The sequence below is a fragment of the Anomaloglossus baeobatrachus genome, chromosome 3 (genome assembly GCF_048569485.1).
Source record: "Anomaloglossus baeobatrachus isolate aAnoBae1 chromosome 3, aAnoBae1.hap1, whole genome shotgun sequence".
In the NCBI taxonomy this organism is placed as follows: domain Eukaryota; kingdom Metazoa; phylum Chordata; class Amphibia; order Anura; family Aromobatidae; genus Anomaloglossus; species Anomaloglossus baeobatrachus.
In genome coordinates, this window is record NC_134355.1 from 671,614,620 (window position 1) to 671,686,708 (window position 72,089).

Sequence of the window (72,089 nt, forward strand, 5' to 3'; positions counted from 1 at the left end):
CGCAGCCCGGCTCTGCTATGTGCACGCAGCCCGGCTCTGCTATGTGCACGCAGCCCGGCTCTGCTATGTGCACGCAGCCCGGCTCTGCTATGTGCACGCAGCCCGGCTCCTAGCAGCTGTAGACACTCGTAACCAAGCTAAATATCGGGTATCCAAGGCCGATGTTTACCTTGGTTACCAGCGTATGCAGCTGTCAGAAGCCTCCTCCCAGTCTTGTTCCCCTCACTCCCGATCACATGACTCCTTTGCCCGCCCCTAACATCCAGTGCAGGATCCTGCAAAATAACATATGCGTTTGCATACGTTATTTGCTGTAAAAGCAGGATCCGTACTTCCGCTAAAAAAACCTTTTCAGCGGATGTTAAAAAGACGTAGTGTGAAACTAGCCTAAGCTGGAAAAGGGCCACCCACCTATGGGTCAGGCAGGGAGGTGGAAGGTGACAAGTCAGTTCAGTGGTAGCCCTCGAGCAGTGAGGAGCTAGGAGGGAGTGTGTGGCTCCCGGGGAAGAGAAGATTGGGTTGCAAACGGTGGTCTGGACCCGGAGGAGTCGGAGACCCGGTCGCGGGATATTGAGACTGGGTGCCTGGCTTAGTCTCGGAGGACAGCCAGCAGCAAATGCAATAGCCGGTCTGGGTCCAAAAGCACGTCGGGGTACACGGACCCTAGGTCGGGGAGGGGATTCAAGCAACCCTGCAATTAACCTGCGGAGGATAGGGCCTTTATGGACTGTTCCCACAAAGCTCAGAGATCGAGGGCACTAGCGCAACGAGGGGGAATAGGGCTTTCCAAGCAAAGCAGCTGTAACACTCCCGGTGTCCCAGCACCGCTCCTTACCTACTGAGCCGGTTTCACCATCCAGGCACCGCTCCGTACCCACTGATCCGGTTGCACCTGCATTGCACCGCTCCGTGCTCACTGATCCAGTCTCGCCATCGCACCACCGCTCCTTCCTCACTGGTCCAGTCCATGCGTCCACCGGTCATGGTTGCCTCTCCCGCTCATTCTCCCCTGAGTCCTGTTCCTGGTGTCAGGAGTCTGACTCTGACTGATGCCTCTGTATAGGACCGGGCGGCCCAGCACTGCTGCAACAGGAAAAGACCTGAGGCTGTGCTGGGTATATAAGACTGGCCTTTCCATGTGGGCGGGGCCTGATCATCGCTTGTGTTTCTATACCTTTTCTTGTGAGCTAGGTGCTCAGGTCCTTTTGTTCCTGTTTCCTGTATTACTGCCTTAGGCTATGTGCGCACGTGTGCGCTCTGCACCGCACCTAAAAGGTGCGCCTCAGAGCGCAGCTGAAAAGCTGCGTTCTGAAGCGCATGGTGCCGGCAGAGAACGTGCGCTCTGCATGCTGCCTCTCCCTATAGACAGCATACAAACCGCACGGAAGAAGTGACATGTCACTTCTTAGAACGCAGCGATTCGGGCAGCAGCCGAATCGCTGCGTTGTAATATGCCACGTGCGCACGGCTCCTGCACAATCTCCATAGACTGTGCAGGGGACGTAGGATGCATGCAGTTACGCTGCGCTGCAGATCGCAGCGTAATTGCATGTGATACGCTCACGTGCGCACATAGCCTTAAAGTACGTTGTGACCCTAGTGACCTGGTCCTGTCTTTGCTTCCTGATACCTGCACCTTTTCCTGTTCTGTCCTATGGGACTCCATGACCCTGGTGACCTGGTTCTTCCCGTTCCTGCCACGCTAGTGCTCCAGCTACCGTGTACCCTGCCCTCCAGGTGGGGTGCTCGGTCCAGTGGATCCACCTCCTGGGCCTACCAGTCCCCCCCGGCCCTCACAGTATGATCAGGCCATGGATTCCGCTGAAGCACAGAAATCAGAGCTGGCTGAGCTGCGCCAGGAGCTGGCGCAACAGCGCGAAACCCTGAACCGGATGCTGAAGTTCATGACGTCCGTGGACCACCGGTTATATGCGCTGCAGACCGCCGCCTCGTCTCAGTACACGCAGCAACCAGTCTCCAGGTCAGAACCAGTTGTCTCCACGGCCTCGCAACTTCGCCTCGCTGCACCGCCTCGCTATGCGGGAGATTCCAAGACCTGCCGAGGCTTCCTAAACCAGTGCTCCTTGCACTTCCAGTTGCTCTCGCACTTGTTCGCCTCAGACCAGGCCAAGGTGGCATTCCTGATGTCACACCTGGAAGGTGAAGCCCTGGCCTGGATTAACCCCCTGTGGGAGAACGAGGACCCGATGACCATCGAGATCCAAGAGTTCCTACGAGCCTTCCGGGGCACCTTCGACGAACCCGGACGAACTACCGCAGTGACCTTTACGCTCCTCCGGCTACGCCAAGGGACCCAAACAGTCGGCCAGTATGCCATACAGTTCCGCACACTCACTTTGGAGCTGGGCTGGAACAATGAGGCCTTAACGGCGGCCTTTTGGGAGGGTCTCTCTGGTCGTATTAAAGACGAACTTGCCGGCCGTGACGTTCCACGCACCTTGGACGCTTTGATTTCCCTGGCCACCCGGATTGACCTCCCTTTTCTGGAGTGTGTCCGGGAGAAGCGACCATCTCGCCATGTCTTGCCCCCGCAGAAACCTACTGCACCCTCATACCCTGCCTTTCCGCGAATCGTCACCAGAACCCATGCAAGTGGACCGTCTGACCCAAGCCAAGCAACGCCGTGCAGAACGGCTCGCCCAGGGCCTGTGCTTCTATTGTGGAGATGGGTCACATATGCTTCGAACATGCCCTGAGAAACCTGGCAGACCCCAGGTCCAAGGGATGGTGGGAACCGCCACCCTTGCCACCGGAATCCCTTCAGTCCCAGTTAAACAGATGGTTCAGGTGACGACAGAGGGGACCCGGTTTTCGGCAGAGGCCCACATCGATTCCGGGGCAGCAGGCAACTTTATCCACCAGGCAATGGTAGACAAATACCAGGTCCCTGTCACTCCACTGAAGAAGCCCCTCTGGTTCGCCTCCGTAGACGGCAAACTGCTCTACGAGCCTGTCCAGTTTACCACCGAACCCGTGAGACTCTAGGTTGGCACTTCACATACAGAGACCATCGCCTTCTATGTGATGCCGAGGATGGCTCCTGAGCTCCTGTTGGGCCTGCCCTGGCTGAAACTCCATGACGCTGTTATTAGTTGCCGCTCTGGCGCAATTACCCGCTGGAGTCCCTTGTGCCACGAAACCTGCTTGCAGCCTGTTCCTCAGCCCCTGGCACTTGACTCAGTCAAGCTGTAGGATCCTGAAGAAGAGCCGACGCTATCCAGCGACGTCTCAGCGCCCCAGGCATCTGAGACTTTGATTCCACCGTCTTCTGGAGTTGAGACTTTGAGTCCACCGTCTACTGAGGATGAGACACTGTCCTGTATCAGGTCGGAGACGCTCGATCCGGTCGTCCACGATTCCGTCCTGCTTCTGCCCGTCCGCCTCCTCTTTCTGTTGCCACTGCCAAGGGTTATTCGGCTAAGCGTGGTGCAGTCAAGAAGGTGGCCCGGGGTCAGCAGTCATTCTGTACCTTTGCGCTGGGTTATGGTCCGGAGACTTGGTCCAGGGTGCCCCGGCGGTACTTTGCATGGAGGCGGGGGCATAAAGGGGGGTTACTGTCACGCTTCCGGTGTCCCAGCACCGCTCCTTACCTACTGAGCCGGTTTCACCATCCAGGCACCGCTGCGTACCCACTGATCCGGTTGCACCTGCATTGCACCGCTTCGTGCTCACTGATCCAGTCTCGCCATCGCACCACCGCTCCTTGCTCACTGGTCCAGTCCATGCGTCCACCGGTCACGCCTGCCTCTTCCGCTCATGCTCCCCAGAGTCCTGTTCCAGGTCTCAGGAGTCTGACTCTGACTGATGCCTCTGTATAGGATCGGGCCGCGCCCACTCACCTGGTCTTATAGCCCCAGCACTGCTGCAACAGGAAATGACCTGAGGCTGTGCTGGGTATATAAGACTGGCCTTTCCATGTGGGCGGGGCCTGATCATCGCTTGTGTTTCTATACCTTGTCTTGTGAGCTAGGTGCTCAGGTCCTTTTGTTCCTGTTTCCTGTATTACTGCCTTAAAGTACGCTGTGACCCTAGTGACCTGGTCCTGTCTTTGTGACGCCCTGGGCAAGCCAGGGGTCACAGGTCACAACACCACACGCACCCCACATTCCCTGCAGGTACACCGAGGTCAAAACTAAAATCCTTGTTGCCTTCCTCCAGGGGCTGGTGTCCACACCAGGGGGTGGGCCAGGCGGTTGGCTCCGCCCACCGAGGAGTTCACAGCTCTGGAGGCGGGAAAACCAGGCAGATCAGTTAGGGAGTTTGAAGTAGAAGGAGTAAACAGTAAGAGGAGAGTTGAAAGTGACAGCAAGAAGCCTGAAGTTAGTCCGGGTGTGTGCCCCGGACTGAGACAGCAAGGTTGGCAGACGGCGGTGACCGTCTGCAGGAGAGGCTGCTCGGAGGTTGCCGAAAGGACCGTGGACGGGTGGTGACCCGGCGGTACCGGAGCGGTATACGAAGAACAGTCAGCACCAGGGCAGGGGCCTTTCGTATCCCAGCAAGGCTAGGAGTCGCCATAATTTGCCAAATCCGTCAGTGAAGGGGACAACCAAGTCCCGTTTGAAGGCAACAGTCCGACCATTAAGGGGAGACACCGCCACCGCCAAGACATCAGTTTCCCAGGGCCCGCGCCTGCGGGCAAGAGTGGAGCTCCTCCGGCTCATATCCAAGCTGGGGAGCGGGTTACCGGTGGGAACCCATCGCTACCAAACAACTACACATAGGTGCAGGGAAGAGACCGTCACCGTCAACTGCAGGGGACATCAGCACCGCAACCATCTGAGGGACCCGTCCAACCAGCCGTTTGTTTACCGAGAACTGTGTCGTGTTTACTGGCTGAGTGAGTACCTCCGTGCCGTGCGGCACAGCGCTGCCCCTGCGCCCCTGCACCTCCACAGGCCCCATACCCGCCTGTCCACCCTCCAATTCCATCACTGGGCCCCGGGACCACCAACCCCTACCCACGGAGGGGCAAAACAACAACTGGCTGCTCCACACCATCCCTCCCGGGTTCCCCAGCCAGAGCAGCGGTGGTGTACACTCAATCACCACAACCGTGGGTGGCGTCACGGACAATAAACTATCCCCACAACCAATCCCCTTTCACTCACGGGCGAGGAGCGCCGCTAGAGTCCCCGGGATCCGGCCCATCGCTCGAGCCACCGAGCAGCAGCAGGCCGCGGCAGCAGCGGCAGCCGGACCCGAGCAGTGGGAGAGCACGGCGTCCCCTCCTCCGCTCGCGACAACTTGTCGTCACGAACAGGATCTTACCGCTCTGCCGTCTGGTAGAGGTGCGCCTTGTTACCGCCGGAGGTGTCCGGCCTGAAAATTTCAGAAGCCGCCATCTTGGCGCGAAGAGTTCCCGCTCGAGCGTCTTCTCGAGTAGCAGAGGCGCGAAGGCCAAAACCCCGCCCTGATAGAGGAGGGGCCGAAAACAAGCTAAGGGGGACGAAATTGCGGTTGGTCGCATGTAACCGCGGCTATAGAAGCAGGGACGCCAGGACCCTGCGGCCATTGACTGGTTCCTGGAAGGGGCCGCTGCTAAAGATGCTGAGTCCGACCGACAACACCGTGGTCCCCGCGCCTGGCCCCGCAGCGTGGGTGGAAGTCCGGACCGTCCAGCTAAGCAGCCGTCTGCAGGTCAAGATGCAGCTCCTCATGGAGGAGTGGGAGGCCGACATGGCGGAAGTGGTGGCGGCCATATGGAGACGCGAGGTGGAGGGAGTCTTGGAAGGGAGGGTAAGTGACCCACGCCCCTGTGCCCCTAGTGGGTCGGTCATCGCGGCTGAGGGACCCGGTCCATACCCGCTCGCCCTGCTACCTCCCCCGCTACCCGTGTTGGCTGCTGCTGCCCCGCCACTAGGCCCGCTACCACCACCACCGGTAGCGGTACCCTGCCAATCCGCCTCGGCGGATCGACCTGCAGCAGAAGCTCGTGATAGCCCTGATCCGCTTCCATGGAAGAAGCCGAAGGCTGAAGCCGTCAGCAAAGATGCACCGGAGGCACGGCGGGGATGCAGCTGCCGGGAGGCAGAGCAGGCCATGTCACAGCGGGGTCCCTCATTACTGAAGGTGCCGGTCGTAGCCGACACGGAGGGACTCAGGCTGGGCCCGTCCCCCGCACACGCTGAACCGGAGCAAACAGAAAGTGCTCCCGGCTGGGAGCGACGGCAACAGCAGCTGCGCAGGGAGATCGATGCCCGAGAGGGGTGTAGAGCGGATGTGCATGCCCGCATGAATATGGAGGAAGATGACCCGCAGCTAGCTACCATCGGGGTCCACGGCGGTGCACCATGTGAAGGTGGCGCTGGAGCCCCGCGGTTGAGGATGGACTGCTGGGCTAGCGGTCCTCCGCCTAAAAGTTGTCCCCGTTGGGACCAAAAGTCAGTGTGTTTGAAAAAGTTTGAACATCTTGAAAAATGATGATAAGCAAAATGACTACTGTGAAAGTCACCTGATTGTCCTACCGTGATTGGAAAAACCGGCCGTTGCCGGCACCGTTGTCCCCGTGGGGACCGTTTAAAAAGTTGCATAAGGGACTCCTTATGGACAAGCCCGTGAACTTGCAGGGCAACCACAAACGTTAAGTGGAATGTAAATAAGTTGTTTTACCGTTACCGTTTCCGCAGTTGCCGCCTCCGGAGAGGCAGGTTGGAGGGAGGGCCCGCAGTAGAGCTGGCTGGGGCCCAGCCACCACAGGAACCGGTGGCTACCCTCTGGAGGGGAAGGACATATCCCGCTCGGGTGACTTGGTGCAGGACTGGGGTCAAGGGGTGCTGCCTGGGTTTTAGGGGCAGCATCAGGGCCAGGTTGCTTGGGTGGGAGAGAGCGGAGACCGTAACCGTACACCGTTTGAAACCGTTTAAGTAAGAGTACCTCCCGATGTGGGAAGAAGTTATTTTAATTGTAAATATGTCACCGTTTTTGATCTTTTCACAGAAAAACAAAAGGAAAATAAAACCGGTGTTGGACGGGCAGCCCGAGGACGGTCTACGTTTTGCTAAGGGGGAATGTGACGCCCTGGGCAAGCCAGGGGTCACAGGTCACAACACCACACGCACCCCACATTCCCTGCAGGTACACCGAGGTCAAAACTAAAATCCTTGTTGCCTTCCTCCAGGGGCTGGTGTCCACACCAGGGGGTGGGCCAGGCGGTTGGCTCCGCCCACCGAAGAGTTCACAGCTCTGGAGGCGGGAAAACCAGGCAGATCAGTTAGGGAGTTTGAAGTAGGAGTAAACAGTAAGAGGAGAGTTGAAAGTGACAGAGAAAGTGACAGCAAGAAGCCTGAAGTTAGTCCGGGTGTGTGCCCTGGACTGAGACAGCAAGGTTGGCAGACGGCGGTGACCGCCTGCAGGAGAGGCTGCTCGGAGGTTGCCGAAAGGACCGTGGACGGGTGGTGACCCGGCGGTACCGGAGCGGTATACGAAGAACAGTCAGCACCAGGGCAGGGGCCTTTCGGATCCTGGCAAGGCTAGGAGTCGCCATAATTTGCCAAATCCGTAAGTGAAGGGGACGACTGTCTCCCAACAACCAAGTCCCGTTTGAAGGCAACAGTCCGACCATTAAGGGGAGACACCGCCACCGCCAAGGCACCAGTTTCCCAGGGCCAGCGCCTGCGGGCAAGAGTGGAGCTCCTCCGGCTCATATCCAAGCTGGGGAGCGGGTTACCGGTGGGAACCCATCGCTACCAAACAACTACACATAGGTGCAGGGAAGAGACCGTCACCGTCAACTGCAGGGGACATCAGCACCGCAACCGTCTGAGGGACCCGTCCAACCAGCCGTTTGTTTACCGAGAACTGTGTCGTGTTTACTGGCTGAGTGATTACCTCCGTGCCGTGCGGCACAGCGCTGCCCCTGCGCCCCTACACCTCCACAGGCCCCATACCCGCCTGTCCACCCTTCAATTCCATCACTGGGCCCCGGGACCACCAACCCCTACCCACGGAGGGGCAAAACAACAACTGACTGCTCCACACCATCCCTCCCGAGTTCCCCAGCCAGAGCAGCGGTGGTGTACACTCAATCACCACAACCGTGGGTGGCGTCACGGACAATAAACTATCCCCACAACCAATCCCCTTTCACTCACGGGCGAGGAGCGCCGCTAGAGTCCCCGGGATCCGACCCATCGCTCGAGCCACCGAGCAGCAGCAGGCCGCGGCAGCCGGACCCGAGCAGTGGGAGAGCGCGGCGTCCCCTCCTCCGCCCGCGACATCTTTGCTTCCTGATACCTGCACCTGTTCCTGTACTGTCCTATGGGGCTCCATGACCCTGGTGATCTGGTTCTTCCCGTTCCTGACACGCTAGTGCTCCAGCTAGTGTACCATGCCCTCCAGGTGGGATGCTCGGTCCAGTAGATCCACCTCCTGGGCCTACCAGTCCTCCCGGCCCTCACAGCAGCCCACTGAAATCCCAAGTGTGAGCTCCTGAGAGCACAGCTCCTTCACACCAAAAAGTGGGGAGCGGGGCCCGGACAGCTGCAAGCTTACGGGCCACTTGGACACTACAAAAATTTGTGCACGGAGGCAGGCTCCGGACCATCAGGCAGTACTGCAGGGGACGGAACCTGGACGAGCTCCCCCAAGAGGGCAGCGGCACCCAGAGACTTGCTTTACTACGTTGTCAGCATCTGCTTTACTTCTGAGTGAGTACCTGATTAACCCCTGCAACCAGCGAGCCTGCGCTCCCCCTGCAATCCATCACACCATCCAGAGTCCCAGGGCCTTCCCTACCCGTGGAGGGTAAAGTCATCTGGCTACCCCACTCCATCACCCAGGGTACTCCCAACGGCAGCGGCGGTACTCCCCATTACCGCACACCTCGGGTGGCATCACGAACTATATCTATTCCCCTATAAATAATCCCCCATTACATTTTAGAGTGATCCTGAGCCCCCGATTCCGGAGACCCTCGAGCCACGAGTAGCGACACTCGGATCAGAGCGGTTCGACCGTTGCTGGGGTGGTACACATCTTTTTCAAAAACACCAGAATTGCCATTTTTTGGACATCGCTCCTACAGATAAATAAAAAAACAAAACAAAAAACAATCAAAATGTCTTATGTACGCCAAAATTATATTAATAAAAGTTGCAAAAACAATCCCCAAATACAAAAGTTGTGTTGGCAGCACAAACCAAGGTTTTTTTTTGTAAAAATATTTATTTTTGATAACCTGTAGAACAGGTAAGAAATGTGGTATTACCTGCAGAAGAAAGAAATAGTAGAGTAATTAAAATATAAAACAAATAAATAATACAAAAATGCTCTACTGAATGGCTGAAAAAAAACAAACTATAAAAATTATACTGCTTCATCGCATGACCACTGAGGAACTGAGAAATGTGCAAAAAGTGCAGTGTGAGTGAATGACAAACCACAGATCTGACGTCCTCCCTGCCCACTTCCATGCCAGTTTCATGCAGAGTCTGCATTCAGAGTTGAATCAATGGATCAAATACAATGTTCCTCTAAAACTAGTTACTGCTGCCAGTTTTATGCTACTGTTGCCCTATGACAGCTGAATCGGCATTGGTGTAACTAGAAAATGTGGACCCCAGTGAATCATTTGCACTGTGACCCTATCAGCATGGCATGTTGGTCAGATGTAAGGGTCCCTGTAATAATGTCCTTCCTCCTAGCCCCTTACTCTAATAATGTCCTCCCTCCTGGCCCCTTACTCTAATAATGTCCTCCCTCCTGGCCCCTTACTCTAATTATGTCCTCCCTCCTGGCCCCTTACTGTAATGATGTCCTCCCTCCTGGCCCCTTACTGTAATGATGTCCTCCCTCCTGGCCCCTTACTGTAATTATGTCCTCCAACCTGGCCCCTTAAGGGTGCTTTACACGCTGCGAAATCGCTAGCGATAGCACCCGCCTCCGTCGTTCGTGCGACATCTGGTGATCGCTGCCGTAGCGAACATTATCGCTACAGCAGCGTCACACATAGCTTGTCAGCGACGTCGCTGTGACTGTCAAACAATCCCTTCTTCAAGGGGGAGGTGCGTTCAGCGTCACTGCGGCGTCACTAAGCGGCCGCCCAATAGCAGAGGAGAGGCGGAGATGAGCGGCCGGAACATGCCGCCCACCTCCTTCCTTCCTCATTGCCGGTGGACGCAGGTAAGGAGATGTTCGTCGTTCTTGCGGTGTCACACATAGCGATGTGTGACGCCGCAGGAATGACGAACACCCAACTGCATGCACCACCAACGGTATTATGAAAAGGAGCAACGGGTTAACGATCAACGATTTTTGACGTTTTTGCCATCGTTGATCGTCGCTCCTTGGTGTCACACGCTGCGATGTCGCTAACGGTGCCGGATGTGCGTCACTAACGACGTGACCCCGACGATATATCATTAGCGATCTTGCAGCGTGTAAAGCACCCTTTACTGTAATGTCCTCCGTCCTGGCCCCTTACTGTAATAATATCCTCCATCCTGGCCCCTTACTGTAATATCCTCCATCCTGGCCCCTAACTGTAATAATGTCCTCCTTTTTGGCCCCTTACTGTAATAATATCCTCCATCCTGGCCCCTTACTGTAATATCCTCCATCCTGGCCCCTAACTGTAATAATGTCCTCCTTTTTGGCCCCTTACTGTAATAATGTCCTCCATCCTGGCCCCTTACTGCAATAATGTCCTCTTTCCTGGCCCCTAACTATAATAATGTCCTCCATCCTGGCCCCTTACTGTAATAATGTCCTCTGTCCTGGCCCCTTGCTGTAATAATGTCCTCCGTCCTGGCCCCTTACTGTAACAATGTCCTCCATCCTGGCCCCTTCCTATTATGATGTCTTCCATCCTGGCCCCTTACTGTAATTATGTCCTCCATCCTGGCCCCTTACTGTAATAATGTTCTCCATCCTGGCTCCTAACTATAATAATGTCCTCCATCCTGGCCCCTTACTGTAATAATGTCCTCTGTCCTGGCCCCTTGCTGTAATAATGTCCTCCGTCCTGGCCCCTTACTGTAACAATGTCCTCCATCCTGGCCCCTTCCTATTATGATGTCTTCCATCCTGGCCCCTTACTGTAATTATGTCCTCCATCCTGGCCCCTTACTGTAATAATGTTCTCCATCCTGGCTCCTAACTATAATAATGTCCTCCATCCTGGCCCCTTACTGTAACAATGTCCTCCGTCCTGAGCCCTTACTATAGTCTCTCACATCCTTGCCGCTATCCTGTAGTAATTTCCTTTGTACAGTAATAATGTCCCCAGTCTTGACAATTTCCTGTAATAATGTCCTCCGTCCTGGCTCCTTACTGTAATAATGTCCCCTGTCCTGCACACCATCCTGTAATAAGGTCCCTCATTCTATAATAATGGCCCACATCCTATAATAGTTTCTTTCATTCTGTAATAATGGACCCTGTGCTTAACATCCATCCTGTCATAATATCCCCCATATTCTTCCTGTAATATTGTCCATCATTTTTGCCTCATCTTGTAATATTGTCCCCTGTCCTGGGCTCCCATCTTGTAACAATGTGTCATAGGTGTGTCACAGGTGACAGACAGTCCTATGGTGTCTGGCTGTAGAAGGTCACAGCGTTTCCCTGCACAAACTGCCCCCTGATCTTCTATTCTTCCTTCTGTGGTGTAAATGGTATTGTCACGTCACTGTCTGCTCTAGCGACTTCTGCTCTGATCGCCAGGCGACGTCGTGTTCCTGCCGTGGATGGTGCTGGTGATGGGAGAGGAGTCGATGCCAGCAGCACGGGTGGGCGCAGGCTCCGATCATCCACTGGGCTGGGTTATCTTGGGATCTGCAGTACCGCTGGCTGACTGTAGGTGGCGTGTGTCTTCCAGCTGAAGTTGCCAGCATTCAGCTACAGCCAATGGGAAGACTCCACACCCTTCTTATTCCCCTCCTGTCACATGACCTCTGCCAGAGATAGTTCTGATTTTCCTGGCTCCTATTACGTCCTATTCTGTTTTGTGATTCCTGTGTGCTGACTTCTGCGTGTTTTCTGACTACCCTCCTGCCTACTGTTTTTGTACCTCGCTGCCCGATCCGGATTTGACCTCTGCAACGTTTGCTGACTACGTCATTGCCTGCCGATTCTGTCCCTGTTCCGCAATTCCTGGTTTGAACCTGCCTGACTACTACTCTCATCAGACTGCAGCCTTCCACAGGTAGTGATCACCAGAGCCCTGTGTAATTCCAAATCCCTGTATAGGGGTTAAAGGGTTTCAGGGTTCTGGGGGTCCTACTTGGTGAGTGGCTACCCTCTAGCCTCCCCATTACAGCCCATCTGAGTCTGTGGATCCAGGCAGGCGTTACAGGTATCCTATGTATCTTCCCTGCTTGGAGTTAATCCCTTTTCTAATATGACCCTTCGGATATCCTCACCTTTCAGCTGTTAATCATCACTTCCCCTTGTGTCCTTAAATACCCACATATCCCTTTGGTGTTTGCTGGTGATAGAGTAATATTCCTATACAGTCCTTGGATGCAAGCAGTTGGCTTGTAGTCATCTAAGGAAACATTGTTGTGTGTTGCAGTTCCTCTCCCTGAGTCTTCTTGTAGATAAGTTATTTGTTCACTTCCCCCTGTTTCTTATCCTTGTGTCTTCTTTAGAGCTTATTGGGGTTGACTAAGCGCTCATCCCATCCATTCCCTACCTAGGGCCCAGTTCAGGGTCAGTCAGGGCCAGGTATCCTGCTCGGCGCATAGGTGCGGAACCTATCTAGGGTTGTCAGAGGAGCCAGCGGCCTGCAGAAGTTTTGGTCAGGGATCACCATCTCCCCATTCCCTAAATCTGGCACTGTATGCGTGGTACTTTCCCATACCTAGCGTGGCATACTGTTCCTTGTCTTCTTGCTGTAATATTGTCCCTTGTCTTGGCCTCCACCCTGTAATAATATGTAAAGACAAAAAACAAAAGGAGCGCTTCTGTGTAGAATCTTACAAAATCGCTACAGAGAAAGGAGGTGATGCTCTCACCCATACAAGTTGTGCTGCAGGCAGGTGCCGCTGGGATCATCCGGCGCTGCGGTCTGAGGGGGGGGTCATCGTATCTCCAGTGCAGGTGGAGGCTAATGGAGCATAGCAAGAACCCCGTGGGTCTATAGGATACCATTCTAGAGCAGATTCCAGAGTGTTTCAGAAGTCTAATCCGTAGGGAAAGTTTTTGGATTTTTAAACTGGCCACCCTCACCCCGGAAGGTCTAAATATAAGTATAGAAGATATTAAATATTTTAAAAAAATAAATAATCAATTAAATAATATGTTAAATAAATAATAATTAACTTTCCATATATTTATCTACTCTGAAGAGGAATGAAGAATATGGGAAAATGCTAATGTGCACTAATAAAATGCCGAATAATACTTTGTCCCATCAAATGGATGGTTTCTATGAACTACTCATAATAAAGTAACATTAATAATATTTAATTGGTATAATTGACTCGCCCACCCCAGGGCTATGGGACACCCGGTGCCGGGCCGGACTAGTCCGGGGGACGTCAGTGGTGGCTGGGCCCAACTCTGTACCCTGGTGGGGTCAATTAATATGGCTGGTGACTTGGGGGTGATTAAAGTTTATAATATTCGTGAATCCACCTGTGGTTTGCGGCTATTAAGCCGCTGCTGCTGTATGGGGCCTCCGGGGCTGGTGAAATGGCAGCTTGGTCCTGGTCCTGCTCCCTACAGGTGGAGCGGCACCCCGGGGTAACAGTTGGTGCTTGTAAGTGTCAGTACCGCCGAAATAACTGAGGCAACTCCAGAGGGTGCAATTTCAAGGTGTTTACTCACAGTTCCTGGTTGGTGCACACTGGTGCCTCTGGACTGCTGAGACCCACTGTCAGGGACCTCCGCCGATCCTGGGTAGATCTGGGGGCAAAAGCTGGTACACCCCTCTATTGTGTTCCTTTTCTCGGTCGTCTTCTAAGCCTCGCCTTTTATGGATGAACCTGGCTTGGCCTCCACTACAGCCTCCGGGCCAGGGGCTTTCCTAGTTGGTATTCTACCTCCTTTCCAGAGGTTCTGCTGTGGGCTGTGGCCCGGGGTGCTTGCAGCTACCCTTGGCCTCGGTTTTTACCTTTGGAATTGACTTCTCTTCCTCCAGTTTCTAGGGACCGTCCCCTGTATGCGGCCTGATCCCTCCACCTGTTTGTTCTGTGGAACAGGCCACTAGCCTGAAAGCTGTCTGTGGCCCTGGAATCCCTTCGGTTCTACTTGGTGTCACCTGGACCTACTGGGTCCCAGGGTCTTCACCAGGAAGCGTCACTTTCTTCTCTTGCTCCTGACTGACTAGAGCTCTTTCCTACTGTCTCTCCTTCTCCTCTGCCTCCCGCAGACTTCCTCACTCTCCTCCTCCCTGAGGTAACTCACTACACTTGACCTTCCTTACTACTCTGCTCTTGGGTGGCTCCTCCCACCCCCCAGTTGCTAAGCTACCACCCTATGGGAGCAGTGATGGGTCTTATGGCCCCTCCCAGCATGCAGCATGGGAGGGTTGCTGCCACTGTCCCTGGTCCCTGTGTGTACCTAACAATGGTGTAGTGCAGATTTGCCTGTGGACCGGCGTTCACCCCTTTCCTTACCCAGGGTGGGACATCACACAGCTGGATGGGGTGCAATGTTCCTGTGGCGACGGAAGCCTCAGGGGCGCCACATAATCATGTTACTTTCACTTCCCTCTGAGTGGTATCTATGAACCCCACTTCAACTTCCTCCTGGCTAGTCCCCGAAACAACAGGTGTAGGGAGGCTGACCATAAACTCCATATGGACCTCTTCCTGGTCAGACCAGCAAAGTAACTGGTGTGGGGACAGTGTCCATAAGCTCCACATCAGCCTTGCTCTGGTGAGTCTCCACAATGACAGGTATAGGGAGACTGTTCACAAGTCCCACATCGATCGCTTCCTGGTTAGTTCCCAAAATACCAGCTGTGGGGAAGCTGTCCATAAGCTCCACCTCGACCTCTCCCTGGTCGGTCCTTAGGTCCAACTGCACACATGCCAGAGGGACGTCTGAGCGCTGGCCCTCAGCCAGGGAGATGGATAATTGGGAATCTGGTAAAAGGGTCTTCTGGGGAAACAATAACTGGGCTTACCAGGGTAATGGAGGAGCCAGAGTCTCGTAGTCCCTGGCTCTTGACCGGCTGAGCTGGCAGATGGGCTCCAAGCATGCGGCCTCGGTTTTGGAGACAATCTTTATCTATATGTCCATGGCGCCCACATGTAGAACAGCGCCATCGATTGGGCAAGTCACAGGCCCTGTTTGTAGTCCTTCGTTCTGGCGCAGCTTCTGCTGGGTAGCGGGACCATCCTTCTCGAGCGGCTGGTGTTAGCAGTACTGCAGCTGGAATCCCATAAACATATTCCAGAACATAAGCCTTCTCTTCTCTTGAGTATCTATGCCCCAATGCATCCAACAACGCTGTGGCTTGGGCCATTTTGGACAAAGTTGATTCCCGATTGTCACTAGATCCATGATGTGGCACATAGTTTAAATCCTCTGGGTCAATATTGGCGGGATCCTCATCGTCCTCTGCATCATTCTGGGCATCCCAACGGACTAACTTCTGGATCAAGTCCGACCGAGACTCAGCGTTTCAGTAGATAATCTTTCGCCTCTGGCACAGATCCTGTAGCATCCATTTACTGCTGCGGTCGTATCTCCTGTCTGATCCTTGTCCCATGGCTGAGCTGGTGGGGTTGGACATGGCAGCGTCCGAAACCTGAATGCCTCCCCTATGGCCTGCTGGGTATGCTTATGTGCCTCCCTGGTTGTTGAGCCCTGGACGGTGTCCACGAACACCAGTCCGCTGCAGCTCCCCTGGGTAAACCAGGCTGAGTAGTATCCCACTGCTGCCACCAATGTAGAGACACGGGGCTCAGTGGGTGCTCTTGTCCACTGAACCAGCCGCCTTTAGAAAGACAGCGTGGCTCAGGGTTCATCCCAACTGAACGCACAAACTCCTTAACCATGAGCGTAACACTACTCAGACAACACAGGGTGAGGGAATCACAATAATTAGACTTTATTGGATCTCCAAATAATTAACGGCACATAACACATAACCAGCAAAACACACAAATGTAAAAGGCAACAGAGTCTCACCCTTCCACTGGCTCACCAGGGATTAGAATGTCCATGCCTCAGAGGTTCGAGGGCTACTTACTCCAATCCAGCAGCACCCCGCTTTCGGCGGGCACCCACCGTGACTGGAATAACGCCAGATTTAGGAAGCTGGCTGAGGTCTGCAAAGTCTGTAACAGGTGACTGAACTGTCCCAACCTGAGTGTCCTCCTTAGGTAGTCCTGGTATGATGATACAATCCTGGCAGCCAGAGTTGAAATCCCTAGACTGTGGATATGGTCTCCAACCGGAACCGGAGTCCCTAGATTGAAGCCATAAAATATCCTGATCCTCTAGTCAGCTCCTAAGAGCTTAGACTGGATCCATCAGCATCCATCAACAACCACCTGGTGGCTTAAAGAAATCCCTTTTATAGCCACAGCCTTCCACTTGCGTCCTTATCGATTGGTTGGACAAGATCGCCTCTCCCATTGGATGAATCTCAAGCTGCATAGACAATGTTCATCCAAATGATGTCTACAGAAAGACTGAGGGTATACATGTAGTCTGGAAGTCACCGACTAGACAATGGCTACTAACATTACATTAGCAATACACAACTACAATACAATGATTACTGGAAGGGTCTGGAGAAACAATAGCTAAGCAAACATGAGTTAGCACACATAAGAACAATAGTCTGGCTGAATGTTAAGAAACTTTAACCCATGAAAGGCATTGGGTGTCCATGTCGTCACAACGAGTACCAAGCACCCGAGCATGGTAGTGCCAACTTATCACTAGTTACGAGTACAGAGCACCCGAGCATGGTAGTGCCCGCTCATCACTAGTTACCAGTACCGAGGACCCGAGCATGGTAGTGCCCGCTCATCACTAGTTCCGAGTACTGAGCACCCGAGCATGGTAGTGCTCGCTCATCACTAGTTACGAGTACTGAGCACCCGAGCATGGTAGTGCCCACTCATCACTAGTTACGAGTACTGAGCACGGTAGTGCCCGCTCATCACTAGTTACGAGTACTGAGCACCAGAGCATGGTAGTGCTCGCTCATCACTAGTTACGAGTACTGAGCACCTGAGCATGGTAGTGCCCGCTCATCACTAGTTACGAGTACTGAGCAGCCGAGCATGGTAGTGCCCGCTCATCACTAGTTACGAGTACTGAGCACCCGAGCATGGTAGTGCCCGCTCATCACTAGTTACGAGTACTGAGCACCTGAGCATGGTAGTGCCCGCTCATCACTACTGGTCACTACAAATTCCAATGTCAGATCTGTCTCAGATCTTGTTTTTGGTGCATTCATCAGTTTTCTATATTTGTACAGTAAACTGCATGTCATTATGTATATGCAAGTTGAATGCTACCAGAGAATACTGACAACGGCCGCAGCACGTGCCACAAGGAGTGACTGCAGAATTTATCCAAAGACCTGATTATAACCCTTTTAATCTGTGGTTTCTCTGTAGTAATAACTTCCCAGAAATCATCTCCAGTCAGTAACATTTCTGCTTTAAAATTTAATGCTGGGAATGATCACTGCTCACTTAGGCACATTTCTTCCGCTGCTTTAGACCTGATTTAGATGTTAGCTTTTTAAGTTATCTGTGATTCTCCAGGATAGAACATGAACCCATCAAACCCTATGGTGCTGCTATGCACATTTACGCACATGACTGTGTCTGCTTCGATTGGTGTCACGGATCAAAATCACCCACATAAGTCTATGGGTCATGAAAATGTCAGACAGCACACGGATGTCATGAGTGCGCAGGCCGTATGATGTCTGTGATTAGCATTGAAAAAGGTGTCATGAAGTGACTAAGGGAAGTTTGGCGTACGGCGCAACACACAACAATACAAGGGGTACACTGGGGAAACTATAACAATGGTGGACCCTAGCCAGGGCTGTGTTTTGCCTTCGTGCTGCCCTAGGCACTTTAAGTGGTCGCGCCCCTTAGTGACAACGTAACACTGAGTTTTCGCACACGACATCTGTTCAAGGCAGATCTACTCTGTAAAACACTTGAAAAAGTATCAATGAGAAACGAAGGGCACTAATCCCCCCCCCACAATGGGGATCACCACGGGCACATCAAAACATAGCAGGAGTATAAAATATTCCCACCACACCGTCCCCACTTATATACTGTGACTGTCACACTGCCCCTAATAAACTACACACTGCCCTCCCTTATAAATTATACCCACCACACCTTCCTCAATTATGAAATATGATCTGCACATTGACCTCACATCATGCTGCCCCCTCCTCACAGTGTCCCATGCATGCTGCCCCCTTCTCACAATGTCCCATGCATGCTGCCCCCTCCTCACAATGTCCCATGCATGCTGCCCCCTCCTCACAATGTCCCATGCATGCTGCCCCCTCCTCACAATGTCCCATGCATGCTGCCCCCTCCTCACAATGTCCCATGCATGCTTCCCCCTCCTCACAATGTCCCATGTATGCTGCCCCCTCCTCACAATGTCCCATGTATGCTGCCCCCTCCTCACAATGTCCCATGCATGCTTCCCCCTCCTCACAATGTCCCATGCATGCTTCCCCCTCCTCACAATGTCCCATGCATGCTGCCCACTCCTCACAATGTCCCATGCATGCTTCCCCCTCCTCACAGTGTCCCATGCATGCTGCCCACTCCTCACAATGTCCCATGCATGCTTCCCCCTCCTCACAATGTCCCATGCATGCTGCCCACTCCTCACAATATCCCTTGCATGCTTCCCCCTCCTCACAATGTCCCATGCATGCTGCCCACTCCTCACAATGTCCCATGCATGCTTCCCCCTCCTCACAATGTCCCATGCATGCTGCCCCCTCCTCACAATGTCCCATGCATGCTGCCCCCTCCTCACAATGTCCCATGCATGCTGCCCCCTCCTCACAATGTCCCATGCATGCTGCCCCTTCCTCATAATGTCCCATGCATGCTGCCCCCTCCTCACAGTGTCCCATGCATGCTGCCTCCTCCTCACAATGTCCCATGCATGCTGCCCCCTCCTCTCAATGTCCCATGCATTCTGCCCCCTCCTCCCAATGTCCCATGCATGCTGCCCCATCCTCACAGTGTCCCATGCATGCTGCTCCCTCCTCACAATGTCTCATGCATGCTGCCCCCTCCTCACAATGTCCCATGCATGCTGCCCCCTCCTCACAGTGTCCCATGCATGCTGCCCCCTCCTTACAATGTCCCATGCATTCTGCCTCCTCCTCCCAATGTCCCATGCATGCTGCCCCCTCCTCACAGTGTCCCATGCATGCTGCTCCCTCTTCACAATGTCCCATGCATGCTGCCCCCTCCTCCCAATGTCCCATGCATGCTGCCCCCTCCTCACAATGTCCCATGTATTCTGCCCTCTCCTCCCAATGTCCCATGCATGCTGCCCCCTCCTCACAGTGTCCCATGCATGCTGCTCCCTCTTCACAATGTCCCATGCATGCTGCCCCCTCCTCCCAATGTCCCATGCATGCTGCCCCCTCCTCAGTGTCCCATGCATGCTGCCCCCTCCTCAGTGTCCCATGCATGCTGCCCCCTCCTCAGTGTCCCATGCATGCTGCTCCCTCCTCACAATGTCCCATGCATGCTGTCCCCCCTCACAATGTCCCATGCATGCTGCCCCTCCTCACAGTTTCCCATGCATGCTGTTCCCTCCTCACAATGTCCCATGCATGCTGCCCCCTCCTCACAATGTCCCATGCATGCTGTCCCCCCTCACAATGTCCCATGCATGCTGCTCCCTCTTCACAATGTCCCATGCATGCTGCCCCCTCCTCCCAATGTCCCATGCATGCTGCCCCCTCCTCAGTGTCCCATGCATGCTGCCCCCTCCTCAGTGTCCCATGCATGCTGCCCCCTCCTCAGTGTCCCATGCATGCTGCTCTCTCCTCACAATGTCCCATGCATGCTTTCCCCCCTCACAATGTCCCATGCATGCTGCCCCTCCTCACAGTTTCCCATGCATGCTGTTCCCTCCTCACAATGTCCCATGCATGCTGCCCCCTCCTCACAATGTCCCATGCATGCTGTCCCCCCTCACAATGTCCCATGCATGCTGCCCCTCCTCACAGTTTCCCATGCATGCTGTTCCCTCCTCACAATGTCCCATGCATGCTGCCCCTCTCCATGAGCTCCTAATGCTGCCTTCCTCTTTTCCATAATGACACCTCCATGCTGCCCCATTCATCATATTAAGACCACCACACTAACGCTTATGCTGAGACACTCCTCCCACACACACACACACTACCCCACTCTTGATATTGACTCCCCTACATTGCTCCACTCCATACTGAGCCCACACATGCTGCCCCTTCTCCATAATGAGCTCCCAATGCTGCCCCCCTCTCATTCTGAGTCCTTACACTCCCCCCCATCGATTTTGTCATTGCACTATCCCTCAACCCTTGTCCTCTGTCTCTAGGATTGGCCCCTCTCTCCCATTCCCCCAGCAGCAGCCGCTCTCCCCCGCCTTCACCAGCAGCCTCTCCCCCAGCATCAGCCTCTCTCCCCCCAGCCCCCCCAGCTTCAACCTCTCTCCCCCCAGCGTCCCCCAGCATCAGCCTCTCTCCCCCCAGCCTCCCCCAGCTTCAGCCTCTCTCCCCCCAGCTTCCCCCAGCATCAGCCTCTCTCCCCCAGCTTCCCCCAGCATCAGCCTCTCTCCCCCAGCATCAGCCTCTCTCCCCCAGCTTCCCCCAGCATCAGCCTCTCTCCCCCAGCTTCCCGCAGCATCAGCCTCTCTGCCCCCAGCATCAGCTTCTCTGCCCCCAGCCTCCCCCAGCATCAGCCCCCCAAGCATCAGCCTCCACCCTCCCAGCCTCCCCCAGCATCAGTCTCCCCCCTCCCAGCCTCTCCCAGTATCAGCCTCCCCCAGTATCAGCCTCTCTCCTCCCAGCCTCCCGCAGCATCAGCCTCTCCCAGCATCAGCCTCCCTCAGCATGAGCCTCTTTCCTCCCAGCCTCCCCCAGCATCAGCCTCTCTCCTCCCAGCCTCCCCCAGCATCAGCCTCTCTTCTCCCAGCCTCCCCCAGCATCAGCCTCTCTCCTCTCAGCCTCCTCCAGCATCATCCTCCCCCAGCATCATCCTCCCCCAGCATCAGCCTCTCTCCTCCCAGCCTCCCCCAGCATCAGCCTCCCTCAGCATCAGCCTCTCTCCTCTGAGCCCCCCAAGCATCAGCCTCTACCCTCCCAGCCTCCCCCAGCATCAGCCTCCCCCCTCCCAGCCTCCCCCCTCCCAGCCTCTCCCAGTATCAGCCTCCCCCAGCATCAGCCTCTCTCCTCCCAGCCTCCCGCAGCATCAGCCTCTCCCAGCATCAGCCTCCCTCAGCATCAGCCTCTTTCCTCCCAGCCTCCCCCAGCATCAGCCTCTCTCCTCCCAGCCTCCCCCAGCATCAGCCTCCCCCAGCATCAGCCTCTCTTCTCCCAGCCTCCCCCAGCATCAGCCTCTCTCCTCCCAGCCTCCCCCAGCATCATCCTCCCCCAGCATCAGCCTCCCCCAGCATCAGCCTCTCTCCTCCCAGCCTCCCCCAGCATCAGCCTCCCTCAGCATCAGCCTCTCTCCTCCCAGCCTCCCCCAGCATCAGCCTCCCCCCTCCTAGCCTCCCCCAGCATCAGCCTCTCTCCTCCCAGCCTCCCCCAGCATCAGCCTACCTCAGCATCAGCCTCTCTCCTCTGAGCCTCCCGCAGCATCAGCCTCTCCCAGCATCAGCCTCCCTCAGCATCAGCCTCTTTCCTCCCAGCCTCCCCCAGCATCAGCCTCTCTCCTCCCAGCCTCTCCCAGCATCAGCCTCTCTCCTCCCAGCCTCCCCCAGCATCAGCCTCCCTCAGCATCAGCCTCCCTCCTCCCAGCCTCCCTCAGCATCAGCCTCTCTCCTCCCAGCCTCCCCCCTCCCAGCCTCCCTCAGCATCAGCCTCCCTCCTCCCTCCTCCCCCAGCATCAGCCTCCCTCCTCCCCCAGCATCAGCCTCCCCCAGCACCAGCCTTCCCCAGCATCAGCCTCTCTCCTCCCAGCCTCCCCCAGCATCAGCCTCCCTCAGCATCAGCCTCCCTCCTCCCAGCCTCCCCCAGCATCAGCCTCCCCCCTCCTAGCCTCCCCCAGCATCAGCCTCTGTCCTCCCAGCCTCAGCCTCCCTCAGCATCAGCCTCTCTCCTCCGAGCCTCCCGCAGCATCAGCCTCTCCCAGCATCAGCCTCCCTCAGCATCAGCCTCTTTCCTCCCAGCCTCCCCCAGCATCAGCCTCTCTCCTCCCAGCCTCTCCCAGCATCAGCCTCTCTCCTCCCAGCCTCCCCCAGCATCAGCCTCCCCCCTCCTAGCCTCCCCCAGCATCAGCCTCCCCCCTCCCAGCCTCCCCCAGCATCAGCCTCCCCCAGCACCAGCCTTCCTCCTCCCAGCCTCCCCCAGCATCAGCCTCCCCCAGCATCAGCCTCTTTCCTCACAGCCTCCCCCAGCATCAACCTCCCTCAGCATCAGCCTCCCTCCTCCCAGCCTCCCCCAGCGTCAGCCTCCCCCCTCCCAGCCTTCCGCAACATCAGCCTCCCCCCTCCCAGCCTCCCCCAGCATCAGACTCTCTCCTCCCAGCCTCCCCCAGTATCAGCTTCTCTTCCCCCAAGTCTCCCCCAGTATCAGCCTCTCTCCTCCCACCCCATACGCAGATCTCCAGTTTGCATTAGAGACACCCCCACGCTGATTATGAATCTTCAGCTCTGCGAGCACTTACCTGCTCCAGGGCCCGCCGTCATCTTCCTGGATCACGTGAGTATCCTCTTCTGACACCGGCTTCCATCGCGGCGTCCTCTGCGGCGTCCTGCTGTGAGCTCTGCATGTGAAATCCACACAGCATTGGACGCAGCACAGAGGAAGGAGCTGATTGACGCGCCTGTGACCCCGGAAGTGCAGGCGCCGACAGTTCCGGGGTCAATCAGCTCTCTGTGCCCGGCTGCCGCAGTTTGTCTGCATTCGCGTCTTAATTGACGTGGATACAAATAAATAAAGGTGCGCCTCTCCCCCCTCCCCCCTCCGAAAATACAGCGGATTTAATGAATGTGTAAAAAAAAAAATATTTTTTTTTTACTGCTAGAAGGTGCCGCCCCCCTGCATCCTGCCGCCACATGCACGGGACCATGGGTGCCTAATGGTAAATATGGCCCTGACCCTAGCGCAAGTGAGGAGGAAGATGGGACAACTCCTGCACTCATCTGCAGCTGTACCCTGAATGTCTAGCCAGTCCCTATACAGGTTCCGCACCTGTCACGGAACAGGATACCCGAGACCCTAGTGGAGCCTGTAACAACCCTGGCTAGTGAACTGGCAGGTGAGGGATGCTAGCCCTACCGCTGCACTAATACAACACCAGGTAAAGGAAAGACAAATGGGAGATCACAACAAATGATAAGGTCCAACTCACGGCTGCAGTCAGAACCAGGACTGGAGCTTACACAGCTACTTGAGATAAGGTCTCCCCCAGCTCCTTCCACCTCAAGGTCTAGCATCCAAACGGAATCAGAATAACCAGCACCCTCTACTGGAAGAAGAGGGTATCTATAGGGACTGGGAGTGGTCCCATACTGGAAGCACCTGAGAAGAGGTAATGAGAATGCTGCCGGCAAGGACAAACTGACATTAACCCTTTGCTTTACAAAAGGAAAGGAAACTACATTTTAGGGTACTTTCACACTTGCGTTGTTTTCCTTCAGTTGCAATCCGCCGTTTTGGAAAACAGCGGAATCAGTTAACGGATTCCGCTTTTCCCATAGACTTGTATGGATGACGGATTGTGCCAAAAGTACCTGCGTTGCTTCTGCTGGGCGATGCTGCGTTGCTTCCGCCGAGCAGAAGGAACGCAGCATGTAACGTGAATTGCTTGCGTTAAAATTATTCCATGGCGGATTCCATTACATCCGTCAATAGTTATAATGGATCCCTATGGTGGTGGATTCCGTTGCAAAGTGCTTTACAACGGAATCCGCCGCTGGATTCCGTTAATTTCTACTGAGCATCCCCAGAATGAAAAAAATGGAAAAAAACAACAAAAACGGAGCCGACGCATTCCGTTAGACGGGCGCCAAACGGATGCAACGGATGCAACGGGTCCGTTGACAACACAAAAATAACGGATGCGTCAAAACGACGCAGCAACGGACCCGGCGGATTCAACCCAACGCAAGTGTGAAACTAGCCTAATATAAAGAGTTTTACATAGCAATTAAAGACTCTAGCCCTGAACCTGTCACTAGTCTCATGCTGCAGAGACGGCCATGACAGAAGGATGGGAGAAATGTTGTAATTTTATTTTATTTTTTTCCAATCACAGATGGTGACAACGGGCACATTCATGAACAACGATCCATGTTTTCTTTACACACGAGTTACATCACGGACATACTGAGGTTCTTATAGGAGATATGAACATATGGCTGATTTCTTGTATCAGTCTGTTTACACTTTTTTGACTGTGTCTTGTTCCGCAGATTTCAGCTTTCAAACAGAATCATTCAGCATTTGAACATAGTGGGAGAATTGACTATATTACCTGTGACATACAGCAACCATCATCTGCATCATCAAACATGGAATGCATAACATTCCATATATATATATATATATATATATATATATATATTAGTAACATATATACACAGGGCAGAGATGTGATACATTACAATTTAGAAGATCTGCATGTATGTACAGTCATGGCCAAAAGTTTTGAGAATGCTACAAATATTAATTTTTACAAAGTCTACTGCTTAGGTTTTTCTAATGGCAATTTGCATATACTCCAGAATGTCATAAAGAGTGATCAGCTTAACAGCAATTACTTGCAAAGTCAATATTGGCTAAGAAAATGAACTTTAACCCCCAAAACACATTTCAACAGCATTGCATTCCTGCCTTAAAAGGAGCAGCTAACATTGTTTTAGTGATTGTTCCAGTAACACAGGTGTGGGTGTTGATGAGGACAGGGCTGGCGATCAATCAGTCATGATTAAGTAAGAATGACACCACTGGACACTTTAAAAGGAGGCTGGTGCTTGGTATCATTGTTTCTCTTCAGTTAACCATGGTTATCTCTAAAGAAACACGTGCAGCCATCATTGCTCTGCACAAAAATGGCCTAACAGGGAAGAGTATCGCAGCTACAAAGATTGCACCTCAGTCAACAATCTATCGCATCATCAAGAACTTCAAGGAGAGAGCTTCCATTGTTGCCAAAAGGCTCCAGGGCGCCCAAGAAGGACCAGTAAATGCCAGGACCGTATCTTAAAACTGTTTCAGCTGCGGGATGGGACTACCAGCAGTGCCGAGCTAGCGCAGCAATGGCAGCAGGCTGGTGTGACTGCTTCTGCACGCACTGTGAGGCGGAGACTGCTTGAGCAAGGCCTGGTTTCAAGGAGGGCAGCAAAGAAGCCACTTCTCTCCAGAAAAAACATCAGGGACCGACTGATATTCTGCAAAAGGTACAGGGAGTGGACTGCTGAGGACTGGGGGAAAGTCATTTTCTCAGATGAATCCCCTTTTCGATTGTTTGGGACATCTGGAAAACAGCTTATTAGGAGAAGAAGAGGTGAGCGCTGCCACCAGTCTTGTCTCATGCCAACTGTTAAGCATCCTGAAACCATTCATGTGTGGGGTTGCTTCTCAGCCAAGGGAATCGCACCACTCACAGTCTTGCCTAAAAACACAGCCATGAATAAAGAATGGTACCAGAATGTCCTCCAAGAGCAACTTCTCCCAACCGTCCAAGAGCAGTTTGGTGCCCAACAATGCCTTTTCCAGCATGATGGAGCACCTTCCATAAAGCAAAGGGGATCACTAAATGGCTCATGGAACAAAACATAGAGATTTTGGGTCCATGGCCTGGAAACTCCCCAGATCTTAATCCCATTGAGAACTTGTGGGCAATCATCAAGAGACGGGTGGACAAACAAAAACCAACAAATTCTGGCAAAATGCAAGCATTGCTTATGCAAGAATGGACAGCTATCAGTCAGGATTTGCTCCAGAAGGTGATTGAGAGCTTGCCAGGGAGAATTGCAGAGGTCCTGAAGAAGAAGGGTCAACACTGCAAATATTGACTTGCTGCATTAACTCATTCTAATGTCAATAGAACCTTCTGGTCTCATAATATGATTGCAATTATATTTCTGTATGTGATGTAAGCATCAGACAAACACAATTAAAAACCAGAGGGCAACAGATCATGTGAAAATATCATTTTGGTGTCATTCTCAAAACTTTTGGCCGTGACTGTACACAAACTAAAGAATAGGCGTTCTGGGGGTCCTTCTGTGTGAATAGAGTGGTAGTGAGCATGTGCAGCCACTGATCCGTTCAAGGGAGATACACACAGCCCTCCAGTTACTTATGCGGCACAATACACCAAGTCTGGATTTGGCCCTGGGCCACCCACCAAGCGGGGGCCTCCCACTAATATAGTGATAAATATCTCAAAACATGTAAATAACACGTCTCTTTGCTGTGAACCGTTTCTTATGATAAGGAACATTTAACAAAAGAGAAACTATTGAAAGTGTAGGGACCTGACTACGGTCCTATGTACCGCCCCCGTGTCAGCAGCCGGGCTGCTTGGATCCGGACCCCGGGGTCTTGCAGCCACTCGAATAGAAAGAGGGGGTACTTACAGGGGAGTATTGTATGGAATAGTTTGTGACGCCAACCGTGGCGTGTGGTAAGGTGGAGTATCACCGCTGTGGCTGGGAGTACCCGGTGGCAATGGAGTGGGTAGCCAAGTGTTCAACCCCTCCACGGGTAGGGGGGAATGCCCCAGGGCTCGGTGACGATGACAGGGAGATGCCGTTGGGGAGGTAAGGGTCGCTTGCGTACTCACTCAGTCCACACAGCTGACACAGACAACTGTAGTAAACCAAAGTTCTGGACACCGCTGCCGCTGAGGGGGAGCACGTTTGGTTCCCATTTCTGATGGTGTTGCCTGTTGATCTGTGACCTTTCCCTTGGCACCTTGTTTCTCTCTGGTTGGTCCCTGTAGCCTGAAACTAGTTGGGTCCCGCCCCCCAGTATGGCTAACTGAGGGAGCTTGATCTCAGGGTTCACACTTGGGATTTCTTGGACCGTATTTGTGGAAAGTCCTATCCCCCTCGTTGTGCTAGTACCCCGATTTTGGAGCAGGGGGGGAGATCTTGAAGGCTCCGTTCTCGTTGCGTAAATTGTCAGGTTGCCTGAAGCTACTCCCTGACCTAGGGTCCACGTACCCCGTCGTGCCCTGGTCCCAGCCCGGTGATGGTACAAGGCCGCCGGCTGTCCACCACGACAATGCCGTGCCCCTTGTCACGATCCCCTGTGTCCAGCTCCTACCAGGTCCAGACCACCATCTGCCACCTAGTACTTCCAAGGAGCCCAGCTCCTGACATCACTTTCTCTAACTCTCACTGACTCTCCTGACACTCTTGGCTTCCCCTTAACCAACCTCCCAAGTAGTCAACCCTATTCCACTCAGTCCGTCCACTGGTGTGTCTGGTGGGTCTTTGGCAACACCAATTGGTTAGGGACCCGTAACCAAGGAGGAGGTGGATATTGTACAGAAGGGCAGATTGTACAATACCCTGTGACGACCTGGTAGTCCAGGGCGTCACACCTACATCTCAGTGGCTGTCACAGAGTCAATGGCCCCTGCGTCAGCATCCACTGACCTGGCTAGCCGGACTTCCTTAGTACCTGTACCTAATGCTTAGCTTATGGCATGCGGCAGCCTTCTCCGATCCCAACAGAAGCTTCTAGGCCAGTGATGGCATACCTATGGCACACGCAGAGCCCTTTCTGTCGGCACGCGCGCTGTCGCCTCATTCAGCCACTTTGAACTGCCGGTGTGATTGCGCCAGCAGTTCAAAGTTGTGTTGGAGCAGAGCCAAAAGAGACATTTCTCCTCACTCTGACACTCCTCCTCTCCTAGGCCGCAGGCCTGTTGCCTAGGAGACGGAGGAGCATCAGTAAGTGGCACTGGCGTAATGACGACTGGTGGCAACACGGGAACTGAGGACCTGACCCAGCGGCGCGCAGCGGTGGAGCGGGTGCTGGAAGGTGAGGTTTTTTTTAAACTGTGTGCGGCAGCGGCTGTCTCATGGTGGGGGGGGACATGGCAGGATGGGGGAAAACATGGAAGGATGGGGGAAAACATGGAAGGATGGGAGAAAACATGGAAGGATGGGGGAAAACATGGAAGGATGGGGGAAAGCATGGAAGGATAGTGGAAAACATGGAAGGATGGGGAAAACATGGAAGGATAGGGGAAAACATGGAAAGATAGTGGAAAACATGGAAGGATGGAGGAAAACATGGAAGGATGGGGAAAACATGGAAGGATGGGGGGAAAACATGGAAGGATGGGGGGAAAACATGGAAGGATGGGGGAAAGCATGGAAGGATGGAGGAAAACATTGAAGGATGGGGGAAACATGGAAGGTTGGGGGAAACATGGAAGGTTGGGGGAAACATGGAAGGATAGGGGAAAACATGGAAGGATGGGGGAAAACATGGAAGGATGGGGAAAAACATGGAAGGATGGGGGAAAACATGGAAGGATGGGGGAAAAACATGGAAGGATGGGGGAAAAACATGGCAGGATGGGGGAAAAACATGGCAGGATGGGGGAAACATGGAGGGATGAGGGAAACATGGAAGGATGAGGGAAACATGGAAGGATGGATGGGGAAAACATGGAAGGATGGGGGGAAAACATGGCAGGATGGGGAAAAACATGGCAGGATGGGGGTACATTTTCTAGGGTTGGAGTACTTTACCAGGATGAGGTAACATGCCAGGATGGGGTACATTTACCAGGATGGGGTACATTTACCAGGATGAGGTACATTTACCAGGATGAGGTACATTTACCAGGATGGGGGAACATGTCATGATGGGGTACATTTACCAGCAAGGGAGGACATGCCAGGATAAGGTACATTTGGCTATCATGAGCATCAAGTCAGATATGTTGCGTGAATTGGACTTTGGTGACATCATTAGTGATTTTGCAGCACGAAAATCAAGGAAAGCTCCTGGATTGTAAAAAAAAGGAATGATTTTACCTGAATTACTCTGCGGAAATGATTTTTGTAAATAAACTTATGTTTGCTTCATTTTGTGTTACATATTACAACACCTTGAAAAATGGGCCTCCCTCCAAAATGGGCCCCGGGTCACCCACCTCTTAAATCCGGCCTTGCATTACACAATGCCTTGAAATCATATAGACAATAATCCATGGAAGGTGGCAATGTTGTCACGAGCTCCTCAGTAGGGTGAAAAAGAGACCCTCCCTCCTGCAAACCTTTTAAGCACTATAGTTGCTATTGACCACAGCATCTAAGAGGTTAAAGAACAGGAATTATAATTACTTAAGTGCTGTGCTCATTTAAAGGGGAAGTAAAATCACAATCTTATAAATGTGCGGCAGAATTATAAGAGGAGCAGTCCTATATAATGTGTGTATGGAGGAGGCTCTCACCACTGGCGACATATACCGTAGTACAACGGTATTTTGTTGCACCACCTCTGGCTTTTATGACAGCTTGCAGTCTCTGAGGCATGGACTTAATGAGTGACAAACAGTCTCTTCATCAATCTGGCTCCAACTTTCTCTGATTGCTGTTGCCAGATCAGCTTTGCAGGTTGGAGCCTCGTCATGGACCATTTTCTTCAACTTAAACCAAAGATTTTCAATTGGATTGAGATCTGGACTATTTGCAGGCCATGTCATTGACCTTATGTGGCTTCTTTCAAGGAATGTTTTCACAGATTTTGCTCTATGGCAGGATGTATTATCATCTTGATACATGATTTCATCATCCCCAAACATCCTTTCAATTGATGGGATAAGAAAAATATCCAAAATTTCAATGTAAACTTGGGCATTTATTGAAGATGTAATGACAGCCATCTGCCCAGTGCCTTTACCTGACATTCAGCCCCATATCATCAATGACTGTGGAAATTTACATGTTCTCTTCAGGCAGTCATGTTTTTATTGTTTAGATTTTCTGTATGTAAATCCCATTTGCTTTAGGCGGTTTCTTACAGTTCGGTCACGTACATTGACTCCAGTTTCCTCCCATTCGTTCCCCATAGGAAATGCGCAACAAATCATGTTTTGGAGACATCTTGCTTTAAGTTTCCTGTCTTGACATTTTGATGTCTTCCTTGGTCTACCAGTATGCTTGTCTTTAACAACCTTCCCATGTTGTTTGTATTTGGTCCAGATTTTAGACACAGCTGACTGTGAACAACCAACATCTTTTGCAACATTGTGTGATGATTTACCCTCTTTTAAGAGTTTGATAATCCTCTCCTTTGTTTCAGTTGACATCTCTCATGTTGGAGCCATGATTGATGTCAGTTCACTTGGTACAACAGCTCTCCAAGGTGTGATCACTCCTTTTGAGATGCAGACTAACGAGCAGATCTTATTTGATGCAGGTGTTAGTTTTGGGAATGAAAATTTGAAGAGTGATTCCAGAATTTTTGCCAGGGGTTGTAGTCGTTATAGGGACAGAACTTTTTGGAAACTCTTCCAAGGATAACAGAGAACAATAGATTGCATTTAACTGTACAGAATATGGAGAGAAAATACATTTTGTGTCTTGCAGACTATCGCTTTAAGAGGATCGCATAATCCCAGGAGGAAGTGAGAATAGGTCTTCCTTGTTCTCGGTCACATGATGGGGGGTCAGCTGATGTGCCTGGCAGACAAACAGGTTACACAATCCTCCCAAAGTTGTGCTGTCAGGTCTTTATTGTCTGAGTCACCTTCCCATCAAGTACAAAGTGCAGGAAGCGAAAAGCTGCAAATATCTGCAGCTCCCAGTGCTCCCAGTGCTCCCAGTGCTCCCAGTATGCCAGTCTGAGACACTGCAGGAACCAGGCTTATTTTGAGATTTTGCTACATTTTACCAGCACTGATACATTGTATCAACTGTCTGAGAAAGAATTGTCTACACTGGATACAATTGTAGCAAATCCACAGCTGTGAAAAGTATTAACGTATGTTCAGCGTTTTTCAGTAGCACCAAAAACTTTGAGATTTCAGAAATCTTCGGCACACGCCTCTTTTTTTTTTCCCTTCTGAATTTGAGAACGGCACTGTCAATTCTTTCAGAGTTTAGCAACTTTCTGTGCAGCATTTTTTTCACCCGTAGAAAGCAATGAAAAAGTGAAAAAAAAAATACCAAAAAAAAGACAGCTGCACTCTGAAATGGTAAAGCACGCAAATTGTGAATGTAAGAATCTAGACATGCTACTGATAAAGAAAAAATGAGATATTTAGCATACAAAAATGGCCGGTTCTATATCTGCCCAGTAGCCACGTCAAGGCAATCTCATATTACTGGAGACCTACACTGAACTGAAGCCTCTCTCTTAAAATCCTCCATGTGTACGCGCGAGTAGGAACCTGCTATAGAGAATAAAATCACCTGTGGCTAATGGGGGAGGGGTGCACGGTCAGAAGACGTGACCCCATAATCTCGAACGCAAAAATGCAGCAAACTGATTTTGCAACTTTTTTTGTTTAATAGTGAGCACAGCTCTGGAGTATAATACAGGAGGTAACTCAGGATCACTATAGGATCAGTAATGTAATGTATGTACACAGTGACTGCAACAGCAGAATAGTGAGTGCAGCTCTGGGGTATAATACAGGAGGTAACTCAGGATCAGAACAGGATCAGTAATGTAATGCATGTACACAGTGACTGCAACAGCAGAATAGTGAGCGCAGCTCTGGAGTATAATACAGGAAGTAACTCAGGATCAGTAATGTATGTACACAGTGACTGCACCAGCAGAATAGTGAGTGCAGCTCTGGAGTATAATGCAGGGTGTAACTCAGGATCAGTAATGTAATGTATGTACACAGTGACTGCACCAGCAGAATAGTGAGTGCAGCTCTGGAGTATAATATATGATCTAACTCAGGATCAGTACAGGATCAGTAATGTAATGTATGTACACAGTGACTGCAACAGCAGAATAGTGAGTGCAGCTCTGGAGTATAATATAGGAGGTAACTCAGGATCAGAACAGGATCAGTAATGTAATGTATGTACACAGTGACTGCAACAGCAGAATAGTGAGTGCAGCTCTGGAGTATAATACAGGATGTAATTCAGGATCAGTAATGTAATGTATGTACACAGTGACTGCACCAGCAGAATAGTGAGTGCAGTTCTGGAGTATAATACAGGAGGTAATTCAGGATCAGTAATGTAATGTATGTACACAGTGACTGCACCAGCAGAATAGTGAGTGCAGCTCTGGAGTATAATACAGCATGTAACTCAGGATCAGTAATGTAATGTATGTACACAGTGACTGCACCAGCAGAATAGTGAGTACAGCTCTGGAGTATAATACAGGAGGTAACTCAGGATCAGTAATGTATGTACACAGTGACAGCACCAGCAGAATAGTGAGTGCAGCTCTGGAGTATAATACAGGAGTTAACTCAGGCTCAGTAATGTAATGTCACCAGCAGAATAGTGAGTGCAGCTCTGGAGTATAATACAGGAGGTAACTCAGGATCAGTATTGTAATGTATGTACACAGTGACTGCACCAGCAGAATAGTGACTGCAGCTCTGGAGTATAATACAGGAGGTAACTCATGATCAGTAATGTAATGTATGTTCACAGTGACTCCACCAGCAGAATAGTGAGTGCAGCTCTGGAGTATAATACAGGAGGTAACTCAGGCTCAGTAATGTAATGTCACCAGCAGAATAGTGAGTGCAGCTTTATAAATAGAGAAGTTGGGGACATTTGCATCAGAAGTTCCCTCTTTGCTGCCTGTGTTTGGAGTGAGCAGAGGCTTCTGGCAGATTCAGCTTTCTGCTCCATGTTGTCTCCAAGTGTCCTTCAGACTGAGACTTTGCTTTGATAGGAGATTCACCAGAAGTAAAGCCCTGTTTGTTCTATTCAGCAGAATTCCTTGTGCGCAGCTTTATAAGAGGCTTCTAGAGGTGCTCAGGAATCACAGGGGCCGCAGGTGGTCAACACTCCTCCGAGGAATGCACAAGTGACTACAGCCCCCAACATCATCATCAAGCAGGAATGGTGAAGTAGAGGATGAGATCCACTAGGCCAGCATATTGTACCAAATTTAGCTGTTTGTTTACACTCAGGCCCCTTTTTATGACCTGTGGACAAATTCCCTGCCCCCGCTGATTGTCAACATGAGAGAGCTTTTAAGGTCTTAATTGTCCAGGAGTAAAATGAGTGGGATCACCCCCCTTTCTTCAGAGCTCCATAGAAGCCACATGGTTGGCCTCCATATTCGGACATATCACAGGGACTGAAGAGATGATGGTGACCATTTCAACCTCCAAAGTGGGTGGAATTTGCATTATTTCGAGCTAATGGACTCCAAAGGGCCCATACATTGTTCTTGCACAGGGGCCCTTTTCTGTCTGTGCACCATAATGTGTGTATTGGATAGACTAATGTGTGGTTAGTGGGGACCAGTCCTCTAGTTCCCCAGTTTTAAGGGTCACAGTGCCATACATGGGTTGTATGGTGAAACACAGTGATCACTTATCCATAGGATAGGTGTCAACCCAAATAGATCCGTGAGGGTCCAACCCCTGAGACCACCGATCGGCAGAACTCCGTTAGAAGGGATCAGCCGTGCACTCGCTCTAGTACTGCTACGTTCATTCCCGATGGGTCCTCAGAGTCCAGCATTCAGCTTTTCCAGCACCCCCCAAAATAGAATAGATGGAGAAACAATCAAGCATTAATACTACCTGTCACGCCCCCGGTGTCCCGGAACCGCTCCTTACTCCACTGATCCGGTCCCAGTGTCCCAGCGCCGCTCCATAGCCACTGATCCGCTCCCGGTGTCCCAGCGCCGCTCCATACCCACTGATCCAGTCCCAGTGTCCCAGCGCCACTCCATACCCACTGATCCAGTCCCAGTGTCCCAGCGCCACTCCATACCCACTGATCCGGTCCCGGTGTCCCGGCACCACTCCATGCCCACTGATCCGGTTCGAAGTCATCACGGGACTGGCCTCAGTATTCCCTCCGGACTTTCCAAGGACGTTCCTGGTATCCCGCCTGTGTTTCCAGCCACTGTGCATCTAGGCCCTCTGGGGTGGTCGCCAGACAGTCCCTGTATAGGGGTTCGCTCCTGGTGGCCTCCCTGGGGGAGTCCGGTGCACGGCCCAGTGGGTCCACTCCTGGACTGAACGTAACACTACCACACTAATGGGGATCATTGTGCCCCATTCTGTCAGTCTGGGGGTTCCCAGTGATTGGATCTCCACAATCTATAAATGATCACCTATTCCGAGGAGAGATGACAATTTCACATCATCGGAGAACCCTTCACCAAAGATGAAGCATCACTTAGTGAAGTGGTCAGCGGTGACGGTGTTTTTAGGTGTTGCTCCGAATCACGCACATAGCTCCTGAGCACAAGTGGTTTAGTCATTGCTGATGTTACCAGGTGTCATTATTAGCAATAGGAAGAGGAGGAACAAAGGAAATGTAACCACAGCTTAAAATGTCAGGAGTGCCAAATATTACCGGAGATTTTCATACAACTGTCAGGGACAATATGCAGTTGTGGGTGGGTGTCGCCCGGGGACCAGGGGTACTCAGATCTGGGCCACGGGGTCACTTCTGCGGGTATCACGGTGGCGTGACCCGGTCTGTGATCCCAGGCTCCACAGTAAAAGGGGATTTGGTAAGGGAGATTGTCCGTGACGCCACCCACGGTTGTGGTGAGGTTGTGACACCACCGCTGCTCTGGACGGGGATCCCGGGAGTGATGGTATGGAGCAGCTAGATGTTAGTTCTCCCCTCCGTGGGTAGGGGGTTGGTTGTCCCGGGGCCCGGTGAGTTAGGTGGACGGGTAGCAGGTGGGTTACGGGGCCTGGTGAGGTGCAGGGTCGCAGGGGCAGCGCTGTGCCGCACGGCACGGGGTACTCACTCAGCCAGTAATCACGACACAGTCCTTGGTAAAACACTCAGCTGCGGTTGTTGTTTCTCCCCTGACCCAGTTTGGTGGTGTAAGTCCTTTCTTCCACCTCCGTGCACGCTCCTCCTGCGCTCCGGCTTCCAGCTGGCTCCCCGGTTCGGTACCGGTGGGCCACCGCCCAGCCCCGGCTACCTACGGTTCCACCAGCTGTCTCCCCGGCTCCCTGCAGACGGCCACTACCGTCTGCCTCACTCTCTGCTGCACGAGGGCCCTAGGCTCCAATGCTAGGCCCCAGTCTGCGTCTGCCTCTCTGCAGATCTCCTCTCTCCTCCTCCGCCTGAACTTGACTGGGCTTGTTTCTTGCCTCAGGCCAGCCAAACTCCTGGGTGGGCGTCTCCATCTCCTGACTCCGCCCACCTGGTGTGTCTGTCTGAGCCCGAGGCAGAAAGCAGGTCACTTTGGGGATGTCTGCTGTGAACTGCTGGGGGTGGGGGTGTGTGTGTTGTTATCTGTGGCCCCTGGCTTGCCCAGGGCGCCACATTCCCCCTTAGCAAAATGCAGACCGTCCGCGGGCTGCCCGTCCATCACCAGTTTTATTTTTCTTTTAACTGCAAAAAGAATAAAACGTTTTAAACATTTTCACACATGCATTTTCAATCTTCCCACAACGGGATGCACATTACTTTAACGTTGCAACAACAATTAACACTTTTAATAATGGCAACGTAACGGGTCCTTTAGTCACCCACCCAAACAACCTGGCCCTGATGCTGCCCCTAAGAAATGGGCAGCACCCCTTGACCCCAGTCCAGAACCAGGCTGCCCAGACAGTTAACGGGATGGGTGCTTTGCTGCCGTTGCGGCCGGGCGGACTGCCGGAGCCGTCGTCATCTCCGTCGCGGCCGGGCGGACTGCCAGGGCCGTCGTCATCGGCGGTGCGGCTGGGATGGAAGCCGGGACCAGTGGCAGGGCGGTGACAAAGGTAAGACCTGGGCCCTCCCTCACAGACGCTGCGAGCTCCGCTACCGGTGACAGAGGTAACGGGTCGGTCGGGGCGTTGGCCGTGGGCACGGGCACTGAGGTTTCAGCGGTGCCGGACGGACGGGACATCTCGTGCAGCGGTGTTCCAGTAACCAAACACTGGCAGAGTCCTGGCGTCCCTGCTTCCACAGCCGCGGTTCACATGCGGCCGGACGCCATCCCGTCCCCCTTAGTCTCTTTTTAGCACTTCCTTCTTCAGGGGGCGGGGCTCCACTTTCGCGCATTTCCTGCTCGGGGAAGACGCTCGAGCGGGAAATTTTTCGCGCCCAAGATGGCGGCTTTGCAAAATTTTCGGCCGGACACCTCCGGCGGTAACAAGGCGCACCTCTACCAGACGGCAGAGCGGTAAGATCCTGTTCGTGACGCCAAATGTGTCGCCCGGTGACCAGGGGTACTCAGATCCGGGCCACGGGGTCACTTCTGCGGGTATCACGGTGGCGTAACCCGGTCTGTGATCCCAGGCTCCACAGTAAAAGGGGATTTGGTAAGGGAGATTGTCCGTGACGCCACCCACGGTTGTGGTGAGGTTGTGACACCACCGCTGCTCTGGACGGGGATCCCGGGAGTGATGGTATGGAGCAGCTAGATGTTAGTTCTCCCCTCCGTGGGTAGGGGGGTTGGTTGTCCCGGGGCCCGGTGAGGTAGGTGGATGGGTAGCAGGTGGGTTACGGGGCCTGGTGAGGTGCAGGGTCACAGGGGCAGCGCTGTGCCGCACGGCACGGGGTACTCACTCAGCCAGTAATCACGACACAGTCCTTGGTAAAACACTCGGCTGGATGGACGGGTGCCCACAGACGGCTGCGGTTGTTGTTTCTCCCCTGACCCAGTTTGGTGGTGTAAGTCCTTTCTTCCACCTCCGTGCACGCTCCTCCTGCGCTCCGGCTTCCAGCTGGCTCCCCGGTTCGGTACCGGTGGACCACCGCCCAGCCCCGGCTACCTACGGTTCCACCAGCTGTCTCCCCGGCTCCCTGCAGACGGCCACTACCGTCTGCCTGACTCTCTGCTGCACGAGGGCCCTAGGCTCCAACCTAGGCCCCAGTCTGCGTCTGCCTCTCTGCAGACCTCCTCTCTCCTCCTCCGCCTGAACTTGACTGGGCTTGTTTCTTGCCTCAGGCCAGCCAAACTCCTGGGTGGGCATCTCCATCTCCTGACTCCGCCCACCTGGTGTGTCTGTCTGAGCCCGAGGCAGAAAGCAGGTCACTTTGGGGATGTCTGCTGTGAACTGCTGGGGGTGGGGGGGGTATGTGTGTTGTTATCTGTGGCCCCTGGCTTGCCCAGGGCGCCACAGGTGCATATTGCTGATTCCTGCCTAACCGTCGCTGTATCTAGTAGCATAGATAAAGAGATCTTTAGAAAAAGTATTTGTAAAGATCCTTTATGATATGCTAATGAGCGAGGGGACTAGTCTCAAGGGCGTTATTTCCTCTGAGGGGCCTGCCAACATGCTATTCAATGCCCATTACCCAGCGTCATCGGTGGTGACGTGCTTACCTGTGTCCATTGTCAGCTCTTCAGACGCCAGGTTTAGGGTCAGTGCACATGATCAGAATGTCCGGCACTTCCGGTCATGCACACTATGAAGCCTGTGTACGCATCCCGGTCTAGAGCGCATGACCGGAAGTACCGGGACTTATAATCAGGCACACTGAGACTAAACCCAGCGTCTGAGGCGGTGACAATGGATACTGGTATGCGCATCATTACCGATAAATAGGAAATGCCTGTGGGCCCCTGTGGGCCTGCTACCATGCTAACAGGGCGGAGTGAGTGCAGGAACTAATTCCCTTGCGATTAGTCCCTGTGCTTATTAGCATATTATAAAGGATTGCTAGGGACGGTTAGGCAGGGATTAGACATATGCACCCAGAACTGCTCGTGGTTCTGGGTGCATATTTCACCTAAGGCTGCTTTCACACATCAGTTTTTTGCCATCAGGCACGATCCGGCGAAAAAACTGATGCGACGGATCAGGCGAAAAAACGGATCAGTTGCATCAGTTTTTTCCATCAGTTCCTTCAGTTTTTTGACACATCCAGTGTGATACCGAGCATGCTCAGATCAAAAAAATGTATCCGGCGTCCGGATCCGTTTTTTGCTGCATTTCGCCGGATCCGGCGTCCATAGGCTTCCATTATAAAACACGCCGTGCGGCGCAATCCCTTTTTTTTGCCAGACAGAAAAACGTTCACTTCAACGTTTCATCCGGCCGCCGGACAAGTAAATTTTGCCGGATCCGGCAAAAAACGGAGGAAACGCAAGGCCATCAGGCACAATCCGACACTAATGAAAGTCTATGGGGGAAAAAACGGATCCGGCGGCAATAGACGCTGGATCCATTTTTTCATGTTTTTGCCGGAATGTTTTTACCGAATTGTGCCTGATGACAAAAAACTGACGTGTGAAAGCAGCCAAAGGCCCCTTTCATGCATCAGTTTTTTGCCATCAGTCACAATCCATCGGCTTGACGGATCCGTCGCATTCAGTTTGTCATCCGCTTCTTCTGTTTTTTGACGGATCCGTTTTGTTTTTTTTTAAAGGGGGTGGCTCCCAAACATTATAGGCTACTGAAAACCAATCACAACACTGAGAATGACACGTGGGGTATATTCTACGTTGTATACGGATATTGGAGCATGCTCAGTTAAAAATAACAAAGTCGCTGGATTCTGTCATTTGACGGGATACGACGGATCCTGTGCCCATAGGCTTCCATTCCACCAAACGACGGATGGTGACGGATCCGGACGTATACAAAAAATATTGCTGTGGACGTCGTCTCCCTCCGACGGACACACATTTGTCGAACGATGGATAAAACGTGAGGCCATCCGCCACAATCCGTCGCTAATACAAAAGTCAATGAGAAAAAACGGATCCAGTGGCATCAGTCACTGGATCCGTTTTTTTCAGAATTTGACGGATTGTGACTGATCACAAAAAAAAATTGTGTCAAAGGGGCCTAACAGGCTCACTTTATCAGATATTGCATACAAATGTGTAGCGCACTGTCTTGTCCGTTGTTAAACTGATTTCTGCCAGATCCAATTTTTTCTTATAGGATCTGTTTCAAATGGAAGATAAATAGCAATCCCTTAACGGATCCGTTCTCCATAGACTCCAATGTTAACAAAAACGGATCGGGCAGAAATCAGTTATTTAACAAGTTTTCATTGACTTTGCTGGCATAAGAATAGACATGCAGATTTGGGCCACAATCTGCACCCAAAAAATGCATCACAAACGCACCGTGCGAACAAGACCTTAGCCAGACATGCACATGCTGCAAGTAGCAACAATAATAATAATAATAATAATAATAATAATAAAATCTTTATTTCTATACCGCCAACATATTCTGCAGCGCTTTACAATTCAGGCAGATCATATACAAACAAAAAATTTATAGAAAATACAATAATTAGAGTATGGAAAAAAAAGACAACCCTGCTCGTGAGAGCTTACAATCTACAATGAGATGGGGGGACAAGGTGCAGGTGCTTATTTACATATTTAAAGTGTATACAAAATATTTGCTTACAGGTGTAAAAAAATGGGTGCTAACAATCATTAGGCTATGTGCGCACTTTGCTTTTTTACCTGCTTTTTCAACTGCAGCGTTCTGCTTTTCAAGCAGTCTATGGGACATTGAGCTTTCTTGTGCGCACTTTGCTGTTCAAAACGATGCGTTTAATTTGCATAAATTTGGACAAAAACTCAACGTTCAAAGAAGCAACATATCAATTGTTTTTGCCATTTTGGCTGCGTTTCCCATCCATTCAATTTAATACAAAACTGCAGCGTTTCTAAAAGCATCGGAAAAGCACTAAAATCTTATGAAAACCACAAGGTGCGCATAGGCTACTTTCTTTGCGTTTTACATGCATTTTTAAAGCCAAAAGCATTGTCCTTTCTGCCAGAGGATGCTTTTTGAATTGCAACTACCTCGACGCAAAGTGCGCACATAGCCTTAAACTGAGAACGCCTGTCCCTCGACATCATGGGGAAAAGTGAAGAGAGCCAATGGCCAATCTGGTGCTCTGCAGTTCCATATACTGTATATTTATGGGAGGTATGGACACAGCAAGGTAGCTCTGATGGAGAGAAATGTTAATACTCAGCAAACTAAACAGTAGTGGAGGGAAGAAGCTACAGAACAGAAAAAAAGCCGGGACATACTAAAAAGAATGATGAAAAGGAATAAATAAAAAGAATGAGGATAATAACTTATTAGGTGTATATTATTTAGTTGTATAAAAGGTTTCTTTGGCAAGTTATACATGGAATGAACATGAAATATCTGTACATAATAGGAAAATGAATGCATATGCCATATAACCAGGTGTATATTATGTTACCTGAGCATTATAGGTGTGGAATGATCATGAAATATATGTAGATAATAAGAGAATAAACACATATCCCATATAACCAGGTGTATATTACGTATATGGAATATGTGTTCATTCTCCTATTATCTACAGATATTTCATGATCATTCCACACCTATAATGCTCAGGTAACGTAATATACACCTGGTTATATGCCATATGCATTCATTTTCCTATTATCTACAGATATTTCATGATCATTCCACACCTATAATGCTCAGGTAACGTAATATACACCTGGTTATATGCCATATGCATTCATTTTCCTATTATCTACAGATATTTCATGATCATTCCACACCTATAATGCTCAGGTAACATAATATACACCTGGTTATATGCCATATGCATTCATTTTCTTATTATCTACAGATATTTCATGTTCATTCCATGTCTAATGTTCCCAAGAAACCTTTTATACATCTACATATTATACACCTAATAAGTTATTATCTTCATTCTTTTTATTTATTCCTTTTCATCATTCTTTTTAGTATATCCCAAAAATAGCCAACAGTGGATAAACCTGTATATAAGGCACAGCCATTAGCCACACATGCAATAGGCTTAGTCACTGCCCTGTTTTTGTCTGTGGGCATCCATACACCCATGGTTGGGTGCCCTGCAGCCTGTGCCATGTGCTGGCAGTGGGTGATGTGCAGTCATGTGAGTTGTCAGGCGGTGCAGGGCGGTGCATGGCCGCTGTTATATAAGGAGGAGGCTGCTTCCTCCCATCCCCAGCTCCTCTGTGACTGCTGCTGCCCGGGGTAAGCCTCTGCTGATGCAGTATATACTCTGCTTTCCTTGTATATTGCTGCAGGGTGGTCTCTGCATGGTCCCCTCACTATATACAGGAGGATACAATGTAACAACTGCTTCTAGCTTTATAGCAATTCCAGAGCTGATTAGTTACTGCGCATGCTCTGTCCCCTCTGTTTACAGGGTCTTTGGACTGCAGCTATTAGAGGGGCTTCTCCATTATTTGTGCTCGGTGGAGGCTTTTGCTTTTATTTTCTGTCGCAAAAGATTCACAAAGTGAACAAAGTTTGGAACGTTCGTTATTTACAAATAGAATGTTCAGTGATACAATGTATCCAGCACTTCCTGCCGGCACTGCGCCCCAGGAATAGCACTTGTAGCCCTATCCAAGCTGGGATTTGTGGTTCTTCTGAAGTAGGGAGCTTCTGTATGTGTATACAATGTGCAGGTGGAGGGGAATTTGGTGTAATTTATGCATGGTCTATCTGGCTGTGGAAAGTGTTTACACTACATTCCCCTCCCCCTGCATAATGCAAGACACCGTTTCTGTTCCTTGGGATTCCCCAGATCCCCTGATGTCATTCTTCTTACTGGCAGCCACCATGACCTCTAAAATAACCTTTTAATATAGTTATTATAGCTTTATACTGCTATATCCAGATTACAGACCAGGCACATGTTTGTCCTCTTATTTACTGCATGGCTGCCCCTTGCACATTGTAGGGTACTTTATGGACTAATCCTTTTGTACAGGAAGTAGTTGGACCCCCTGGAGTTTACAGAAGCATTTTAACAAAGAAGTTGCTCTTCCCCCCCCCCCCTTTTTTTTTTTTTTTTTTTTTTTTTTGGGGGGGGGGTGGGAATCTCAATGCTGTTTCATTAAAGCCCATATGGTGGCGCTCTGCTCTTGCTCCGTTTACAATGGGTGCATTGTGTACTGGGCTGAGACCTGAGTTTTCTGCATTTTGTATACTATACTGCCCTGGTAAATTGCTATAAATACACTATTTGGCATCAATGCCCAAATCTAAACCCTAGCACTGCCGCCTTGATTAAATCTAACCACTGCAGAGGGGGAGGGGTTGTGTGTGTGTGTGTGTGTGTATGTGTGTGTGTGTGTATATATATATATATATATATATATATATATATATATATATATATATATATATATATATATATATGACATATACAATTCAGGGGCATCTACTATTCTCATGCATATGGCACCCATTCTGGTTCTGGTAATCTGCATTATAGGGGGTCCATAGGTGCTCCAATCATGAATGACCCTTTATTGCCACTGGCCAGTTTGGGATTGTTATATTAATTCCTTGTAATATAATGCTGTATTACATTCTTCCGAAATTTGGCTACTCGATGGGGATGTCTGGGGATCAGTGGAAAGGGCTGCCCTGGTAAAATCACTAGTTTCCCTTTTAAACGCCATATCTGACCTTCCACAATCATCATTTGTTTGCATAAATGGATCCCACGTTAATTCACAATGTATCTTTCTAGGAAGTTCAAACCTCCAGTATGGACATGGCTAAATGATTAAACTCTGCCTGCAGCCACCACCAGGGGGAGCTCACTGGAGAGGATTATATATTGTAAGTCTGTATGCAGTAAGCTCCCTCTAGTGGTGGCTGCAGGTGTGAAGTTTTATTAGTTACTCATCTTGATGCCCAGGATTTGGAGCACAGAGAAAGAGATGGGTATTTCTTTAAGCTGCTTCATTTTAATATAACAAAAAGAACATATTTGTGATTCACCACACCCCTTGATGCCTCTTGGATTGACCTTGTTGTATGAGTGTTCTTGGGCTTGTCCTGGCATGATGCTGCCTTTTTAAAAAAAAAAAAAAAATATATATATATTGAGCGTGCTGTAGAGGCCATGAATAATTTGATGTGACCATCATGGACTTCTTACTGCAGTGTTGGGGCCTCCTGTATATTACATGTGCTTTATCAGCTACTTCCTAAAATACTCCTGATAAGTAGCTGCAGTTTGACATCATTAATTATTAATTCTGTCTTGTATGCAAGGTATGTTCCCCAATCTAGCCCGTGCGTGTGTGCATCTATATATAATATATATCCTCATCCTAGTACATATGTCACCATCCTGGGCCCTTTCTAGTTTATACTGCCCCCCCACTTGGTATCTATTGTCCCCTTCCTGGAAAATGTCTGTTCTGTCTGAAAATCAACATTGTACTCGCCCTCCCTGGCTCCCACGTTGCGCAGCGTCCTCCTGTGTAGCCAGCGCACAGTGGCCGGCAGCTTTCATTGGTGTCGGTGCTATTGCAACGCATGATGTCATTGCCATGCTCAGCCCCCATTCACCGGAACACAGATGAAGGCTGCCGGCTTCTGATTGGCCGGCAGCATATATAGCAGCACAGGGACTCGACGGGTTTCTGGTCCGCGATGCATTTCAGCTGGATGTGCAGCCTCAGATGCACATCCAGCTGAAGCAGAGGCCGGTGTGCCCCCTGCACCCCAGGCCCGGTTGTGATTCCTGCAACCGCGATCTTTCCGCACCGGTACAGGGCCGATTAGTCTGCGACCTGTTTCAAAAAGCATGAAGGCCCCAAGTAATCTGTGTGTGTGGTGTTTAGTATAGCTCAACAGTGGATCAATGGAAATGTAACACCAGCACTTCCACTGATCATCTGTTCCCAGCGGCCCGATTACCTATGTGGTTACAGCTGATCAGCGTGTGTTGTACCCCCACCAATCCAGTATAAGGAAAAGTCATCAATATAAAAGTTCTAGACAAATCCTTTAAGTCAATTTTTTTTTTTCTTTTTTTTTTGTTCTTAAACAAATTTTGCACATGGTTCATGAATTTTGTGCAAAGTCAGAAATGGTCTTTAGTTTTGTCTTTAACCTTTTTTTTTCGTAGCGCAAAAAGTTTGTAAAATGTTGGAAAAACTGTGGCATCCATACAATAACTGCAGGGAGGAACGGAAGTACAACTGAGCCTCCGTCAACATCCACTAACATGGCAAACAATACATACAGTTAAAAGGCTACAGGCTGCACATTGTATACATCTCGCAGCTCACATGCCCGGATGAATATTTGACAACAATACCTGAAAGCCCTTTTGCCATCTAATCTGAAAGCAGCATGATGTAGGGGGCAGAGATCCTGATTCCAGTGATGTCACTTCCTGGGCTTCTTGCTGTAGTTTTGATAAAAATCTGTTTTATCAGCAGGAGATTATCACTAGAGTAAACTTAAACTTACTCCATATTCTGCGCTTCATATAACCCCATCACTGATTGGCAGCTTTCTGTGGAGAGTGTACACAGGAAGCTGTCAATCAGTGATGTGGTTATGATTATACAGAGCTCAGCATTCAGAGCACTTCTATAGCTGCAGCAGAGAAAACAGGGATTTTATCAAAACTGAAGTGTGCTGCACTGCTGGAATCTGGGTCTTTTAGGTAAAGTTTGCAGCCATTGCAAGCTTTCTGCTACAGAACCTACAAGTGTTGCTCTGAACCTGCTCAATTTTGCCAGCTTCAGTGCCTTACGATTCTTGGATACTACCTCACCTAGCAGCGTTGGAGACCCCTTAACACTTGCATCATAACAACGGCGGCAGGAAATGGCGCGCTTCCCTCCGGAGCACATTGGATCATGTTGTTGGAGATTGACATTCTCTATCTAACTAGATAACAGGCGCAGGTGGATCTCTGATCCACCCATGCCTGTTAGCTGCACATGTTGACTGATCAGGTCAGCCGACATGTGCGTGAGCCCGCATTAAAGGACAGATACCCCCCTAGGACTTATAGGGACGTCATTGATCATGAAGAGGTTAATGTATTGGGCTCATAATTCGCTCTGCTGGTCTGAACTGTCAATCAAGAGCACATTGCTCCCTGGCAAACCAAGCAGTGCCCTCCTGTTCAATATTAATGGCACTACCCCTTCAAAAAGATCCATTCTGTCCCATGTGCCCTCCCCAGACGGCCCAAGACTCCTGGGGCTGCTTTTATTAAAGTCGGAGAAGGGGAGGGGGGGGGGTGTAAACTATTCCTGTATATTGATTTTCGCCATAACACCTTGCATCCACTTGGATCCCTGTAGAGCAGGTTTGAGGGTTGTTGTCGTCCTCTTACATTGATTTTTTTGTTTGTATTTCCTCCCTCGCTCGCTGTCTGGGCAAAGTCCAAAAGTGAAATCTGATCCCATTAGAAGAAATCTGGAAATCTTATTTCTTGAGAACTTTGCCTCCGGTCTTATGGGATCTGCAGATTGTATGGACCTCACACAGCAAATAAAGGAGACCACGAGCTGTGATCTGAAGGAGGACTCCTGACTATAAGGAGCCATTACGGGCAGGGATTAGGGAATTGCCTGACATGCAGTTTTCTGCTATAGGACGGATGGCGTCTGCGGGAACGTGATATCCAATATAGTGCTAGAATCTCCGGTTACTGTTGATACAACACTTGGCTGATGTCTGACATCTTGTAACATGAACACATAACTGTGCGGGATCAGTGCTTACACCTGAAGGGAGAGTCCTCCTTAAAGGTAAAATGATTAGGCCAGGCTATGGGGGGAGCAGGTAATAAGCAATGCACTTGGGGGCAAATATCTCCTTGATAGATAGAATTTCTTATTCTGTCCTCCGGAGAACACCTTCCAGAAAGTATTATCTGATCTGCAAAAAAGTATTCCATGTTGCTCCCAATGCAGGGAAATTGTACATTAAGAAGAAATGGCGTGCACACAGACTTCGGACATGCAAAAAGGGGGCGTCCTAGGACCCTCTAAATCCAGAAATATATACCGTATTTTTCAGATTATAATATGCACTTTTCCTCCCAAAAATTTGGGAGGAAAATGAGGGGTGCCTTATTATAATGCAAATGTAGTGTACTGGGAGGTGGCGAATGGGGGCTGCGCGGGCTGCGGTGGGGCAGAGCGATGCAGCTTGTGAGATGCTCTGTCAGAGGTGCAGGCTTCAAATAATGGCGACCGGAGTCAGCACGTGCGCAGATGGAGCTTTCAGCTCAAGATCTCTTGTGCACAAGCGCCACCTCTGGCCCATTGATCTCCCAAAAGCGGACTTAACCAAAATGGGTCCCTGAGGTGGCACGTGCACAGATGAGATATTGGCTTGTCATTGAGCCGAAAGTTCAATCTGCGCACAAGCTGACTTCGGGCGCCATTTCTTTGAAGCCCCCAGCACCAACAGAGCTTCTGTGACACCTGCTGCCCTACTGCACAGCCCCTACTGCTGCTGCACAGCCTGCACAGCCCCTACTGCTGCTGCACAGCCTGCACAGCCCCTACTGCTGCTGCACAGGCTGCACAGCCCCTACTGCTGCTGCACAGGCTGCACAGCCCCTACTGCTGCTGCACAGGCTGCACAGCCCCTACTGCTGCTGCACAGGCTGCACAGCCCCTACTGCTGCTGCACAGGCTGCACAGCCCCTACTGCTGCTGCACAGGCTGCACAGCCCCTACTGCTGCTGCACAGGCTGCACAGCCCCTACTGCTGCTGCACAGGCTGCACAGCCCCTACTGCTGCTGCACAGGCTGCACAGCCCCTACTGCTGCTGCACAGGCTGCACAGCCCCTACTGCTGCTGCACAGGCTGCACAGCCCCTACTGCTGCTGCACAGCCCCTACTGCTGCTGCACAGCCCCTACTGCTGCTGCACAGCCCCTACTGCTGCTGCACAGCCCCTACTGCTGCTGCACAGCCCCTACTGCTGCTGCACAGGCTGCACAGCCCCTACTGCTGCTGCACAGGCTGCACAGCCCCTACTGCTGCTGCACAGGCTGCACAGCCCCTACTGCTGCTGCACAGGCTGCACAGCCCCTACTGCTGCTGCACAGGCTGCACAGCCCCTACTGCTGCTGCACAGGCTGCACAGCCCCTACTGCTGCTGCACAGGCTGCACAGCCCCTACTGCTGCTGCACAGGCTGCACAGCCCCTACTGCTGCTGCACAGGCTGCACAGCCCCTACTGCTGCTGCACAGGCTGCACAGCCCCTACTGCTGCTGCACAGGCTGCACAGCCCCTACTGCTGCTGCACAGGCTGCACAGCCCCTACTGCTGCTGCACAGGCTGCACAGCCCCTACTGCTGCTGCACAGGCTGCACAGCCCCTACTGCTGCTGCACAGGCTGCACAGCCCCTACTGCTGCTGCACAGCCCCTACTGCTGCTGCACAGCCCCTACTGCTGCTGCACAGCCCCTACTGCTGCTGCACAGCCCCTACTGCTGCTGCACAGCCCCTACTGCTGCTGCACAGGCTGCACAGCCCCTACTGCTGCTGCACAGGCTGCACAGCCCCTACTGCTGCTGCACAGCCCCTACTGCTGCTGCACAGCCCCTACTGCTGCTGCACAGCCCCTACTGCTGCTGCACAGCCCCTACTGCTGCTGCACAGCCCCTACTGCTGCTGCACAGCCCCTACTGCTGCTGCACAGCCCCTACTGCTGCTGCACAGGCTGCACAGCCCCTACTGCTGCTGCACAGGCTGCACAGCCCCTACTGCTGCTGCACAGGCTGCACAGCCCCTACTGCTGCTGCACAGCCCCTACTGCTGCTGCACAGCCCCTACTGCTGCTGCACAGCCCCTACTGCTGCTGCACAGCCCCTACTGCTGCTGCACAGCCCCTACTGCTGCTGCACAGCCCCTACTGCTGCTGCACAGCCCCTACTGCTGCTGCACAGCCCCTACTGCTGCTGCACAGCCCCTACTGCTGCTGCACAGCCCCTACTGCTGCTGCACAGCCCCTGCCTCCTTTGACTCTGCTCCACTGCCGCCTCCTCAACCCCTCCCTCCTCCCCGCAGTAAGACCACCGGAGCATAAGATGGAACCCCTTTTTATTTTAATCTCCATATTTGGGGTATGACTTGTAAAACGAAAAATACTGTAGATTGCTGCACACTGTATGGATTTTGAAATGGTGTTTCTTTAATCGAGTGAATGTCAGCGCTTCAATTGCCTGAACTGGTGACTGAAGTGTGACATTTCGACTCTTCAATGGTCTTTACTCGCACAGTCACTGAGGATAAACAAAACGCAATCACAATTTATATAAAGATTAGTACACACTAGATACAATAACTAATTAGTTATATACAATTGTGACTTCTATATAAATGTATACAGAAATAATAATTCATGAGAGGTCAGGCCTGCACATATCACAGGTGACGCACTGGAATATGGACTAATTGTGCACATAAGTATATAGGTATGACGTGAGGGTGTGGAAATGCAAATTATCTAATGGTGGGCACCAGATGGAAATGTATCCTACTACCGGGGATCCGGCATTGGAGGTTAATATGAACGCACTGCTCTGGGGAAATACCATCTGGAATTAAAGGGAATCTGGCAGGTGCAATATGCACCCGGACCACGAGCAGTTCTTGGTGTATATTCATAATCCCTGTATACACTAGCATAGAGTAGGAGATCTTTAAAAAAGGTATTTCTAAAGATCCCATATGATATGCTAATGAGCGCAGGGACTAGTCCCAAGGGTGTTTAGTTCCTTGGCTAGTTGGCCCCCTTAGCATGTAAACACACCCACAGGGGCGTGCTTACATGCTAATGGATGGTCGCGCTCACCTCTCTGCTGCCATCGCACTAAGACTTCGGCTAAGCGCACATTACCCCGGACGTTCGATCATGCACACTACATGAGTTTGAAGCTGGGACTCGTACACCCGGCTCATAGTGCACATGACCGTCAGTCCAATTTTAGGGCAATTAGCAACCAAAACTATTTCTATTTGCCAAATGCCAAAATAATGAAAGAGAATGTTTTAAGGCATTTCTATTCCTTTCTGCACAGTTAAGTTCCCTCCATGTCATTAGTATTTGGTACCATTACCCTTACACTGTGTATGACTTGGTTGAAACGTTTTGGATCTCCTTTCAGAAGCTTCTCACAATAGTTGGTGGAATTTGGGCAGATTCCTCCTGACAAATCTGGTGTAACTGAGCCATGTTTGTAGGTCGCCGCTCGCACCAACCTTTTCAGCTTTGCCCATACATTTTCAATAGGATTGAAATCAGGGCTTTGTGATGGCCACTCCAAATCATTGACTTTGTGATCCTTAAGCCACTTTGTAACCAGTTTGGCAGTAGCTTCAGGTCATTGTCCATTTGGAAGATACTAGAGAGACCACTAGTTAGTGTGGATGGAATAATCTCTCGGCACAGTAAGTGGGTGACCTGCATGCACTGAGCTGTGTCCATAAAACAAAACTCCTAGGAAAAGGGAATGGGAGGATTTTTGTCATTATTTGAATAGATGCAATTTTATTTGACTGACGTTTTATCATGACTTCTGAGTGTTTGCTTCCCATACTAAAGGGGCGAATGTTTGTCATCGGCCAAACTATTTGGGTGGGTCCTGACTTTAATTCCAGTATATAGATTGGGTGAATCAAAAGTTGTCCTAAATATCAACTGTATATACTAATCGTTCTATGATGGCAAATTAAAGGGATTTTTGCCATAAATTACATGTAATGTAACAAATCATCTATTGAGCATAGTTGACCATATAAATACACTGTCAAATTGAGTCTTGCCAGAAATAGAGGCAATATCTATGGCTAAAAAGGGTAGCCCTGAGCTGGGGGTGCACGACGCTTACTACCTTCCTATGGCCAGGAAGGGGTAGTCCTGTGCTTGGGGTGCATCGCACTTACTACCTTTCTATGGCTAAGGGGGGGGGTAATCCTGAGTTGGGGGTACACTGCACTTACGACCTTACTAAAGCTTAAAATCTGCTTTAACTGACATTTCTACTGTAAAGTATGATGGTGATTGTAGCGCTTCCCAGCACTTCGGATATATTGCACTGACTAAAGGCCGTATATGGAGTATCTGCACTTTGACTACAAAGTTCTTCAATGGGCTGAAGGATGGTCTCAATTTGTCTGAATGGCTGATAACGGGGAGTAATAAACTGTATGTATTTGTACTACTCAATTTCAAACTGAGAATGATTTTATCTAACTTGATACATTTGTATCTTTCCACAGGGGGAAATCCTGCAACAATGTGGCAATCTGTAGCCATCCTCTGTGTTTTGGCCTCCGTCTCCAGCGCCCGTAATGTCCCCCATTTCAAGCCTCTGTCCAGTGACCTGGTCAATTACATTAATAAGTTAAATACCACATGGAAGGTGAGTGAGGGTCCGTGACGAGTGGGTGGTTTTGTTCTGGGAGGGGACATATAGCTTTTGGGTCTATAGAAATTCCTATTGCTGGTCTTTAACTGTATACATCAATATAATACAAACTGGACTAAATAATTGAGGGATCGTTGTAGAGAGTGAAGTCCGAAAATCTTGTGGGGATCTTCCAACATTTTTAAGGTCTGCTTGCTGTCAGTGAATGGAATCGTAGAAGCTTTAAAACTGCTCCATGTCAATCAGATCTCTTGTAATGAACCACAAAAAAATATGGAATGATCAAGATGAGCTTTCAATTTCTGGAAGAAACTAAAATATTTCCATTCATCAACAGAAATCTGACCCATAAAATGATTGATTTGATATTTCTACAGAATATATGTATATACATATATATGTATGTGTATATATTATATAAATATATGTGTGTAATATTTACTTTTACTAATTGGTTCAACTTCAAATTTTTGACCACACAATATTTGGCTTTTTCTAGAAAAACCGAGCACTACTAGCTGCTGGGGACTACAATTTGGTTGCTGTTATGTAGTCGGAGGGGAGGGGCTCATTGCAAAATTTTGAAGCCAGTGTTGGAGAATGCAGTGAAGTCCAGTTCGGAATCTACCTCCTAACTGGAAAACTGAATTATGAAAAATTAAAGCTAAGCTCTTAACTTTTCATCCTCCACTCCCCCTCTTTCTCTCTTTTAGGCTGGACATAACTTCCCCAATGCTGACCTTAGTTATGTGAGAAACCTCTGTGGGACAATTCTAGGAGCAAGTAGGAAGATTTTGCCGGTCAGGTAGGACATGACTTACCGTTCCGTTCCAACTTGCAAAACATTAGTGAGGTGTTTGACATCAAAAGCTCATTCTTTTGGGCAGCGATTTCCAATGTCTTGCAGAACCAAAACTCCCACCATGCTCTGCCCCAGACAGGCCACTTTAAGGGGTTTTCCAGGAATAGAAAAAAAGAACCAACCTAAATGAAATGATCATTATAAATAAATTCCTAATTACTTTTAATTAGCAAATCTCAAGCCTTTTTTTATCTATGGAGATGATCACTATATAACGAAGATGGCCGCCTCCTTGATAGAAAGTCCGACGTTTATCCTAGAATGTTAGGACAGGTGCCTGTATGTGCAGCCGGAAGCACAACCTTCTGAGGGCTCGTTTAGATGACTGGCGGCTCCTCCCCTGACCCAAGAGTGGTGACTTCTATGAGGCTCATGCTCTAGTGTTGAGACCAGTGGCTTCTTTGTGCATTCTGGACAAGCCCACAGAAAAGCCCCTTTAAATTGGCTTAGTATGACAAGTCTATGGCTATTTTACAGTGTATATACAGTTGAAATCAGACTTTATAATCCACAGCACATGGGATGGATTTCACCCAGGAGCATTCAAGGAGCTTGGTACAGTTATTCCAAAGTACTTGCTATTGTAACATGACAGTCATTAGGGAGTTTGGATATATTGTCATTGGATTGCAAATGTGCCCATATGAGAAAAAGGTCCTTGAGTAAAAGGGCATCGAGAGACTTGGAATTTGGAAAATCTTTGACCGCCTCTTCCCAAGGGTTCATCTGTGGGGAAACAATGACCATATATTTGTTAAATGGTCCATTCAAAACTAATTCTTTACACCCTGGGGTCACTTCAGAGGCAAAATAATGTCCTCTATGATAATGGTGGTCGGTGGGAGCTCGGTGGTCTTGGATGATTGATTACTTTCAAAGTAGCTTGGATGCTTTCTTGAAACTTGAGTTTCTTTTTTGTAGAAGTAATGAAAACCTAAACCCTTGGTATGACTGAACTTGTGCTTTTAGTAGAACCAAAAAACCTGTTCATTCCATTTAAAAATAGACCTGAAATTAATTAATTTTTTTTTTTTTTTTTTTTGGAACTGTACATCCCAACCGCAAAACCAATAACTTGTCATGAAGAAGGGGCTAAATGTACCAGGACCTCTTATGGGCAGCAACATTTCACATTTCTACACACCCCTGCGGCTCTTATTGGTGCATAGTTCTCAGAAGTTATTTCTTTGTTTGGGATACTATATAAACTGGTCACATGATGTAATGGCATAGGAAGAGTGTATTTCGCTCACAATACCAATGTACCTTCATCCTTTAGGTATTCATTTGCTGGAAAAATGGACCTGCCGGATAACTTTGATTCCAGGGTGGCTTGGCCGAACTGTCCCACAATCAAGGAGATTAGAGATCAGGGCTCCTGTGGATCCTGCTGGGTTAGTGGAAAGCAACGGTGTATGAGGACTACTCTGCATCTCTCGGTGGGTTTTAACCAGCTTTGTCTTCCATAGGCTTTTGGTGCGGTGGAGGCCATTTCAGACCGTGTCTGTGTACACTCTAATGGCAAGGTGAACGTGGAGGTTTCTGCAGAAGATCTTCTGTCTTGTTGCGGATCTGAGTGTGGAATGGGGTACGTTGTCCACGATCGTCGAAGCATGTAAATTACCAACTTTACCTTAGTGAGAGGGTTTTGCCCGTGGTCCCACGTTTTATGGCCTACTACTTGGCCCTGAGAAGACAGTCTAAAGTGAGAAAGCCTGTTGAATTCAAGACTGTCCTAAGGAAGGGTAATTGGGCATCAAAACCGGCCACACAACGTAACGTACTATAGTAGATCATGTAATGCTTCTCATGTGCGGGTTTCTCCCCCCTCCCAGAGACTGTACATGCTTTATCCACGTGGTATAGAAATATACCCCTCCCCTTTCTAGTCAACACTGCATACCCCTTGATATAGATAGATATATCTATCTCTACAAAAGGCCATGAACTAAACTCAATATATACAACCAACCAAAAAAGTATAAGGCCTAAAAATAATTTTTATTTACCAAATAAAAACCTTACATATGACTTATAAAATGGTGATACAGGTATAGGGAATAGACAGATACCGCATCTGAAAAGGATTCAATCTCAAATACAAAAGATTGCTGCATCCAATTTAAAGTGGCTGCATGTAATAAATGTCACTGTTCCTTTAAGGGAAATAAATAAGAATAGATTAGGTATTTTGAAAAGGAAGATATGCCAAAGTTGCACTTACCAGGTGCAAATATAGAAAAATCTATAGCTAGCAGTTTAGATTGGGAGCCTCAATGGGGACAGTGTTGCCAGTGTATGTAAAGCGCTGTGGAATTAATAGCGCTATATAAATGAATACATATTATATATTATATTGTTCCTTTAAGCCAAAGTGCAAATATAAATATCTGTACATGCAATAGAAATTGGTACTGTTTCTTAAAAAAAAAAAAAAATCTTAAGCCCAGTTTAGTAAACATGGCACTGTAAATAAGGTGTCTGATGCCAAAGTGCAAGACAAATGCCTTTATATCGTACAAGGCTGATGTGTTAACCAAGTGCCTTTGCTTTCAATGTCTAACAGAAAAAGCTTTTGTGAGCCTAAATAGTAATGCCCAAGCAGGGAGTAGACAGAGCCCTGCAATCCGCATATAGTATAATAAAATGATGAACCTATGTAACTGAACATTCAGGCCATTGAAATAGTACTTACTAGGTTAAGATCCAGTGAATTCCATGCAAGGCCTCCGCCCCAACGTATGTTTCGTGAAAACTTCCTCAGACTCTCCCGCTTTTTGTTGTGCCGAAATGGACCCCACCCGCTTTTTGTTGTACCTAACCCTGAGAGAAGGCAGGGGAGATCCTATAGAATAGGCAGAAGCTCTGATTTGTAACATTTTTGTAGATCACTCTTGACAGAGGCTGTACAAACACCACAGTAGAGCACTTGTAAGGAAGACTATTTAGAAAGTTGCTCAACTTTTTGCCTTTGGGAATAAAATTAATGGCGGGTGTACATAGTCATTATAAACTCCCTCCTTTTTTACTTTTCTTCCTGTAGTTACCATTTAGTTGTTTATGAACTTTGGTGATTCTAAGGCCCCGAATCTTATAGATCAGCTCTCTTCTCGCTGCTCTTGATAAGGAAGTGTGTAATAGTCAAACTCCTGATTCTCGAAGAGGCGCACATCAGGAGTGTCTTGAGTAGTGAGGATCCCTTCAGAAATATTACTCCAGTCAATGACTGGAGTAAGCTTTCCGGCATGAGATACGCCAGAGCTCGTCAGGAATTGGACAGCTTTGGCAGAGCTCAGAGAAACTGGCACTTTTTTTGGGTGGATGTTTTTTTAAGCTCTAAGTCTCCAATTAATCAGATGTTGTTACATTTGGGAGTTGCCTTGTTGGAATTTTCCTCATTTATTTGCCTATTACAAGGAAGTTATCTACTTAATTAGCCACCTTTTGGGAGGTGTCGGCTGAGGTAGTTTGTGTTTTTTGTGGTGTATTTTTAAGCCCAGAAATATAATTATTTTTTTTTTTTCCAGCTGTAATGGAGGATACCCAGCTGGTGCATGGCGTTTCTGGACTGAGAAGGGTCTTGTATCCGGGGGCCTGTATGATTCACACGTTGGTGAGTACATTATGTGGTGGTGAAGGCTTTACTGTATAGGCTTTGGCAGAGCTGAGGGATTTGGATCAGTCTCATCTGCATCGTATTTCAGTTTGGTTCTACATTGCAAACATTTTTTAAAATGAATCATTGTTGAAAGGAAAAAATCACGAAACCAGTGCTAAAAAAACCCCATTAGATATGATCAGTCTGGCCACTTAGACTACTGAAATGAGACTATATTTTGACATCTGTATTAGTTGCAAATCGAGCTTGTAAGTGTTAATAAACAACATTGTGGTGCCACAAACAATAACTGAACATGTGATATTTCAGTATGTATTGCCAGCTTTGGTGAGGATTGGTTCCTCTACCATTAACTGCATACACATGTCCTCCAATCCCTTACTGGGGATTGTGCACCTTGCCTGATATGTCAGTTGTCTCCCTGCTGTTTTGAGACTAGTGACTTCCTTAGGACTGGAGCCTCCCATTGCCATCTTGACTCCTTATTTAAGTGAGGTTTCCTTTCCTTTGGCATCTCATGAGTTAATTTCAGGTTTTGTTGCTGGCAGCTCTGGCAGGGCCGGTCAGCTGCTGTTGCTGCTTTTGGGCCCATTTAGGTTTAAATACTGAAGCCTTCCCAGCAGACCTTCTCATTTCTACTTTGGCCAGCCTGGTGGAAGGAACTGCTGAGGTTTTCTCCTGTGCCCATCCACCTGATACTATTGAGTCTGTCTGCTACGGTGAAGTTTGGTGTTTTGTATCCTTCGTTTATTCCCCTCTAATGTCTTTCCTTATCCTCCGTGTTTTTAGTGTAATGGTGAGTCTAGTGTACTCGTCGGCCTACTCACTAGTCAGGGTGAGTTTAGGGACAGCTGAGGGACCCAGGTATCCTGCTTGCCGACAGGTTGAAAGAACCTGTATAGGGACGCCAGGGAGCTCAGGAGTCTGCTTGAGGTGAGTGCAGGAGTACCCCTCACCCCTCTCCCTAGCGGTAGGGACCTCCATTGTATCATGAACCCCCAAAGAACATTTTTTTTTTTTTTAGTGCGTCAGACTCCTGTTTGGTCTCATAGCGCGTGTCACACGTTATTTACGTACATCCATGCATGATAATATTAGGGCTTGTATATGGTCCCTGGGGGGGGAGGGCAGGTGCTGGGGAAGTGAGAATGTAAAGGGTGGAAAATGGAGACTGCATGAAAGCTGTGCTGTGAGCCCTCTGAAGGGCCTATCTGAAATGAGGTGGGGTATCAGTCCCTAGGCCACCAACACTTTCAGGGTCTGTGGTAAACTGACTTCTTGGATCCTTATTATAAGGAGCAGTAAAGTGTTTTGCCCAGGAGCTCAGCAGCTGCATAGAATCTGGAAACTGCTGTAAGAAAAGAAGTGTTCCAATAGGATTAAAGTTGCCTGATTGCTGGGGGGGATAATGGGGTCGGTATTTTTTTGTGTCTTGGCGTCCCTGGAGTCCACGAAACCTTTTCCCAGGAAGAGCATTATTATCCCCACAAAAAGATTGACACACACACACACACACACACACACACACACCCACCCGGTCAGGCCGTGCACCAACCTGTCACATCAGGGGGTGGCACAGCGTCATGGGTCCCAAGTAACTTTTAATCATCCCCCAACAAGACCTGTATGAACAGATGCAATATATGTGCAAACATGGACTCGTATGAAATCAGCTTGATGCTTACACTGCATAATAGAGCACCCCCTTCTGGTGAGCTCACGTACTTCTTGCTCTTTCCCAGGCTGCAGACCATACTCCATCCCACCCTGCGAGCACCATGTCAATGGCTCCCGACCCGCTTGTAAAGGGGAGGAAGGAGAAACTCCGAAGTGTGTGAAAAAGTGCGAGGATGGCTACGGGCCGGACTACAGCTCCGACAAGCACTTGGGTGAGTAAAGTCTTTGAAATTGTCTCTAAACCTGGGAGGAAAGTACCAGAGACTCCAATGTGTAAATATAAGAAGTGGTGTTTTGTATGTGTGTTTGTCCTTTTGGTGTCTTACAGGTAGGGTAAGCAATGGTTAAGCCGTGGGAATAGCCCACGAGGGATGGAGCCATTCTGGGAGGAATATATGATCGGTTGATTCCTGACTTTCCGTTAGATAGTTGTGCCATCCTCCGACTTTTATCTGCAACTGAGAAGTTAGTGGAAGATGGTGATGACCTTTTCTCTTGTTTTTGACCTTCTTAGGTTCTGATTCCTACAATGTTCCAAGCAGCCAAGATGAGATTATGGCGGAGATCTATAAGAACGGCCCAGTAGAGGGCGCTTTCTTGGTATATGAGGACTTCCCTACATACAAGTCAGGTGGGCATCTGTGTGGGCCATTTGTTTTAGAGTCCACAAAATTGAAAAGTAGTTCTTCCTCCAAACAATATTTTATTATTATTATTATTATTATTATTATTATTATTATTATTATTATTATTATTATTATTATTATTATTATTATTATTTATTATATAATTTTTTTCCCTTAGGAGTGTACCGTCACGTGACTGGTGAGGAGATCGGAGGTCACGCCATTAAGATCCTGGGATGGGGTGTGGAGGACGGTACTCCCTACTGGCTCTGTGCCAACTCATGGAATACTGACTGGGGTGATAAGGGTACGGCTGAGCTTTTTTGTGTTATTCATATCTCAGAAACCTGATACTTTTTGGGCATAACACTGTACTAAGGGGCCCAAACTCACCTGGAGGTTCCATTGGGTTCCCCATCTTGGAGGGTGGGACATGTCACGAGGATATGCTTTTAATATTCTGATTGGTTCCACCTCTCTGACCACCTAGTCATGGCTGGACACCAAACTAGTGTTAGGTGGCCTACTTGTTTCTCAGTTTAAAATTGGATTTGTGAGTTGGTTCCCCCCACAGATCAGAATATTATGGTATGGCCTAAGAATAAGACTGCCTGTGAGGAGCAGGCCCTCAACAAACAAGCACAAGGCCATTCACGTCTCCCATTATTAATGGGGACCATACAGGGTCCCCATAAAAGCCCTATACAAGTAGTAAAAAACCTTTTAATATGGCACAAAAGGCTCAGAGCCCAAATTCTAGCTCAGAATACCTCTATTCTCCACTTTTTTTGCTATATTATGGACATATTCTGCCTTTTATACTCTGAAACAATCCCTTCAAAATAGTCCTGGGACCACATATGGAGCCATAAGGAATTTTGACTTTTGGTTCTGGCCATAGTTTTTTACTAGTTACTGTATTTTTCGGATTTTAAGACAAACTCAAGGAAAGTGAGGGGTGAGTGTTATAATCTGAATGTAGCTTACCGGGGGGAGGTGGGGTGGAGAGGGGTAGCAGGAGGAAGAGATAATGCTGCAGCAACTGTGCACGGGCTTCGGCAACGGGGCTGGGGTTCCGGGCGGCGCGGGCTTCAAATAATATCACCCGGAGCCAGAACATGCACAGATGGAGCTCTCGGCTCAAGATCTCATCTATGCATGCGCCGCCTCTGGCCCATTGATCTCCCAGCAGCAAACTTAAGGAAAATGGAGCCTGGAGGTGGCGCATGCGCAGATGAGATCTCGGCTTGTCATTGAGCTGAGAGCTCAATCTTCGTACGCACCCACTCCGGGCACCATTTATTTGCAGCCCCAGCACAGCCGCCACCACTGACAATTTCTAGAACAACCACCGCACCACCCGCAGCATCACCCTGCTCCACAACCGCCCCTGCCTCCTGTGAACTCACCCCTCTGGAAAGACTACTGGATTATAAGACTGCCCTCGTATTATTTTTAATTTTATTTTTTTCTCTTAATTTTGGGGTGCGTCTTATAATCCAGCGTGTCTTATAAACCGAACATTACAGTATGTAGAATGATGGGTAACAATTTGGATGGAAAGCCACTCAGTGTAGATCAGTAACGCCATTGTAGGGCAGAGGACGTCTGGACCACCATCCACGGTTGGATTGGTAACCTATAGCTTGTCCATGGAAGTTGGGAGCATGTCCTGCACCCAGTTCTTGACGAGCATGAACCTTCAGTGGCTGGACTGCAAAATGGTGCATGGTGTTACTGGGCACATGGCTTATTTGGGTTCTTCAACCTACTGGAAGGCGGCTGCTCCTTTCGAAAGGACTCGGAGTCAATCGGTTGTCTAATATTACAACTCTGGCTACACACCATACCAGCAGGGGTTCCCCCTCCCCTTCATGCTCAACCCCCTTCAACATACATCTTTTTCTTTTATAGTAATTGGGATTTTTATTTTCCTTTTTTACATCCAGGTTATTTCAAGATTCTTCGTGGAGAGGATCACTGCGGGATAGAGTCTGAGATTGTTGCAGGAGTTCCAAAATAATTCTCAGTAGCTGCGGGATCATCTTAAAAGAAACTTTTAGTGCCAGATGGACTTTTTTTTTTCAATTGACTTTTATGACTTGCGAAGGTTTTTATTAAAGAAACTGGAATGTGACGGGTTGTGTTGTCAGATGATGCCATGGAAAAGCTAAATTTTAAACTGCATTTTGTTATCTAAAAGGATTTCAAACTTCATACTAGATTCTATTTTGCCTTTTCTGTCCTCATCCCTCAGCATTGACCCTTTCTAAAACCTAGATTTTGTCAGCCTTAAGCTGCCACTAGAGGGAGCTGAAGAGCAATATGTGAAGACATTGAAGCCAAAAGTATACAGTGAGCTCCCTCTAGTGGTGGCTGCAGGAAGTTTATTGTCTTTTCAGAAAATTGAGCTTTAATTCACAAGAAAACTGATCCCAACAACTGCCATGCTTCTAGAAAGTAACAGAATTGGCAAAATAATTTTGGGTTTTAGGTGACCTTTTGTGAAACTATAAATCCGTTGTAAAACTAATTCTTATCAGTTTATTCTGCATTTGGAGGAGTTATTTGAGTGTAGGTTTTGCTCATTGTGACAAATTTAACTGCTTTCTTCTACATATGGCGCCACCCGTGTCACATATATTACAAAAAATATTAAAAAGCCACAGCAGTCGGGGTGCTTAATTGCTAGACAACAACTTACATTTTAACCACTGAGCCTATATATCCTCTATCAGCTGACGTGTTGGCTCCTGTGTAGTTGTTCGGCCTTGTACAATGGCCGCCTGTTGTGATTTTTACAGTGATGCGCTGATTGCACAATGAACCACTTGATTTCCAGATTTTATCTGTTTTAAAAAACAAAAAAACCTGTAATTTTATTTGCCAATAAAATGCCTTGTCTTCCTTTTTAATATGTCTTTTTAGCTGGTTTTTTTTTTTTTAGTTTTGTTAGGGTTCCTATAGTCACTAAGTAATTTTGTGGCTTGGCGGGAGGCATGCATTAATTTAGGGACCTTGTTGCCCATTAGCCAACACTTTCTGTTCCTATAATAAATTCTATAAAGGTGTGTGTGTGTGTGTGTGTGTGTGTGTGTGTGTGTGTGGAAAAACACTAGTGAGTTGAGTCTGAGTGGAGGCAGGCCTGTGTCAGGTCTGCAGCTAACTGACAGGTGCCAGGGTAGGAGCCTGGGCACCTTTGACTAGGAGGCATACGGGGGCCTCTGTTTGCAGGAGTTGGGAAGACTGCTCGGTGGAACCGAGGTGGACTGGGACAGGGTAGTGGCCCACCGGTACCGACCTGGGGAACCAACTCGGAAACCGGAGCACAAGTGGGGGAACTCAGACCCTGAAGCTAGGCCCAGAAGCTACTGGGGGCTAGCTATTTAACTGATTGCGGCCAGGACAATAGGCCCTTTCCCACCCAAAGTCCCGACTGAAGACAACAGCCAAACAAGGGGGATAGAAAGCCACCGCAGAGAGATCCCACAGGCCAGCGTCTGCGAGCAAAGGGCTCCTCCGACATACACAAGTCGGGGAGCGGACTCCTGTATTGCAAGTTTAGGTAGTCCATCACACAACAGGTGCAGGGGAAAGGCAGAGACCACCAACCGGGTGGGGAACCAGACTGCAGCCACCACCACCATCACCTTGGTTTACCAGAGGTGTGTGTGTTTTTTACGAATCGTGAGTAAACAGTAACCCCTGGCTGCGCACCTCCCTGCACCGCCCATCACACAGAACCCAATGGGTCCCGGGGCCACTATCCCTACTCACGGAGGGGTTAACATCTTGCTGCGCAACATCTCCCCCGGGTGTCCCGCAACTGCAGCGGTGGTGTCCACCTTCACCACATCCCGTGGGTGGCGTCACGAACTTAAACACGGCTCCGGCCGTACACCTACGTCCCCTAAACCGCCAGCCCTTTTCAGATCGGAGTGACCACAGGGGCCCCCGGGTCCGGAGACGTTCGAGCCACCCACCAGCGAGGCCGGATTTATATAAATATAATTTTATTTATTATTTTTTTTTTTTTGATTGGGATCATATACAAGGCAGGAGGATAATTTCTGGCTGCCCCTTTCCCACTCTCTGAACCTCTGTGTCCCTTTCCCTCTGTCTGTCCCTCTCTCTGTCCGTCCCTTTTCCCTTTGTGTCTGTCTATGCCGATCCCTTTACCTGTCTTTCCCTGGCTGCATTGTGACAAGCTAAGATTCTTCTGAAGTTCTGGCTGCATTGTGGCTCCAAGCTCCATTGACTTTAATGGAGGCAGGTTTTTTTTTATGGCAAATGCGCATGCTGCATTTTTTTTTTTTTACAAAAGTTTGTGACAACAAAAGAAGCAGCAGGTTCATTCTACCTTGCGTTTTTGTCAACATTTGTCATGAAAATGCAAGGAAAAATGCATGCTAGCAAATTGGTGCGTTTTCGGCACCAAAAACGCACCTACGTTACAAACGTTTTTGGAGTGTTTTTTTTGTTTTTACATTCCCAGGCTCTCTCTGACAAGGTGCAGTTTTGGTTGCAGTTTGTGTGCAGAAAAAAAACTGCAGTGTGCGACTTGTAGCCTTAGGGAAAGTTCACACTGCATTTTTCACGGCTCTTTTGCGTGTTTTCGGGTGCGTTTTTGCTCAGAAAACTGCATGACTGCTATAAACGCAAGGGGTGGGTAGTAAGTGACATGTACAGAAAGAGGATTCCTTCTGTCAGTAAACACAGAAGCGTGAATCCTCCCGGTACCGTCGCCACTGCTTCCATTTCCCGCCTGGTGCCATGTCTGCTCCCGTGCAGGAGGTGGAAGCGGCTGCTAAATCAAAAGGGAACAGTAGAAAAATGTCATACTCACCTGCCTGCAGACTCCCGGTGCCATGTCCGCTCCCAGCTCCTCTTCCCGGTACCACCATCCCCCGCTCCGGCTGTGTGCTTGCTCCGAGGCACATCCGATAGCTGCATGACCTGGCTGTGAGGACCTGGCGGTGATCACCTGATGCGGTCACCTGACGCATCAGCTGATCGTAAGTCTTGCGGTGATGCCGGATTTTACCGCCGAGTGACTGATTCCCTGGCGCTTGCAGTCAGTTCATGACAGCTGCAGACAGGGCGGGGTGATCTCCAGAGTTCAGGTGAGAGCACCGGAGATTAGCCCGGGATGTCTGCAGCTGTCATGAACGGAATCGCAAGTGCCGGGGAATCAGTCACTCGGCGCTCGCTCGCTGTACAGTCTCGGCTGCAGTCTGGAGCTCAGGTGAGAGCTCCGGAGTGCAGTGCAGGTACCTGACTCCAGGCCTGACATTATTGGAGATTCCTCTGGTAGCCAGTCCGACTGTGTGTGTGTGTGTGTGTGTGTGTGTGTGTGGTTTTTGTTTTTTTTTTGCACTGATGCATCAGCTAATTGTATAAAAGCCGTTTATACAATCGGCTACTTCAGGCCCTTGAACCTGACCCATCATGTGATCGCTTTGCCTTCCAGCAAACCGATCAGATGATATTGGACGGCGCGGCACCCTTGACCCAGGATTACTGCGGATGGGGGGTTCTTTATTTCAATAAAGATGGAGTCACGAATTGTGTTGTGTTTTATTTCTAAGAAAAATATTTTTCTGTGTTTGTTTTTTTTTTTGTTTTTTTTTAATTTCATCTTTACTAGAAATTCATGGTGGCCATGTCTAATATTGGCGGGACACCATGAATTTCGGGCTTAGGGCCAGCTGATAATACACAGCTAGCCCTAACCCCATTATTACCTAGCAAGCCACCCGGCATCAGGGTAGTTGGAAGAGTTGGATACAGCGCCAGAAGATGGCGCTTCTATGAAAGCGCCATTTTCTGGGGTGGCTGCGGACTGCAATTCGCAGCAGGGGTGCCCAGAAAGCTTGGGCACCCTGCACTGCAAATACCAATCCCCAGCTGCCTAGTTGTACCCGGCTGGACACAAAAATTAGGCGAAGCCCACAGTTTTTTTTTTATAATTTTCATGAAATAATTTAAAAAAAAAAAAAAAAAAAAAAAAAGGGCTTGCCCATATTTTTGGTTCCCAGCCAGGTACAAATAGGCAGCTGGTGGTTGGGGGCAGCCCATACCTGCCTGCTGTACCCGGCTAGAAAAATATGGCGAAGCACATGTTTGGTTTTTTTTTGGGGTGGGGGTGGGGGTGGGGGGGAGGGAAGGGGGGACAAATTAAATCCTGCATACAGTCCTGGAAGGAGGATGCTGAGCCTTGTAGTTCGACAGCAGCTATCTGCTCTCCTGCATACACTAGTGGATGGAGGATGCTGAGCCTTGTAGGTCTGCTCCCCCTGACTCTCCCTCCAGCATACAGTCCTGGATGGAGGATGCTGAGACTTGTAGTTCTGCAGCTGTCTGCTCTCCTGCATACACTAGTGGAGAATGAAGAACATATGGAAGAAGGAAATGACATCAGACCTTTTTTTTTTTTTTTTTTTTTCTCTCCAACAATCTTTAATAGCAATGTCCACTTTTGAAAAACGCAGTGAGAAAACGCACCAAAACGTGGTAAAAACGCATGCGATTTTAAAAGATGCTGCTTTTCTGTGCGTTTTTAGTGCTAAAAAAACGCAGTGTGTGCACATAGCCTTACTGTAAAGTGGGGGGAAAAATTTACCCTCAAAACATAGTCTATGACGTTCCCAGGGTCACATGGGGCATGTGTGCAAAATTTTGTGTTTGTAAATGTGACAATGCGGATTTCTTTAGCAGACATACACTCTTTATATTAGCGAGATACAGACACTGCAATATCCTTATCTTATCTTATATCGTAGATATTATTTATTTCCATTTATTATAGCTACTTATAGAATCCACTTCTATACATTAACCCATGAATTCAGGCGGAGAACATCCCTTCATTTAACAATGCAGTCTGATCAGTTAGTGTTTCTGCCTCCAATATCGTATTTTTCGGACCATAAAACACACTCTGGTTTTAGAGGAGGAAAAAAATAGGAAAATAAAATTAAGCAAACAAATGTGGTCATGACGTATGCAAGGTGTCGATTCGTATTGAATTGATGATGCCCTACAACTTTGTAATTCCCTTTTTTTCCCCTCTATCTCGCTCTGTTTCCGAGATAAAAATGCTAACTCTGTTGTTTTCCACCAGGTGGTGCTATAGGTGGTTTCATTGCATAGCGCATGGCTACTTTACTATACCTAGACACCACTTCTATGCCTAATGCTGCTGCCATTCTCAAGTTAATGGCGGTGGACACTGTGTGTGTGTGTGTATATGTGTATATATATATATATATATATATATATATATATAATATATGTATATACAGTACAGACCAAAAGTTTGGACACACCTTCTCATCTCTAGAATAACTGTTAAGAGGAGACTTTGTGCAGCAGGCCTTCATGGTAAAATAGCTGCTAGGAAACCACTGTTAAGGACAGGCAACAAGCAGAAGAGACTTGTTTGGGCTAAAGAACACAAGGAATGGACATTAGACCAGTGGAAATCTGTGCTTTGGTCTGATGAGTCCAAATTTGAGATCTTTGGCTCCAACCACTGTGTCTTTGTGGAAAAGGCGAACGGATGGACTCTACATGGCTGGTTCCCACCGTGAAGCATGGAGGAGGAGGTGTGATGGTGTGGGGGGGGCTTTGCTGGTGACACTGTTGGGGATTTATTCAAAATTGTAGGCATACAGAACCAGCATGGCTACCACAGCATCTTGCAGCGGTGTGCTATTCCATCCGGTTTGCGTTTAGTTGGACCATCATTTATTTTTCAACAGGACAATGACCCCAAACGCACCTCAAGGCTGTGTAAGGGCTATTTGACTAAGGAGAGTGATGGGGTGCTACGCCAGATGACCTGGCCTCCACAGTCACCAGACCTGAACCCAATCGAGATGGTTTGGGGTGAGCTGGACCGCAGAGTGAAGGCAAAAGGGCCAACAAGTGCTAAGCATCTCTGGGAACTCCTTCAAGACTGTTGGAAAACCATTTCCGGTGACTACCTCTTGAAGCTCATCAAGAGAATGCCAAGAGTGTGCAAAGCAATAATCAAAGCAAACGGTGGCTACTGTGAAGAACCTAGAATATAAGACATATTTTCAGTTGTTTCACACATTTTAAAGTATTTCATTCCACATGTTTTAATTCATAGTTTTGATGCCTTCAATATGAATGTACAAGTTTCAGAGTCCTGAAAATAAAGAAAACTCTTTGAATGAGAAGGTGTGTCCAAACCTTTGGTCTGTACTGTATATATACTTACAAGTGCATTTAGTTGTAAAACAGAAGGAAGAACCTGGGCTCATCTTGCTCAGCTAATCCCCAGATATGGGATACCATTGGCAGAGTAAACAGGCGGGTCATAAAGAAAAGTGAGGAGTCCTCTAATTCTCAGTTACAAGAAAACCAGATGAATACAAGTGTGGAGGTCGACTGAGCTATAGCTTGTTTGTTCAAACGTAATAAGAATATCTGTGTATATAAATAATCAAAATGTAGATGTAGATGCATAATTATCTGTCTGTCTATGTAGCCATCGCATAGACCCATAGTATAATTCAAAGTTGTATAGTCATGAAGGGGTTAACCAAAGATAATGAAGCCAAAATGTGAAGCTACAAACTCTTATCAGTAGTGTCCACACAGAAAGAATGTTTTAATGAACAGATGTATTGTACAATATTGTCACGCTCCCCGGGTCCTTGGCTCCCCTCCCCGGGTCCTCTGCTCCGCTCCCCGGGTCCTCAGCCCCGCTCCCCGGCTCACCTGCCACGCTCCCCGCTCTCCAGCCCCCGGTGCCCGTCCTTCCCAGGCCCCCTGGTCTCCGATCGCGGCGCCCGACGGCTTCCCAGGTCCTGGCCGGCTCCCCTGCGTCCTCTTCTCAGCCTCCTTCCCTGGCTTCTGGCACCCGGGCTGCGCGCATGCGCATTAGGGCGCGCGTGCGGTCACTGACCCTTTCTTAAAGGGCCAGCGTCCATTAACAGGAAATGAGGCTAAACAGGTACAGGGTATAAAGGGGTGTATTGTCCAAGGAGGCGGGGCCTGATCTTCGTGTTTTCCAAGCTAGGAGTCAGGTCTCCTTGTGTCGTCTTGCCATACTCACGTATCTCTCTTCTAGAGCTGATCCTGCCTCGCCATCCGGTCCTGCTGATTCCCGAACCCCGCACGCTGTCCGTCTGCCATCTGACAGTCCGTACCATCTCGGATCCCTGCGGTGACCCGTCATCTCGCTCCAAAGGTTCCGGACCCCGCCTGACATCATCTCGGCTTCCGAACCTGAGCTACGTCACCCGGACTACCATCTGTGACTCCGTGGTCCCAGGGACTTCTTCGTTACACTCACTTGCACGGACTGTTCTACTGCCCATAGTGCTTCAGCTACCGGACTCCTTACCACCATCTTAGAGTTCGGCCCAGTGGATCCACCTCCTGGGTCTGCCCGACCGCCTGGCCCTGACAGTAAGATCAGGCCATGGATCCCGCTGCAGCACTAGCGGCCTTGCAAGAGGAACTCCAACGCCAGCGTGAAGTCCAGACCCGCATGCTGAACTTTATGACTTCCGTGGACACCCGCCTGACCACGCTACAAGCGGCAGTCACGTCTTCAACATCCCGAGCCGCCACTAGTCAAGCCACGTCCCCCGCTCCCGTGGCTGCCTCTTCGGATGCTTCCAGACTGCGTTTGGCCTCACCACCCCGGTACGCCGGAGATCCCAAGACCTGCAGGGGGTTTATAAACCAATGCTCCCTCCATTTCACACAGCTGCCACATCTGTTTGCCTCCGACCAAGCCAAGGTCGCCTTCATCATGTCTCACCTGGAGGGCGAGGCACTGGCGTGGATGAACCCGTTGTGGGAGAAGGAGGACCCTATGACCAAGGATCTTCAAGAGTTCCTGCAGGCCTTTCGCAGCACCTTTGACGAGCCGGGACGCGCCTCTGCGTCTGCTTCATCCCTTCTCCGCTTACGTCAAGGAACACTGACGGTGGGCCAATACGCCATCCGTTTCCGCACTTTGGCTTCAGAACTCGGGTGGAATAATGAGGCCCTAACAGCCGCCTTCTGGGAAGGACTCTCGAGTCGCATCAAAGATGAGTTGGCGGGTCGTGACGTGCCCTCCACCCTAGATGCCCTGATTGCCCTAGCAACTCGAGTGGACATTCGTTTTCAGGAGCGCTCCAAAGAGCTGTCTCGTGAGAGACGTCCGGTACGGCATTCCTCTCCTCCACAGAAGCCCTCCGTACCTCAGTCATCAACAGCTGGGATTCCCGTCCACGAGCCCATGCAGATCGACCGAGTACGGCAGTCTGAACAACGTCGAGCAGAGCGGCTTGCCAAAGGTCTCTGCTTTTACTGCGGAGAGGGCACACACCTCCTACGCTCCTGTCCGGAAAGGCCGGGAAACTCCAAAGCCTAGGGTTGGTAGGAGAGGCCACCCTCAGACCCGGTTATGTGGACTGTGCAAGTGTCAACGGGAGAGACGCGCTTCACGGCTGAGGCATACCTCGACTCTGGAGCAGCAGGCAATTTCATCCAGCAGGCCACGGTGGACAAGCACCAGTTGCCTGTTACCCTACTCGAGAAGCCCCTAGTGATTGCCTCTGTGGATGGGAGACCCCTCTCTGATACCATCTCCTGGGTCACCAGACCGGTCGAACTGCGTATCGGTGCCCTGCACACCGAGAACATCGCTCTCTACGTCCTTCCACACATGTCCCATCAAATCCTGCTGGGACTTCCCTGGTTGCGGACACACGAACCATCAGTCAGCTGGGGTACTGGCGAAATCACCCGATGGGGCCCGGCTTGTCATGAGAAGTGTCTGAAGTCCATACAACCCATCCGACGACCTCCGGTTCCAGAGAACCTACCGGAACTGCCCCCGGCCTATTGGTCCTTCGCAGACGTTTTTGACAAGAAGGAGTCTGAGGTACTTCCGCCACACCGTCCCTACGATTGTGCCATCGACCTGCTCCCAGGAACAACACCACCTCGAGGACGGATATATCCGTTGTCTCCAGCCGAAACCAGGGCCATGTCTACCTACATCACAGAGAGCCTGGCAAGGGGATTCATCCGGAGATCCTCCTCTCCTGCGGGAGCAGGCTTCTTCTTCGTTAAGAAAAAAGAGGGTGACCTACGCCCATGCATCGACTACCGGGGTCTGAATCAGATCACCGTCAAAAACAAGTACCCTCTGCCGCTCATCCCCGAATTGTTCGACCGGCTCAGAGGAGCCCGTGTGTTCACCAAGCTGGATCTTCGGGGTGCCTACAACCTAGTTCGTATCCGCTCTGGGGACGAATGGAAGACCGCGTTTAATACTCGCGATGGGCACTATGAATACTGCGTGATGCCCTTCGGCCTGTGTAACGCACCAGCTGTCTTCCAAGAATTGGTGAACGACATATTCCGGGACCTCCTCTACATCTGTGTAGTAGTTTATCTGGATGACATCCTTATCTTCTCTCCGGACCTCCAGACCCACAGAGAGAACGTACAGCTGGTTCTACAAAGACTGAGAGAGAATCGTCTCTACGCCAAATATGAGAAGTGTGTCTTTGAGCAGTCTTCTCTCCCTTTCCTGGGATACATCATCTCGGGTACTGGACTGCAAATGGATCCAAAGAAGGTCTCCTCCATACTCAACTGGCCTCCCCCTTCTGGACTGAAGGCAATCCAACGGTTCCTGGGATTCGCCAACTACTACCGCCAGTTTATCCCTCACTTCTCTGCCCTGACTGCTCCTCTCTCCGCTTTGACCAAAAAGGAGGCTAATCCAAAGGACTGGTCACCTGCGGCCGACGCCGCGTTTTGCTCACTGAAGCGAGCATTTGCCTCCGCTCCTGTACTCCACCGTCCGGAGTTAAACCGCCAGTTCACCTTGGAGGTGGATGCCTCCTCCTCGGGAGCCGGAGCAGTGCTCATGCAGAAGTCCTCCTCCGGCAAGATGGTGACTTGCGGTTTCTTCTCCAAGAGCTTCTCAGCGCCTGAACGTAATTACACCATCGGTGACCGAGAACTATTGGCGGTCAAACTGGCTCTGGAGGAGTGGCGCTACCTCCTGGAAGGAGCAGTGTACCCCGTGATTATCTACACGGACCACAAGAACCTGGAATACCTGCGGTCCGCTCAGCGACTGAACCCACGGCAAGCCAGGTGGTCCTTATTCTTTGCCAGGTTTGACTTCCAGCTCCATTTCCGACCCGCGGACAAGAATGTACGCGCTGATGCCTTGTCTAGGTCTTTCATGCCCATGGAGCAGGAGGAAGAGACTACCCAACCTATCATCTCTCCTAGCAAGATTATTCCGGTGGCCCCTGTCACCCTGGCCCAGATACCGCCCGGAAAGACCTATGTCTCTGAGACTGACAGGCAAAAAGTGTTACACTGGGGTCATGCCTCAAAAACAGCCGGTCATGCAGGCCAGAAGAGAACATGGGGTGCGATTGTACGCCATTACTGGTGGCCATCCCTTCGCACGGACGTCGCTGCTTTTGTCTCTGCCTGCTCCTCTTGTGCCAGGAACAAGACGCCCAAACACCTGCCCTATGGCCGTCTTCTGCCTCTGCCGATACCCACAGTTCCGTGGCAACACATAGCGATGGATTTCATTACGGACTTACCATTATCCTCCGGACACACAGTTATATGGGTCGTGGTGGACCGGTTCTCCAAAATGGCTCACTTCGTCCCTATGGCTGGACTGCCCTCTGCTCAGGAACTCGCGGAAGCCTATATACATCACATCTTCCGCTTGCATGGCTTTCCATCCCACATCGTGTCCGACAGAGGAACTCAGTTCACCTCCCGCTTCTGGAGGGCGCTCTGCAAACATCTGGGAGTGACTCTGGACTTTTCTTCTGCTTACCATCCTCAGTCTAATGGCCAAGTGGAGAGGGTCAATCAAATCTTGACCTCCTTCTTACGTCACTATGTCAACGCCCATCATGACGACTGGTCCACGCTTCTGCCTTGGGCTGAATTCTCACATAACCACCACATCAGTGAGTCGTCCTCCAAATCTCCCTTCCATGTCGTTTACGGACTTCAACCCTCCGTCCCATTGCCTATATCCCCTTCTTCGGACGTCCCTGCGGCTGATACTGTAGCCCGTGACTTCGCTACCATTTGGGACTCTGTCAAGGCGTCCCTTGGACGCGCTTCCCAGCGGATGAAGAAACACGCTGACAAGAGGCGTCTGGACCCTCCGTGTTTCTCTCCTGGAGACCTAGTCTGGCTTGCTTCCCAGTACATCCGATTGAAGATTCCATCCTACAAGCTGGGTCCTCGCTACATCGGGCCGTTTAAGGTCCTCAGCAAGATCAATGAGGTCTCCTACAAGCTGCAGCTCCCGGCCACGATGAGGATACCCAACTCGTTCCACGTCTCCCTGCTCAAGCCGGTTGTCCTTGGTCCCTTCTCCGCTGCTGCCAGTCCGGCTCCTCCACCTATTGCCGATGACGACATCTATGCGGTAAGGGATATCGTGGCCATGAAGACCGTACGAGGTCGACAGTTCTTCCTGGTGGACTGGGAAGGGTATGGTCCTGAGGATAGGTCCTGGGAGCCCAGGGAGAACGTGGGCACTCCTCTGATCCGTGCCTTCATGTCCCGGTTGCGGGGAGGGGGGCGTGGGGGGGGGGTACTGTCACGCTCCCCGGGTCCTTGGCTCCCCTCCCCGGGTCCTCTGCTCCGCTCCCCGGGTCCTCAGCCCCGCTCCCCGGCTCACCTGCCACGCTCCCCGCTCTCCAGCCCCCGGTGCCCGTCCTTCCCAGGCCCCCTGGTCTCCGATCGCGGCGCCCGACGGCTTCCCAGGTCCTGGCCGGCTCCCCTGCGTCCTCTTCTCAGCCTCCTTCCCTGGCTTCTGGCACCCGGGCTGCGCGCATGCGCATTAGGGCGCGCGCGCGGTCACTGACCCTTTCTTAAAGGGCCAGCGTCCATTAACAGGAAATGAGGCTAAACAGGTACAGGGTATAAAGGGGTGTATTGTCCAAGGAGGCGGGGCCTGATCTTCGTGTTTTCCAAGCTAGGAGTCAGGTCTCCTTGTGTCGTCTTGCCATACTCACGTATCTCTCTTCTAGAGCTGATCCTGCCTCGCCATCCGGTCCTGCTGATTCCCGAACCCCGCACGCTGTCCGTCTGCCATCTGACAGTCCGTACCATCTCGGATCCCTGTGGTGACCCGTCATCTCGCTCCAAAGGTTCCGGACCCCGCCTGACATCATCTCGGCTTCCGAACCTGAGCTACGTCACCCGGACTACCATCTGTGACTCCGTGGTCCCAGGGACTTCTTCGTTACACTCACTTGCACGGACTGTTCTACTGCCCATAGTGCTTCAGCTACCGGACTCCTTACCACCATCTTAGAGTTCGGCCCAGTGGATCCACCTCCTGGGTCTGCCCGACCGCCTGGCCCTGACAAATATGCTGGGAGAAATAGGGGAGTGATACTCCCATAAACTCTGTGTATCATTTTCAAGGCCGAAGGTGCCTTCTGTAATAATTAAGTTTCTTTCAATATAATAACGAGCTCAGTTGCTGATGCTGACTTGGGGAGAGCATGTCTGTGTTCTTTGTCTTATATACATTGATATGTAGGCACTGATATACAGCTAATACGGCACCGTCTCTGGATATCCCAAACTAAGGCCCCATTAGCAGTCTTCAACGCAAATTCCTCCCTTGACAGTTTGGCGCACTCAATGTTGAGCCCCTTCAAGGACGCATTGCCGACCTGCAAATACCGATCGTTTGGATGTCACGGACTGAGACCTCCCTCCGTTCCAACCAGGCTGATCCCCTTAAACCCTCGGTGAGTGTTACATATTTTGTATTCACTACCGTTGTGGTTGTTCTTGGAGAGGAGGGAGTGACAGGCTGTGTGTCCT

General features: G+C 50.0%; 1 protein-coding gene across 1 annotated transcript; it reads left to right on the forward strand.

Annotated features, from left to right (window-relative positions):
* The first annotated feature begins 41,148 nt into the window (after nucleotides 1-41,148).
* On the forward strand, nucleotides 41,149-60,127 carry CTSB (cathepsin B). The gene is made up of 10 exons (XM_075341243.1): nucleotides 41,149-41,237; nucleotides 50,280-50,422; nucleotides 51,142-51,233; nucleotides 52,570-52,684; nucleotides 52,760-52,878; nucleotides 54,818-54,903; nucleotides 56,652-56,798; nucleotides 57,101-57,217; nucleotides 57,391-57,519; nucleotides 59,162-60,127. Exons 2-10 carry the CDS (start codon nucleotides 50,297-50,299, stop codon nucleotides 59,233-59,235), a joined length of 1,005 nt encoding a protein of 334 aa, XP_075197358.1. The 5' UTR covers nucleotides 41,149-41,237; nucleotides 50,280-50,296; the 3' UTR covers nucleotides 59,236-60,127.
* Nucleotides 60,128-72,089: the final 11,962 nt, after the last annotated feature.

What these genes read in the sequence shown, in the direction of transcription:
- CTSB (XM_075341243.1), top strand. Translation starts at nt 50,297, where the DNA reads ATGTGGCAATCTGTAGCCATCCTCTGTGTTTTGGCCTCCGTCTCCAGC. An exon ending in AGGAAGATTTTGCCGGTCAG is followed by an intron (nt 51,234 to 52,569) that starts GTAGGACATGAC and finishes TTCATCCTTTAG; the next exon opens with GTATTCATTTGCTGGAAAAA. An exon ending in GCTCCTGTGGATCCTGCTGG is followed by an intron (nt 52,685 to 52,759) that starts GTTAGTGGAAAG and finishes TGTCTTCCATAG; the next exon opens with GCTTTTGGTGCGGTGGAGGC.